The 72,089-nt window shown below is 36.4% G+C and overlaps 1 long non-coding RNA gene across 2 annotated transcripts; it reads right to left on the bottom strand.

The window, feature by feature from the left end:
* Positions 1 to 17,142: 17,142 nt before the first annotated feature.
* Positions 17,143 to 50,631, bottom strand: LOC143688614 (uncharacterized). Of its 2 annotated transcripts, XR_013178170.1 has the most exons (4): positions 50,095 to 50,631; positions 48,776 to 49,113; positions 48,395 to 48,493; positions 17,143 to 17,716 (listed from the first exon to the last, which is right to left on the bottom strand). It is a non-coding gene; the product is annotated as an uncharacterized LOC143688614 (long non-coding RNA). The 2 variants fall into 2 exon arrangements; XR_013178169.1 differs by lacking the exon at positions 17,143 to 17,716 and having other exon boundaries at positions 48,097 to 48,493.
* Positions 50,632 to 72,089: the final 21,458 nt, after the last annotated feature.

The raw sequence follows: 72,089 nt of genomic DNA, 5'->3' as shown, positions 1-72,089 counted from the left end.
GAAATCTGATGCTCCTTTTATCTACCTCATCAACAGATGAGTAAAACATATGGAATAAAAATAAATAACAGGGGGAACAAATGTTAAATTTAGATTGAAATGCTAGTGATCAAGAAAGGGAGGTGTAAGGGGTATGGTATGTATGAATTTTTTTCTGTTGTCTTTTTATTTCTTTTTCTGAATTGATGCAAATGTTCTAAGAAATGCTCATGATGATGAATACACAACTATGTGATGATATTGTGAATTACTGATTATACATGTAGAACGGAATGATATGTCAAGAATGTTTGTGTTTGTTTGTAGTTATATACATTTTTAAAATTTAAAAATTATTTTTTAAATGAGCAATAATTTGAAAAGACATTTATTCAAAGAAGACATACAAATTGTGGATAATCCATGAAAATCCACAGCCCTTAGAGAAATGTGAACCCAAATCACAATGAGGTTCCATTTCACATCCACTAGAATGTCAATAATAAAAAAAAGTAAGTATTAGTGATAATGTGAAAAAAATGAAAACTGCAGATTGGTGGCCAGATCATAAAATTATACAGATAGCTGGGAAAGCACTGCCTCAAAATAGTAAATATTCAAAGCTAAAGGCCGGCTTACCATGTGATCTAGCAAATGCCATCCTAAGTATTCACCCAAAGGAGCTGAAACACGTCCATACAAAAACCTACTCACAAATGTTTACAACAACTTTATTCATAATTGCCTGAAATAAGAAGCAACCAAGATGCTTTCCCATAGCTGAATGAATGAACAATCCATGATCTGTTCATACAGTTGACTCTTATTCAGTAATAAAAATAAATGATCTATCAATTCACAAAAGTTGCATATTTGCAACATGAAAGAAGCCAGACAGAAAAGTCTACATAGTGTATGAAGCCAATTATATTATAATGTGGGAAGGACAAAACTATACAGCTGATAAAAAGATGAGTGGTGCCTGTGGGCTGCTGAAGAGGGAGACAGGGTGGGTGTAGGAGGATGAGAAGGGGGGCTACAGGGCAGTAAGGAAGACTATTCTGTATGATACTGCTATGATGCATATATCACATTACGTATTTGTCAAAAACCATAGAACTGTATACACAGAGTGAACCCTAATGCAAACTATGGAAGGTACTTACAAAGAATATATCAATACTGGTTATTGAATTTTGAAAAAATGTACAACATTAATGCAAGATGTTAATAATAGTGGAAGCTGTGGATGTATGCACACGTGTGTGTGAAGGGCATTTACAGGAACTCTAATTTCTGTGCAACTTCTCCATAAAAATAAAACAATAAAATTTTATATTTAAGAAAGATAAATATTTAGTTACCATATAACTCAGAAATTCCATTCCTCGGTATATAGACAAAATAAATTAAAGCGCATTTCCATAAAAACAGAAACAAAGCTTGTACACCAATGTTCATAGCACCATTACTCACAATAGCTGACAGTTGGAAACAACCCAAATTCCCATTAACTGATAAACGGATCAATTAAATGTGGTATATACTTACAATAGACTATTATTCAGTAATAAAATAATTTATTACTTATACATGATACAACACGGAAAAACCTTGAAAACATTATGCTAAGTGGAAGAAGCCAGTCACAAATAAGCACATTATGTATGATTCCATTTTTAGGAAATGGCCAGAATAGGAAAATCTGCAGGTAGTGAATAGACTAAAAACATTGAATTGTGTAATCAAAATGGATGGATTTTATGATATTTCACTTAAATTAATTTCTCTCTCTATATATATATATATACATATATATATATACATGTATATAATTTTCATTCACTTAGTCTTCTATTAGAAGAATCTTCACTTTCTGAAGCACAAAGCCTGGAGAGTATAAGTTGTACACATATATAATTAGGGAATGGTACTGTGTGTAAATTATACTTTAATAAAGTTGTCAAAAAGTGTAAAAGGAACCCAGAAGCTCCATAAGAGAAGTGAAAAAAATTGGTGGATCTGCAGATATTTTCTCCAATTATGAGCATTTACTGTTACATCCCAAGGTTATTTATATCTCTTCTACAGCACAAGGACAGTTTTCTTTATGTTTGTATTATCTACAAAAAGGATCATTATAGGTATGTTCATAAATTTCTGGCTTATTTATATGAAAAAATGGATGTTTTTAAATATTTGAGTCTTTGTGGGAATATGTTCTGCAGTATTGTTAAAAGTAAACAACATGGGTAAGTACCAAAGAGGAAGCACAGATGGGGGTTAGATCAATTCCTGTGGTCAGATTGAGCTATGATCTTTACAAAATTATAGTTTTATCAACCCTGTCATGAATTCTCATCAATACATGTAGGTCTAACATGTCTTAATGCTATTATTATTAGAATGCTTTGATCAAATTTCATTTTTGTAGCATTATGCAAACATGGACATTTTTTGAGGATTTACCAGGGTTGGAAAGCAGAAACAAATGTGACACGTTTTTAAATTGACCAGATAGCAACAGACTGTGAGAGCTATCTTACAGACTTTATGGTGACTATTGCCTGTGAGTTCTAATAAGAATCTTTCTGTGGGATACTTTGCCAGGTACTTCCTTTGCAAAGTAAATTTCTACTTCTAAATTTGCAGTCTTACTATGGAGACAAGTGGAGTTTTCTGATTATGATCTTCGGAGAAGCGATTGCATTTTGTTACATGAGAATAGACTTAGGACAGTTAGAAGTTCCAATAATTTGAGTGATTTAAGTACTTCAAGGAATTTAATTTTCTATTTTCCATGATGAGAAAGCAGCATACATTTGAATTAGAAAATTGTACTTCATTTGTGTTTGTAATTAATTCTTTCCTTAGAGGAAAGACTGATTGTTTAACTGCTAGTGTTTCTCTGAGAGCATCCCTATTGGAAAAATTTTGGACAGTTGTCTTTCCATTTCTTAACCAATGTGATGCATTCACTCTTCTGATGACTGTTTTGCTTGGAATATCTGTAGGCGTTTTTATCCACAAGCCCACTGGCTTTTGATTCTTAAAGGAAAGATGGCTATTTCTTTTCTTTTCTTACAGTGGGAGTCAGAACTTTGTGTTTATTCACAGTTTGTTTACTTTCTAGGGCTCTTTGAAAATTTTCAAGTATATGCTGGTAAGTCAAGCTCACTGACAAAAAGAATAGACAAGTTCCTTTCAATTTACCTGCAGAGTCAGCCCCAGAGTATTCTTTGAAAATTTTGTGAATTCCATTTTTATTGTGTCTTACTGGCTAATCTTTATTGTTTTAAAAATTTTGATTCCATGGTCAATCTAGTCTTGAGGTAAAATATCTGCAATGGCTTTTTTTTCCTATTTTTCTTGCCCTCACAAAACAATTCTTAAATTCCCTCATGCCCTCTATCATCTTGATGTTATTAAATGTTTTCATCTGTCTAAGGGACTAACAATTAAGTAAATTAGTAGGTACAGAACCAATAACCGAAGAGAATAAGTATTTAAGATAATCTTGAATCCCTCTAGCAAATTTCCAACTACCTTCTCAAGGTTAAAAAAAAAAATCATGATTATGAAGATTTGAAGCTCTATGTTCTTTAGTTTCCTTTACTTCCAGTAGCCAATCCCTGATATGCCAAAACACTGTTATAGTTAATAAAATTTATATTAAATTTAACCCTATTCAACTTACTGTGTGGTCTTACTGGACCATGATGAAGAATTAGTACTAGGAGTGGTCCCAGGAGATAAAACACAGAGATGAGATTTCAGATTGGTTTGACTGTTCTCTTGGATTCAAGGACAGAGCTGAACCTCTTGCCAACGATATTATATAGGATGCTGATAAATCATGATAAAGAGTGGTATCATAATTTATTAAGATTTCAATTGTAAATGATTGCTATAAAGACAATGAAAGCAAATACCTTGAGAGTTTAGGTGGCTGCTGTAGGAAAGAACCCTCAGTAAATTGAGGAAATAGTTTATACAACAAAAGAATTGCAAGATTTTGTTATGATATAACAGAAGAAATCTGGGGACCATATATAAGATTGATTCTAAAGATGCTAGACCAAAGAAGGTGGAACATAAAACAAGGATTCATTATTATGGGACTCATTTACTCAGGATTCTGTTAGCTCATGTGGCTGTTGTGGTGACTCCATGGGTTCAGGTCCCAGGAACTCATGGGGAGCCCTGATAGACCTGTTTCTGGCCCTAATCTCTGAGGACCCCAGTTGGATAGGCTGATGAATCTCCAAATTATCAGATGCTGGTTCCTTTGTGCTGAACAGTTTAATTCTCAATGTAATACTTTTCTCTCCCATTTTACTATAAGCAGTATTTCCGTTTACTGAAATTGCCAGAAATGGATTGGCTTTTACAAAGGGGATTTATTAAATTACAAGTTTGCAGTTCTAAGGCCATAAAAATGTCCAAACTAAGACATCCAAAGAAAGATACCTTGACTCTGAAGAAAAACTGAAGGTGTCTGGGGTATCTCTGTCATATGGGAAGGCACATGGGGATGGCTGCTTTCCTTCTCTCCCTACTTCTGGTTCTCTCAGATTCTGGCATCTCCTAGGGTATTTTCCGTCTCTATCCTGGTTTCATCTCTTGCCCTCTGCATCAGTTCTGAGTTCTCTCTATGTTTTCTGCCTTTTACTTTCTTCATACAGGGATCCAATAAAAGGATTAAGACCCACATTGAGTGGGTTACATCTTCATGCAAACAATTTAATCAAAAGATCTCATCCACAATTGATCTGCCCCCAGAAGATTAGATTAGAAGAACATGACTTTTCTGGGGCACATAACATTTTCAAACCAGCACAAGTTGTTGAGAATAAACCAGCGTTCACATTTTACACTTTGGAAATCTCAGGGCAAAATATCCAACTTCATTGTGTTCAAGTTTTGCCATTATGTGGCATCACAAAACAATCATAAAACAGCTTTGACAAGTTCTCTGACACTTTATAACAAAGATCACTTTTTCTCCAGTTTCTATTGCCATTAATCATGCTCAATGTTCATATATCTACCAACAGTCTCCTTAGGGAATGTAGCCTTTTTCTATCAAGTATCTTAAAATTCTTCCAGGCTTTTTTCATTACCAAATTCTTAAACCACTTCCATAAGTTTAGGTATTTGTAATAGCAGCACCACCTGTTCTGCTTCTTGGGCCATATGATCCAGCACAGTCAATGGTGCTTGAAGTGTCAGTAGCAGACAGCGATGCTTTTTGGAGCTTTTGGCTGGCCCCCTTAGTGGAATCACAGTTCAAAGCCTGTGGAGTAAAGTAGGCTCATCCTTTGCATGAACTATTATTCTCCTTTAGAAAAATAACTTTTGGCTGGCTACTGGGCCTCATTAGTGACCAAATGTTTAACCCTGGGTCACCAAGTTACCATGAAACCTATGTTGCCTATCATGAGCTGGGTGTTATCTGACCCACCAAGCTATAAAGTGGACATGCGCTGCAGCACTATATTGTAAAATGGAAATGGTTTATATGAGACAGAGCTCGAATGGATCCAAAGCAGAAGTTAAGCTACATGAGGAAGTGGCCCAAATTCCTGTAGCACCCACTTCAGCAACATTACCTTCTCTCCCCCAGCACACAGCTCTTGGCTCTTGGGGAATTCTTTACCATCCATGACTAAGGAAGAGGAAACTTGGATCTACTTTATCGATAGTTCAACATAATATGCAGGCACCATGAAAAATGGACAGCTGCAGCACTATTGCCCATTTCTGGGACATCCTTGAAAAACAGTGGTGAAGGGAAATAAACTTCAAGAAGTATGCCTGGTTGTTCATTTTTCTTGGAAGTAGAAATAGCCAAAGGTACATTAATACACAGATTCATATACATATTCATGGTCTATGGTCAGCGGTTTGGGTAGATAGTGAGGAACACAGAAGGAACATGATTAGAAAATTGGAGGCAAAATTCCTCTGGGGGAGCGATATATTCATAGACCTTTCTGAACGGGCATAGAAAACAATATCAAGACACTTGTGTCCCATGTGAATGTTGACCTCAGCAGAGGAGGATTTTAATAATCAAGTGGATAGGACGATCCATTCTGTGGATACCTGTTGGCCTCTTTCTCTAGGTTGTGCATGAACTCAGCAATGTGGACTTCCACTCTGCAAGGCCAGTCTAGCTGTAGTCACTTCTGAGAGCCCAATGTGCCAGTAACTAACACTCAGAATCTGATATGGCATCATTCCATGAAGTGCTCAGTCTGCTACCTGGTGACAAGTTGATTACACTACACCAATTCTATCATGAAAGCGGCAGTGATTTGCTTAATGAAATATGCATTTACTGTGAATATGGATTTTCCTTCCCTTCATGCAAGGCTTCTGTCAAAAATACCATCCACGGACTTACAAAATATCTTATCTACCATCATGGTATTCTACTTTGCATTCCTTCTGATCAAGGAACACACTTCATGGAAAATGAAATGTGGGAATGGACATGTGATGATGGCATTCACTGGTCTTACCATATTTCCCAACAAACTGAAGTGGCTGGATTGATGGAATGGTGGAAAGGTATTTTAAAGGCCCAATTATAGCATATGTCTATATATATATAGCATATATGCTATATATGCTATAATATAGTATATAGATATATGCTATAATTGGCAATATCTCACAAGGCTGGGACAATGTTCTCCAGGAGGTTGTATATGCTATAAATCAGCATCCACTCTAAATGCTGTTCCTTCTTTGGTCAAGATTAAGGGTTCAGAGATCAAGGGGTAGAACCAAAAGTGGCACCCTCTATCAATTACCCCTAGTGATCCACTAGAGAGATGTTTGCTTCCTGTCCTTGTGACCATATGCTCTGTTATTCTAGATGTCCTAGTTCCAAAGGAAAGAGTGCTTCTACAACCATTATTCCATTAAACTTTAAGTTAAGACTGTCAGCTGACCCTTTTGGCTCCTCATGCCTCTATATCAATAGGCAAAGAAGGGAGTGACTGTATGTGACAGATAGAAGCTGTGTGGACTGCAGAAAAGCATGTTCTTAAAGTTAATCCATTCTGTCAGTGTGACCTATTTTAAGTAGGATCTTTTTGTGAGTAGAATAAGTTAAGATGTGATCCATTTCATCCAGTGTGGGTTTTAATCTTATTGCTAGAATCCTTTATGAGAGAATGAAACTCAGACAAAGAGAAAACCATGGAAGCAAGAAGCTGAAAGGAAGGAAACCTGGAGGAGAATGGAGATGCCAGCAGTTGCCTCCATGTGCCTTGCCATGTAACAGAGGAGTCCATGAGCACTAGCACCTGGGCTTTAGGAGAAAGCATTGATGGATGATTCATTGATTTAGACATGTTTCTCAGCCTCAAAACTGTAAGCTTATAAGATAACAAATCCCCATTGTAAAACACGCCCCATTTCTGATATATTGCATTTGGCAGCTCAGCAAACTAGAAGACTGTACCAACTGGATTTATCGATCCTAATGACCAAGGGAGAATTGGACTGCTAATACAAAGTGGATATATGGAAGATTATGCTTAGAATACAGGAGATTCTCTAGGGCATTTCTTAGTACTACTATGCCCTGTGATTAAAGTCAATGGAAAACTTCAATGACCCAACACACACAGGAATACCAATGACCCGTACCCTCCAAGAAGGAAAATTAGCACCACCCCCACCAGAAAGAGAAACAAGACCAGATGATGTGCTCGTTGAGGTTAAAAGTAATATGGAATGCATAGTGGAAGAAGATAGTTCTGAATACCAACTATGACCACATGAGTAGTTGCAGAAATGAGGGCTGTAAATGTTATGAGGATCTCCTTATTTTGTTATGAAAAAATATATACGTAATTTCATTTCTGCACAGCACAGTTGTATCATGTTTGTATGATTTTATTATTTTCTTTATTTGGAAATTAAATATGGTTTAATGGGATGTGTATAGGTACCAAGCTGACAAGTGGTGGTTAATTTCAGCTTAGATATCTAGTCATTTGGTCAAGTAAACCCTGACCTGATGGTTATTGTGAATGTATTTTGTGGTTGGATTTGCATCTATAGTTAATTGATTGCAACTACAGCTGATTGAATCTATCACCAGCGAAGGATATGGCTCTCAGCTACATGAGGTGTCTCTCATCCAATCACTTGATAGCCTTAAAAACCAGAATTGAGTATTTCAGAAGTCATAAAGAATTTCTGTTTCTATTTCAGCCAGCCAGTTTCTCCTCAGGTATTTAACATCATTTTTATTGGAGTTTCCAATTTATGGCCTACCCTGTAAAATGTAGACTTCCCAGCCCTGTGACTGTATGAGTTAATTCCTATAGTAAATCTCTCTTTCTCAAATGTATTCAATTCTGTTCCTCTGAAGAACCCTGACTAACCCAGGAAGTCTATTGGTATATCTCCTGATTTTTATAACATATGAAATTCTGGATCTGGTAGACAAAAATATGACTTTTATTGTCACAGTGAAGAGTTATGGCTTCTCACCCAAGTTTCAAACTTAAGCCAAGTCACAGAATGAGTATCCCTTAAATGAAAGGTATTAGTTCGGGGGAATGGGGAAGGGCACTGCAACTGGAGCTGTGGAAGCTGTGTCGCCCCTCCCAACATGACTTCCTGCACTGCCCCTTCCGGACACCTGACTTCCAGAGAAACGCCCCTTCTGGACATCACCTGACCCCCTTGCTTAAAAACTGCCCATACCATCACCCAGGCGCTGACTCATCTCCCTCCGTCTTGGATTTGGTGAGCTCAGCTGGGGAGTGCAGAAATAAATTTGCCCGCTTTAAATTTCCTGGTCTACCTTCCTTCTTTCTCACCCTTTCACCTCCTAAACCTTTCAAAAGGGAGGCTATATTCCCTGGAGGACAGACTTGGCACTGTTACTTCAAGTACACAAAATCTATCTTCCTCCAAGCCTCCCACAAAGGGACACATGGCCGTTAATTTATTAGAGTGAATGTGCACTGGGAAAAAAGAAATACTCAGATCATTTTGGATTCCTAGAAACTGACTCTAAATTGATGCTAATTCTTGTGGAATCAAAATGACACTATGTACCTCCAAAATGGTGTCTTTGGGTGGTTTGATGATAGATGGAGCCTTAACTCAAGTTTAACTTCAGTGGATCCCATTGGTCATAAACTCACCATGATTATCTTCATTCCTGAGCCTATAACTGGAATAGCCACATTTGTTAATTGGAGTTCAAACTCACATTGAATTTCTGTTGCACAGGGTAAGGGTAGTTATGATAAAGATGATGATGTGAATGTCCTTGGAATTTTATCTCTTTTCCAACGTAGTGCAAAAGAAACAATCCCACTTTGAAAGAGTTAATTCCCATTAGAAGGCAAGAGAGAAGGGATGCATATGATAGAAATTATATGTCCTTTTAGCTTACCTATTTAGCTTGTGACAAGGCCAAATTAAGTCACTTAACCACATAATGACTGAAATTTCAGCTTTTGAACCAGATGAAAGATCTACACTGATCTGAATACCAACTAAGAGGCTCTTAATTATAAGCTAGGAAAAATGAGGTGCCCTGTGATCATCAACGAGCCTCTTTCCCAGTCACCCCAGTGCTTCTTCAACATAAAGTTCCATAGTGCATAGTATAGAGTTGCCTTGGTGGCAGGAATAGAGGCTATGTAAATGTTCAGCAACATGGAATTCCATTACTAGGATTTACCTGCCAAATTGAGGTGAACTACTATTGATATTAATGGAATTACAATTGGTTCTGATTGCTGAATGTTACCATTGCTACAGGACCTCCCTGCAGTGTGGGAGTGTTTTCATTTATTTGTTTTTTACTTTAAATTTTCAATAGGATAAAATATATTAATTCATTTAAAAACAAAGCAGAGGTTAGCAAATGGTTGGTTCTTTAAATTGTTATAGTTTACTCATTTTACTTAACATCAAGCACCTCTCATTCAACAAAAAATTTAAAAAGCATAAATTGGATGTACTTTGCCTTATAAGAAAAGTGAGTTATACATTTGAATAAAAGTACAGCAGAATTTTTAAGATGCACTTGAAAAACATTTCTGGTTTCAAAATCATTTGTTAAATATGGGGTAAACAAATGGAATTGTAAATTTATTTTACCTGGATGGAGCCTCAAGACATTAAATTCATAGCCTACATATGGGCAAATCGATTCAATATTTTTGAAAGTCCCTTGATGTACTGATGAGTGCTCTTTATTGAGCACATTCTCATCTGCTGGGAAGCTGTCCTGCCATTGTTAGAAGACTTAGAGAAAAATGTAGTTCATTTTGTAAGTCTACTTCTGCTTTGTTGCAGACCAAAGAAGGAATGGGTTGTATCCATCATCACAGAGAACATTTAGCAACCTTAAAGGTTGAAGGTCTTTCCTTTCCAAGCAGTGCTTTTAAAATGACATAGAAGGGTATGCGTAGTGGATACAGCTGGCTTGGCATCTCCCTCAGTTATCCCAAGTCTTTCAAGCGTTGAGACCAAGGGAACATGATTACAATTAAATTCATCATTACAAATACGCAGATGGCCAGCTGACATTGCCATCAATTCTGAAAATGCTTTTGGAGAGTAGATGATCCCAGTCTCATTGCAAGGGATTGTGATCTCTCAGGCAATCTAGACACAACTGGGTGTGGGGAAGTGTAACACCACACTCCTCCCACATGTTACTCCTTAAAAGGGAAGTTCTGTGCAGGAGGGGCTCTAATCTCTGCCCAGTGCCTTAAGATCATGCCAGTGCCCAGTTTCCAATTCCACCATGCCCTTTTACCTCCAGCTTAGTTTATCAGCCTATATGCCTATGAGGGAATGGTTCAATTTCTGTATGCTTCTAGTAAAACTTTTAGAATGGAGTTTGTCAGCTGTATGATAAGCAACATAAAACAAATGCATTACAATGTCAGTACGAAGTGGCTACATAATAAAAGTGGCTAACATTTATTATGCACCAACTGTTGTGTGCAAGACATTATGCATTACAGACACATACACTCAATACTATAGTAGGGGCATTGTAAATGTCGTCCCTCTAGATAGATAAATAGATGGACAGACAGACAGGTAGATAGATACACATGTATATGTGTGTCTGAATATATATTCTGACATGTAATATTCACTATGATACTAGGTATAGTTATATACCTATAAGTGTTATAGATTAGGTGTTATATCTAATTTATCTAATTTACAAATGAGTGGATATCCTCATAGTGTTTGAGTAACTACCCTCATATCAGTTTTTACTTTTTTTTTTTTTTGGCATGCGCAGTCACCAGGAAAGGAACCCAAGTCTCCAGCATGGCAGGCGAGAAGTCTGCCTGCTGAGCCACTGTGGCTCATGTCAGTTTTGAAATAATCTTTACAATCAGTATTTGAATATTCATTTGTTTGACATCGAAGATAGCAATAGTAAATTTAACAACATGTTTGGAGAGTTTACTATATATGCTTAGTCAAGGTACTTTACCAGAACTATTTCCACTTAAATATAGCGACGGCCAGATTGGGTAGCTTTTAGTAGTATCACCTTCTTTTAAGAGATGAAAGTTCCTAAAAAAGATAAAGCAACTCCGTGAAGGTGAAGACCAATGGAACACATCTATCTAACTGATTTCTACAAAGATTTCCTATTTTACAGCATCGCTGTGCATGCTTTCCTGAGCTTAATTCATGCTAAGATGCTTCTATTTGTGGGAATTTGAAGAGAACATTTGTGAACAATCATCTCAACAGATACAGAAAATTGTACATAAATAAGTGTACGGTACAGTGACTAAGATTTGTCATGGCATATTTAGAGTGGAATTAAGAAAATAATCTTCTTCTATGCATACTGTGATAAAAAAATGAATAAAAATGCAAGGAACGTTACAAATAAAGGTCTATTTCTAGAGCTCCAAGACTATAGTTTTGATGTAAATTTGCTAATTAAGTGCGCTTTATCTACTGCTGTCACTTCTGCTCCTAAACACCTGTTTTACCAAAGCCCCTGAAACATTTCACATCCAGGGGAATGACTGCAAACCCAGGAATAGCCCAGATATCCTGCAGGCTACCATGACCAGACTATGGCGACCCAGGGAGACAAGCATCCCTTTGTCAGAAGAGGTGCCTCTGTCACTTTCCTGAATGGAGACATCACAAGTTAATTCAACCCCATAACCAGCTTTCCTTATTAGCTGGGCAAGATATCAGCCATCCTAAATATATGAATCATTTTACAGGAGAGCTAGTGTTGGAAAGCATTTGCATAAATAAATAATAAATTATAAATAAGCATACATAAGTAAGCATAAAAATAGATGAATAAATTGCATAAGTGATTTGCATTTCCAGTTCTTTCAACAGTGCCCAACAAGATCAGGTATGAAAAGTAGATGATCTGCAGCTCTAAGGAAACTATTTCTGGAACTTTGTTTGGTTGGTTTGTCTTTTATTATGGAGGCAAAAGATGCTCCTTACCAGATTTGAAGGAGAGCAATACCTTTCCGCTTCGTTGCCAAATTTCATTCATTTGGAAATCCCATTACAGTGACAAAAGTACTTTTCAGAATGATGCAAATTCCATTCTAGATATGTCACTATAAGAAAGCTACTACATATTTCCCATTGTGATATACTTTTCATATCACTTATTGCATTTCTTCTGTTACGAATCACAGATATAACCTCCCAAAAGAGATCAACCTTAATTTACAATCGACTGGGGAGGGGAGTTAGATACTCTAATCCAATCTCAGTTATATTATTAAAGCACTCATAGGAGACCCTTAGAGAAAATTCTAGTGTTTTCCAGGCAGAGTAAACCACAATTCCTTAAGCCCATTATTTAATATAAATTTTCCAGTAGCTGTACATTGAGAATTAAAAGTGAACTAGTTACTGCTTGGGGAATAATTAAACTTGACTTATGAGGTGAGGGAAAGGAGAACCAGCAAGTTCAAAGGAATGATGATGGAGTTTTTCATTTCTCCATGAGCGAAGTCATTAGTCAAGGAGATATTTTCTGCCCCCTAAACCAGATCTAATTTGTATTTTTATCCAAAACTCCTACTTCACAGTTTTGATTCTATAAAATGCTCCCAAATTGTGAATTTTTTATAGACTATTAACTGCATGCCACATCAAAGAAGAGTTTACATCCACAGAATTACCTCAAATAGATACATATACATTTTTTTTTGGCATCACATTGTTGTTAGGTTTTTTTGGTCTTTCTGTTCCTGCCTCTCTCCTCTCCCCCTCCTCTGCTCTTTTTTTTTGCTAACTTGAAACAAATCTCACAGGAATCGACATTTTACATTTTACTTCATTGACATTTCATGTGTTTGGGAAACCATTTGAAGGTTAAGCAATTTCAGGAATCTACAAATGAAGAATGGTTCAAAAGTGCTCACTTCAAATATTAAAGTGTTTATTAAAAGGTAAATGTTGGCAGCTGGACTCTGAGCAATGGAATTTTTTTATGCTGACAGAATGATCAGTAGGATAAAGAGCTTGGTATTGGCTGTAGCCAAGCAACCATTCCACTTTCAGGATTCAGTCACTGTTTGTGACATCAGAGCTATACATTTAAAAATCAGAAAATTCAGGAAGAGTAAGGGGATCATGAGAAATTGTGTGTTTTAATTTCGTATGCAAATATTCATATTTAATATTTAAAGCACCGATTGTAGTTTATAATTTCCCTAATGAATGATATTCCAATTTATGCTCTGAGGCAAATCTACTTTGTGGGACATGAAGTTAGTTCTGCTTTTTACTCCCATTTACTGCACCAGAGCATAGCCAGGTCTGCTACAACAACAGCTTTGTCAGCAGAGCTGACTGGTAAGAAATGATTCCTGGTAAGAAAGAAAAACTTGGTGAAGAACTTTCTTTCTTATTTAAACCTATTGTAGGTATTCCTAAACTTTACCCAACTTGAAACAATTTGATTCAAAAACAAAAGTAGAGGTCATTTTCTCCAACTATGTATGTATTCCTGGAATCTCGTTCTAGAATAATGCCCTCATATCCGAGTCTTAGGAGAATCATTTCATTTGTTTTCAGTATTCCTAGGAGTTATAACTAGAAGTGAAAGCATGCATATTTATAAAATTACATGTGTATTCATGTTAGCATTGACATTCTAAATACAAAATTTGGGAATAAACGAGACAACTCGGATTTACAGAGCAAATGTGGAAATCAGACAGTTGGGAACATGTTCAGTGTGGGAGCTAATGTTTGTGAGTTGTAGGACACAAGTACTTTTACACACACACTCACATGAATGCAACTGCACCATTATATACACACACATAGACACACACATGCACTCACATAAACCCGCAAACACGTATACTCACGCACTCACACTCACACATACGTTCACACACACACTCAGGCACACTAACTCACTCACACAGGCACAACCACACTTACACATATATTCATACACTCACACACACACACATACACACAGCATGCTCTTCAATTCTTTGTTTTGCTCACTGCTGCATCCTTAGCTCCAGGATAGAGTTTGGCAGAGTAGAAATATAACTGTCTAATGAATGAGTCACTGCTTTTCTCTCTATGTAACACATGTTTTCCCTGCTTTGCTCATCTAAATAATTCTTACACATCCGTTAAGGTTTGCTTAGGCATCACCTCATTCTGAGTCCCAAGGCTAGATTAGTGCATTCACTCTGCATTAATGTAGTGTCTAGGTTTTTCTTCTACTACAACGATTTCCAAATTATATTGAAATTTCTATTTCATGTTTTTCTGCCCCAAAGCATCAGCATTTTAAAGCAGATTACATGTGTTTTTTTTATCAGCACAATTGACTTTCTTTTCTTTTTTTGTGAAGAATAACATATACAAAAAAGCAATACCTTTCAAAGCACAGAACTACAATTAGTTGTAGAACATATTTCAGAGTTTGACACAGGTTACAATTCCACAATTCTAGTTTAACTTCTAGTTGCTCTAAGATACTGGATACTGAAAGAGATATCAATTTAATGATTCAGCAATCGTAGTCATTTGTTAAATCTTGTCTTCTCTGTATAACTCCACCATCACCTTTGATCTTTCTATCCCTCTCTTTAGGGGTGTTTGGGCTAAGGCCATTCTAAATACTTCATGTTGGAAGAGTCTGTCAATAATATGGGGTAGGGAGATGGAACTATCTGATGTTCTGGAGAAGCTGGGCCCTCTAGATTTCAGGACTTATCTGATCCAAGGACCCATCTGGAAGTTGTAGGTTTCTGGAAAGTTACTCTAGTACATGGAACCCTTTTGGAATCTTATATATTGCCCTAGGTGTTCTTTAGGATTGGCTGGAATGGTCCAGGTTGAGGTTTGGCAGGTTATGATAGGTGACATCAGACTCTTTTTATTTCTTTTTATATTTCATGTCTAGTTCCTAGGGAAGTACCATATGCAGTGGCTAAATGTCCTTGATCCAGGCTGCCTTGGTTCTAATCTTAATTTTGTCATTTGACACTTGTCAAAGTTATCTCTTCATTGCTGGTGGGAGTGCAAGGGGGCTCAATGTTTACATAAGGAAGACCAACGTAAGAAAATCAAAACTCTGGAATGCAGATGGACTGAGGTTGGCAGACGGACACAAAAAGAGAGTTAGATGAGGGAAGTATACTTGTGTTCAGGGAGATGCAAGACCTGGGGGTATGGTGTCTGTGCTAGGAGCAGCCACGGTGTACTAGGCAACTGGCCAGGGCCAGATCTGCAGTTCTCCCAGGGAGGGTGGGCTCAGGGAGTACAGCAGGGACTGAGCACTCAGCTTGGCATGCGCCACACACAGATCTTTCCAAGTGCTGCAACAACATCCAGAAATAACAAAACAGAGGCACAAAATAACTAAGAAGAGAAGACCCCTTCTCCTGCAGTGTCCTGTGGCACCCTCAATTTACAGGGCTTGATATCATGCTTTCTACAAGGAGAAATGTTCAAGGATGCCAGTTCAATTTTCAGAAAGCAGGTGATGAGCAGATTTGGAGCCAAGATGCCATAAACTAATGACTGGCACAGTCCAATCTATTCCATGTGCAACCTGTTTAACAAAACAAAGAAACAAAGACAAAAACTTTCTTTTCACCTAAGAAAACACAGCTATCCTTTTCACAAGGGAGGAAGTTCTCACTCTTTTCCCAAAATGAGGGGACACAGAAGCCTAGGAGTCGTATTATCTATCTGGTTATGTTAAACATGCCTCAAAATTAGGCACAGTCCAAATGCATATTCTATTACTTAAGGACAAAATTGTAAAGTTAAATTTGAACAACTTGGAAATGAAATAAAAATACAAAGAAGGGGGGAGGAAAAAGAAGTGGTTTCAATATACAGAAAAGTATATCATTATAACAACAAAAGAAAAGATACAGCACTGCAAGAATGTCATTTCTGAAACTGGTCAAGAAGCTGTACGTGATATGCATGGCTTCCCTCCTCCTCATTGAACATGCCCCTTGCTCTCACCCAGATCTTCTACTGGTTCCACACATGATGAAGCGACCCAACCTTTTATTCGTGAATATTCTGAGTCTGCAATAATGCTGCCTTGTTTTTACTTGCTGTAGTTTTATATTCACATTCACTCTCAGGCATGGAAAGTACTAAGAGGTATCCCAAGGAACCCCCTGAGTTCTAAACACATATTTCCTAAAGTCTTATGATGATGAGCTGAGTACAGAACTACACTGTGAGGTGTCCCACCAGCCACTAAATGCTTCAACCCAGAAATAACTCAGGCCATTTCCATCGGAACTAATCCTATGATCCTTCTTAACAGCAAAGGAGAGAGGTTAGAATCTTCCTATACGCCTAGAAGGACAGGAGGTCTGGCCAAGGTGGGTCTGGAGGAGTGCGCCAGAATAGTCGAAATGAGCTTACAGCAAAGCATTAACATGTGATCACCACTACGCATTGCCTCACATGTTTCCAAATGCAACTGTTTTCTTTCCCCCCAAACTAACTGTGTTTAATGTGGGGGCATATTAATATCGCTTATTAAAGTCCAATCTCCAGTTATTTTCTAATTCTCTTTAACTTATAATTGTGTTTATGATACTTCATCAGTATTTCTTTTGAAAAAATAAGTTAAAAATCTATTCCCATTAAAAATCTATCCCCATTGGTATATATGAAATTAAAGGTAGCACATAATGAAGAAATACCCAGTATTTTTTATATCCATAAGCTACTGTTATGAATTAGAATGTAACAACTCTTCCCTGGAAACAATAAAATTGATTGAAATGGATAGCAGATGAGGGGATGAGGAAACATGCTTTTTTCATCCTGTGCCTTTGCGATCAGCTGTGTGAAATGAGACACATTATTTTTTACCATTCTGTGTTTCAGTCTCCTTGGAGAAATATGCTAGTTCGAAGTGTTTGAAGACATCTTAACCCCAAACAATGACCCTCCACAGGATCATGGATAACAGACTAGCAATGCCTGGGGTAAATAATATTACAATTAGTGTTCTGCTTACTGAGCATAGGAGACTGAGGGTCGTCGCATAGAGGAGACTTCTATCTCTCACATGAGAAGAGTTCTGAATGTAGGCAACTCAGTCTGACGTGACAATTTGGCAGCTCCATAAATGACATCGGAACTCAGTCCTTCATCAATTCCCCTCATCGGTGGCTCTTTTCCGTGGCGTTTCTTATTGTCTTAGCTGCATCTTTATTAGAAACAAAGAAAAATGTTTGAAAGGGAAAGGACAAGAAACAAGTTACAAAAATGTGTGCCAGATGGGCCTGTTCCTTTGTATCAAACAATTGCTTTCTTGGAAGTTTTGTACTAACAGATTATCGCCTGAAATATTAACATGGCAAACTCTAGCTGAAAAGTGCTGTCCCAAAGAAAATCTATTTTCTGCTAATAAGTAAGGAAAGAAGAACGGGTATTGATTATACAAACAGAAGTGTCTGCCATGGATAATTTTTATGGTTCTATTTCACACTTCTATTCCGGAGGTTTAAGTACAGCACCCCTCCCCCCCAAATTTTCCTGAAAAAAATATTAAAAGAACACCATACTTAATTATAATAACTATTTCTCATTATTGGGTTTGAATCATGTACCCCATAAAGACATGTTCAAATCTTAATCTATATCCTGGTAGGTGTGAGCCCATTTGTAAATAGAACCTTTGACATTGCTATTATTAATATGGTGTGAATTCATTTGTGAATAGTATCTTCAAATATTTTATTTAGATGATGTCAAATTGAACAAGGGTGGGTCTTAATCCACGTGACTGGAGTCTACATCAGCAGAAGAAATTCAGAGGCAATCACTCAATAGAGGTCAGAAGTCAAAAGTTACCACAACCCAGGCAACGAAGCAAATAGTCATATGATAGAGGCAGATTTGTAAGCCAAGAAACCCCAAGGATTGTGGCAAGTCAGCACCAGAATGCTACAGACACTGGGAGAAAGCATAGGTTGTTCAGATTCTGATTTTAGACCTCTAGTCTGCAAAGCTATGGGACAATAAATTTCCATTGTTTAAGCAAACCCATTGCAGAGTATTTTTCATAGCAGCACTAGCAAACTAAGACATTTGTCCATATGGAATCAATAAAGCCAAAAACAGAAATAAGCTTTTATTCATTCAAAAAGTACTTACTGAATGTACTAGCAGAGACCATCCTGTGCCTTCCCACTGCCCTGGCATTTTGATGATGGCGGCTAAGATCTACAAACAGCTTCTTCATAAGGAGTAGGAAATGTGACAACTGCTACCAATTGATCAGCCATTGCATAGCCAAAACCTAAAGGACTGGATTGTAAAGGTTTTTAAAACACCCCTGAGCTGCTAAGGAATGTTCCAAGGCTGAAACCGTATTCAGGCTTTTATTCAGCAAGTCTTCGCTCACTGCAGGCCCATTTACCTCTGGCTCTGGGATTACAGTGGAGCCCAAGACAAGCCCTGCTTCTTATACTCACTGTGAGAGAGATTCTTTGTGGGACAAAGAATAACTGCCATAGGTGATGTTGACCACAGTATACATGTTGTATTTAACAAGAAAAATGTTTTTAAAACTATGAAAAAAAAAGCATTGAAAAAAAAACCAGAATCTAGTCTAAGACTAAAGATAGATTGATAAACAAGTCAGACATGGTATGTTCATGGAGCAAATATTCATATTTCTGATATATAGCTCATTAGCCTTTCCTAATGATTTCTTGGAAGAGAATTAAATGCCAATATCCCAAGACATCAATTTTTAGGAGTGAATATTTTTTCCCTTATGCATCTTACCAGGTATTAGTTATATGCCATCTTTGAAAGAAATGGGAAAATTGTCACAAGTCATTTTCTGTGTTTGCATGAATAATTACAGCTGAAAAGGGCATGTAGCTAATGAATGAGTTTTTTCAATTAAAACCATAGAGTGAAACTGCCATGGATAAAACTACATTTGTCAGAAGTGATTTTAAAAGTGATTGTTAAAAGAAATGAGACATCAAGAATTATATAGCCAGAAAAAGAATTCTTCAAAAATGAAGAAGAAATTATGACATTCTCAGATAAACAAAAATTAAGATAAATCATTACTTGCAGGGTTTACACTACAAGAAATACTAAAGCAATTCCTTCAAACTGAAGTGAAGTGACATGTGCAGGTTTGAAAGGATGTATGTCTCCTAGAAAAGCCATATTTTAATCAAAATCCCATTTCATAAAGGCAGAATAATCCCTATTCAATGCTGCGTGTTTGAATCTGTAATTAGATCATCTCCCTGGAGATGTAACCCAGTCAAGAGTGGTTGTTAAGCTGGTTTGGGGAAAATGTGTCTCCACCCATTTGGGTGGGTCTTGATTAGTTTCTGGAGTCCTATAAAAAAAGGGACCATTTTGGAGAATGAAAGAGATTCAGAGAGAGCAGAGCAGAATGACATAGCCACGAGAAGCAGAGTCCACCAGCCAGCAACCTTTGGAGATGAAGAAGGAAAATGCTTCCCGGGGAGCTTCATGAAACAGAAAGCCGGGAGAAGAAGCTAGCAGATGATGCCATATTTACTATATGCCTTTCCAGATGAGAAAGAAACTCTTGACTATGTTTGCCATGTGCCCTTCCACTTGAGAGAGAAACCCTGAACATCATCAGCCTTCTTGAACTAAGGTATTTTTCCATGGATGCCTTAGATTGGACATTTCTATAGACTTGTTTTAATTGGAACATTTTCTTGGCCTTAGAAGTATAAACTAGCAACTTATTAAATACCCCTTTTAAAAGCCATTCTGTTTCTGGTATATTGCATTCCAGCAGCTAGCAAACTAGAACATGACATAAGTCAGTAAAATTCTCCACATGAAGCGATAAAGGGCACTGATAAAATTAATTATATAGGTTACCATAAGACAGCATAAATGCATTTTTGTTTTTAACATGTCTTAACTGATTTAAAAGGGACATGCATTATCCATAATAACAAATCTGTTGTTTTATATTGTATAAAGGTGTAATTTGTTTGATGACAATAGTAATAAAGGGATAGAAAACAGAGGTATAATGGAATAAAGTCTTGTATATCATTGAAATTATGTTGCTATCAATATGAACTAGACTGCTTTGAGCTAAGATATTAATTGTAATCTCTAAGACAGAGACTAAGAAAATAAGCAAAGACATTAAGTAAAAAAAATAACAAGGGAATTGAAATGGAAAGCTAGGAGCTATTTAACATGAAAAAGGACAGTAATAAAGAATTGAAGAAAAGAAACACAACAAATACAATGCATAGCCTAAAGTGGAAGATAAAACTTTTAACTTATTATGAATTGCACTAAATATAAATGGATTAAACACTCCAATCCAAAAGTAGAGATTGACAGAATGGATTAAAGAGCAAACATGGCCTATCTATATGCTCTCTCCCAGAAACACACTGTAGATACAAACATAGAAAAGTTTGGAAGTGAAAAGATGGATCATGCAGCAGTAACCAGAAGAGAGATGTAGTGCTTACACCAACAGCAGACAAAACATATTTTGATCAAAATGTTTATTAAAGACAAAGATACATATTTTATAATGCCTAAATGTCGAGAAGATATAATAATTATAAATATTTATGAACCCTATAAGAGCCCAAAATACACGAAGCAAATACTGATGGAATTGAAGGGAGAAATAAACAATTCTAGAATAAAGTTAAAGACTTCAATATTGGCTTCTTTCCTTTGGAGAATACCCTCATTTATCCCCTTCGAGCATGTACTTTCACTACACATTAAACTTTGGCTGTACACATTGACTAGCCCTTGGGTTGTCTGGCTATACACATTCACTGGTCCTTGAATTCCTTTCTGTGACTGAGTTAAGAACCCTCATGGTGCCAGCCCCTGATGGAGGTCTCCACATCTCTGAAGCTCGTGGGGTTGTCCGGCATCCACTCAGCAACCACAAAGGGACTCGATAGTGCTCTGTCTTTCAGCATACAGTGAAGCATATATCCTCCATGAATGAATCAAACTATGACTGCCCACATCAGCAACCAGCAGTTCATATTCTGGACCAGCAGGCAACTTAAGACATGTTGTCCTTTAGCTTGGGTACCAGTGCCACATATACTAAAGTACATGTCCCTGACCACCATGGGGGAGGTATAGGTAGGTTTTATGCCCACCAAAGAAGAACTTTTAGCTTATACTTGGGCCACACATACTCCCAGCTTCTCAACCTGTCATCCCAAACTGGACTAGAATGGTCCTGTTTCTGGTCCCATTTCTAGATGCATTGGGATTGGGGGAGCTGTAGCTACTAGAGCTGCAGGAATAGCCTGTGCAGAGTAAGCCCACCATAATCCCTCCCTTGAACTATCCATTAGCATGGAATGAATAACCTCCACCTTAACCTTTCTCTGATCCCAAGTAAATTCATTAGCCAGTGTCATCCTCTATGGGCTACCCTTACAGCCACCCATAGATGAACATGTGCATTCCTGGGAGGGGATGGTTATGTCTATGTTAATCAGATCTCACAGATAACACAGGATATTAACTCCCTTAAAGACCAGGCCACTAGATTGTCCACCAAGTCCCAAGATCTCCCATTTGATTTATTTGTGTTTCTGCTACCCAGGATAGGTGCCATTCTTTGCTCCATCCTTTTCTTTTCAATGGGGCTAACAATCCTAGTTCTCCTCAGATTTGTGTGTTTTCATCTCTCTCTCTCTCTTAGAATACTGTGCCTCAATAGTAGCAGCACGAGTCATGGTACAAATCAGATTCCCTTATAACACATTGACAGACAACCAAGGGGTCACACCAGAACAAACAAGATGCAAAAACCACCACACTCTCCCTGAAAAATCATTAGTATGACAGCCAGAGAATTCCACTCCACATATGGGCAGGGAAAATGCCCCTTCTGTCAGCAGGAAGCAGTTTCAAAAGACTGACCTCCTTTCTTCAGCATCTTTAAGATTAAGGGATGGCATTCTCTGCGAGAGGAATGAGGCAGGTTACATAGGGAAGAAGGGAGGTGGAAGGGACCCTAAGACCCATAACAAAAAGTTCCCTTTAGTGCATGCACACTTAGCCCTCCCACACCTAGCCCTCACTTAGGTCGGTGCCCAAAAAGAACCAATACAAAGTGCAACTCTTCAAACCCTTATTAGCATAACTAGAAGGGGAATGGCCCCTCCAAGTCCTCATAATGCAACAATCCCAACCTCAGAGGGCTTTTCCTCCTTTGGAGAATGCCCATGCTTACCCCCTTCAAGCATGTATTTTCACTACCATTAAAATTTTGGCTGTACACACTGACTAGTCCTTAAATTCTTTCCTGGGACAGGATGAGAGCCTTCCCAGCACCAGCTCCTGGTTGAGTTGTCTCCATCTCTGAGAACTCATGGGACTCTGCGGCATCAAGCTTAGAATTCCTGAAGCTCTCTGGTATAAAGCTTATCAAATTTTTGGCTGTAAAAACACACACATACACACAAACACATGCACATACACACAAACTTCAATACCCCACTTTCAATAATGGATACAACAATTAGGTAGAACTAACAAGGAAATATATATTAACTAATTATGACAGATATCTGTAGAACATGACATCCAAAAGAAAAGAAAACATGTTCTTTTCACGTGCACATTGGATATTCTCCACGATAGCCCACACACATCAATATATTTAAAATGATTGAAATCATACAAAGTATGTTTTCAGACCACAATAGAATTAAATTAGGAAAAAATAGAAATAAATTTCAAAACTTTACAAATATGTGCAAATTAACACCGTCCTTAATAGCCAACAAGTCAAGGAAAAGATCTTCATTTAAAAAGATGTATTAAAATGAAAACACAATCTATCAAAACTAATGGCATATAGCACAGAAAGAAGTTCATAACTGTAACACCTATATTATCTTGTAAAGATCTAAAAAATTAAAAAAACAATAGAAAGAATTACCAAGAGAAATAAGAGGACTCGAATTATTAAATCAGGAATAAAAGAGAGGTCATAACTAAGAAGCTTACAGAAATAGAAAAATGAATTTTAGTGAAAAATTATTAACTGTCTGCCAATACATTAGAAAAACTTAGGTGAAGTGAACAAATTCACTTTACAATTACAATTTTTAAGATAGTATTAGCAACTATTTAAGTGGGGCCAGGCATCTAGAAACATGATCTGACATTTTTTAAAAAATGTATTTTGATGATGATATTTGCATAAACAGAAATGATTATAACTTTGCAGCTCATTAATTCAGATAGCTTTAATTTATTTATTAAAATCAACCCATTTCTGATTTATGGTTTTTAAAAAGATAAAATGAAATTATTTATATAAATTATATTCCCAGATTCATGGTATGTGGATTCATATTCCTGTTTTTCCTGTTTTCGGAATTGAAACATTTACATTTAATTTCAAATTTAAATAAAAAATTTTCAATGGTAAAAAAATTAATTGTGGTAATGCCATACACATTGTACTTGAAACTGTCATTTGTAGTATGCCAAACAGCAGGAGAAAGTTAAGGGAGCACCTCATATCTTCTCTGTTGTAACTGCTCAACCTCTGCCTTCCTAAGGCTAAAGCAGACATGGGGAACCTATTAAACAAATGAGGGTGGCTGTGTTTCAATGAAACATTGTTTGTTGTGCTGAAATTTTGTTATTTTGTTGCCACGTGTGATGAAATATTGTTCTTTGCTGAATTTTTTTAACCATTTGAAAATGTAATAACCAGGTAAGTAGATGGCAAAATAAAGAGCTTCAGGGCACAGTCCTTACACAAAACAACTGATAGGAAGGAACTCTCTGAAACAACTATAATGAAATTCTGGAAGCCAAAAGAACACTGAACAGCATCCAGAGAAGGCTGTTAAATTATGATAAAAGAGAGTAAATTACTATTATGAAAACTGGTGCTCTTCCTCCACTCTCACAACAAACCTCCATGGAGTTCAGCCCCTGATTAGATCACTGGTGACAGAAAAGAGTATATAAATGCCCTTCCCTGAGAACAGGGGTGGGCATGGCTGAACACTGATCATGGCATTTGATTAGCAAATTCAGATCATGAGCAGCCTGGCTCTGAGGACAGCTGTGGTTTCAAAACACCCCAGGCAAAGGAGGTGGCCGCGATTGTTTCAACACATCCCAGAGAGGGGTGTAGCCATGGAAATGTAAATACTCTGCTTCTTCAGGGCTGCAGGGGTCAGTCAACTGAAGTGTTGCATTTTCTGGGCAATCCAGGAAAGTTCTGCTTTGGACAGCTGGAGAGAAGCTCTGGGAACCCTGCCTGATCCCTTCCCAAGGGTAATGCAGAGTCATTCTGTGCCCCCTTTGTGGACCCGTGGACTACATAACCAGGAAACACTGACTTAGGAAAGTCCTTTCGGGTGGGCACTTTCAGCCAGAATTTGCTCTCCAGGAAAAATCAGCTTGAGACAGTGAAAGGAATGTAAAAAACCATAGAGGTTGAGAGTTTGTGACAAAAGACTGCCAATTTCAAACATCTGATAGAAGGAGGGCTGTCTCCTAGAAAGCGGAGGGACACCCAAACAGCTATAAACAGAGGAATGCAAGGGAAAAAAAAAAGGCAAACGCACAGGACAAGAAAGTCCAAAAAAGACAGAGAAAACCTGTATACTGCATTTGCTTTGGGAAGAACTTCCTAATAGGAGGGCTGAAGCTCAAGAAAATCTCTCTCTTATCATCACCTAGTTACAAAACTAAGAATCAAACATCTCAGGGAATAAATCCCAGGGTTAACATTACAAAATATTAAAATGTACAAAGTGAAATAACAGAGTACAAGGCAGACAAAGAAATAAGAAATGGGCCCATCCAAAGGAAGAGAATAACATCCAGAAAACTCCAAAGATGAGAAAGTGGACATAATGTACAAAGCCTTTAAAAAATTATTTTAAAAACAGTCAAGGGGAGGAAAGACAATACAGAGAACCAACTAAAGGATATCAGGAACAATGAATTAGCAATATGACAATTTTAGTAAAGAAATAGAAATTATAATAAAAGAAACGAAGAGAACTAATGGAGTTGAAGAGCATCATTACTGAAATGAAAAATGGCCAGGAGGGTTTCAAGAGCAGGTTGGATCTGGCAGAAGAAAGAATAAGTGAACTTGAAGACAAGATACTTCAAATGAATAAGGCTGAGAAGCAGAAAGAAAAGAAATATTGAAAGTGAAAATAGCCTAGGATGTATCAGAAGCCATGGCAGCAAGAGGACAGTGGGTTGAAATACTTATAATATTGAAAGAAAACAGCAGCCAGCCAAGAATTTTATATCTGAGGAGTCTTCCTTTCAAAAATGAAGGGCAATTAAGACATTCTCAGATAAACAAAAGCTGAGGGAGTTCATCACCATTAGACCTGAACTACAAGATAAGTGAGTTCTTTAACCTGAAAGGATAGGTGACTAGATAGTGGCTCAAAGCAGCACAATGAAATAAAAACCTGTTGTATAGGTAAACATTTGCTTATTTATAAATGTCATATTATTGTAGTTTTTTTTTTTTTATATGTAACTACACTTTTGCTTCCTACAGGTGCTGAAATGGTGGGGGAGAGAGGACTGTAGGAAAAGAGCAGGAGCATCCTATTGAAGTTAAGTTGCTGTCAAACCAAATACGATTGTTATATATTTAGGATGTTAAATGTTAACCCCATGATAACAACAAAGGAAATAGATGAAAATATTTGCAGGTATAGATAAGATGTGACTCAATATGGTACAACACAAAAAAGCAAATAAATATAAAAACAGGGTTTAATGTAAGTGTGGAACAAAAAAAGGTATATGATGGATAAAGAGTAAAGTGGCAGAAAATGTCCAGTTTTATAAGTAGTGACTAAATTTAAATGGATTTAACTCTCCAGTCAAAGGACAGAGATTGGTGAATTGAATAAAAAGCGTTACCCAACTATATGCAGTCTGCAAGAGTCTCACCTTAAAGTCAGAGGTACAAAGCAACCTACTTAAGTGGAAGGTGCTAAACACTAAAACATGTGAGTAGTAACCAAAAGAGAGCTGAGGTGGTATACTAATATCAGATGAAACATACTTTAAGTCAAAAAACAAGAGGCAAAAGTATTCATTACATACTGATCAAGGATAATTCAAGAAGAAGATTCAAGAATTATAAATATATATATGTACCTAACAGCAGAGCTCCAAAATATATGAAGTAAGCATTCACAGATTTAAAGGGAGAAAGTGACAGTTCTACATTACTAGTAGCAGACTTTAATACACCACTCTCAACAATGGATAGACATTTGGTGGGAAGATAAAGATAGAAATACAAGAATTGAATTATGCTTTAAACCAGCTAGATCTAACAGAAATACATAGAACTAAAACACTAAACCCAAGAAAAACAGAACACATATTCTTCTTGAGAGCAAATAGTTTATTCCCTAATATCGACCATATGTTGGATCACAAAAAATATCTTAATACATGAAAAAATACTGAAATCATGCAATGTATATTATCCTACCACAACAGAATGAAGCTAGAAATCAATAAGAGAGGGATGAGTGGAAAATTCACACATATGTAAAAATTAAACAACATACTGTTAAACAACCAGTGGGTTAAAGAGGAAATTTAAAATTTGGCCAAAGACTTGAATAGACATCTCTCCAAAGAAGGTATACAAATGGCCAGAAATTATATGAAAAGCTGCTTGACACCATTAGCCTTCAGGGAATTGAAAATCAAAATCACAATAAAATACAACTTCACACCCATTAGCATGGGTGCAAGTAAACAAATGGAAAAAAAATGTTTGAGAATTTGCAGAAAAAAGGAAAACTCATTCATTGCTGGTGGCAATGTAAGATGGTGTAACTACTGTGAAAGATAGTTTCGTGGTTCCTCAGAAAGCTAAAGATAAACTAGCATCTGGTCCTGAAATCCCCCCAGTTAGGTATATACCCAACAGAAGGAAATCAGGGATTGAACAAATATTTTCACACTAATGTTCATAGCAGCATTACTCATAATTGCCAAGAGGTGGGAGGAGCCCAAGTATCCATCAATCAATGAATGGATAAATAAAAAATGGTATATACATAAAATGGAATATTATTCAGCTGTGACAAGGAATGAAGTTCTAATGCATGCACTAACATGGATAAATCTTGAGGATATGCAGAGTGAAATATCAGACACATGTATGATCTCATTGATTTGAAACAGCTAGAATAATCAAACTCATAGAGTCATAATCTAGAATATAGGTTAGCAGAGAACCTGTTGGAGATAGGGAATGGGAAGTTAAGACTTTCAGGGCTCCTATTTGTAATGATGGAAATTTTTTAGTTACGGACAGTGGTGCTGGTAAACCAACACTGTGGACAAAATTAACAGCTCTGAAAGATAGATAGAATGTGATTACAAAGGGAATTATTAGATTGCATATATGTAACAGTATAAATAAAAAAAAAATCCAGAGAGCCTCACAACACAACCGGTGAGACTTAAATTAATTGTAAATTATAAATACGATTACGAAAACAAATTTTAAAATGGGTTACATCAATTGTAACAAATGTTCCACACCAATGCAACGCGTTGTTGTTAGGGTGGTGAATGGGAATACTGTATTTTATGCATGACCTCCTGTAAACCCACAACCTCTGCATTAAAGACAAAAAAAAAATGTAACAACCATTCTTATCTTGCGGGCCGTACAAATGCAAGTGGCAGGCAGGATATGACCTGAAGACTATTGTTTGACAAATCCCAATCTAGGGAAAAAAATAATTAAAAAGAAGAGAATGTGGGCTCCTGATACATTCTAGTGCATTGGGGCACTGTAACATTAAACAGTGCTTTAGAAGAAGAGAGGACAGTTAACTTTTTGAAGGGGTTCTGGCCAGGAAGGTAGGAAGAAATGAAAGACAGTGTGATTTCTTTCCAGGCATGCTCAGCTCTGGTACACTTAATGGTAGAGTAATGAACATTGTCATAGGAAGATGAAGCATATGAGTGATTTTGCAGACCACAGTTTCAATGCATAGATTTTTGAAGAGTATCCAAGAAACTAAATTTTAGAAGCAAAGAAAGTGTCCCAAGGAAACCAATCCTAAGAGTAGGCAACTCTCCTGAATAAGTCTCAGCATATATTATTATTATTTCTTTCAAGCAGTAGTATGCTATTTGGAAGCAGTTCAGTATCACTCCCAATCAAAAATCACTTGTCTTTTGCCAGAGCTGCTTAACAACAAGAAAAAACTGGCTTACATTTCTAGGCTAAAAGAAGTTCCAAATCAAGATTTTGGCAAGGCCTGTTTTTCCCCAGAGCCTGTACATTCTGCGGCTGGTTCCTTGTAATCTCTGTGGTTCCTTTATTTCTATCTCTGCCTTCTGTTCCTTGGCAATGTCCTCTCCTTTATTGCTCCTGCAACTTCTGAATTCTTTTTAGGAGGAGTTTAGTAATTGGATTAAGGCCCACCCTGCTTCAATTGGCCACCATTTAACTAAATAATAACATCTTAAAAGGTCCTACTTATAAATGGATTCATCCCTACAGTAATGTGGATTAAGATAAGAACATGTTTTTGCTAGGGTAGATAACTCAAAGTACCACACCATTATATAGTTACTTGTAAAAATTATTCATTTTAGAAAAAATCGCTTCCAAGCTCAGAATTTAACATTAAGCTGGAAAACACTGTTTACCTTCTATCTGCACCAGTGCACAGTATTTACTGTGATGATATTTGTTTACTATTTTCTTTGCTATCATTTTAGTTACAGTTCTTTCAAGCTGTTATAGAGTCTGACTCTGATATTTGTCTGCTGACAACCTTTAAGCCTTACTCTGCACTCTTCCCCTTTTACACTACAACTGAGTAAGAAATAAGAAACACTGAGTGTTTACTACTTGGGTGAGTAGGGGGTAAAAGGACTAGTTTAAACCATGCATGCAGGAATGCTCCCCACTTTGTACCTTCTTGGGAGGACTGCCCTGCCCTCACCAGAGATCTTGTTGCTTAAATAATAAATCATTTCACACTATCTTGGTGTGCGTTTCTATTCATCATCAGTTTCTACTTCCAAAAAATATATAGTCACAAAACATCTATCCACCTTCTCAACAGCCACAATGGCAAAACAAGTCCTTTTTGGGACATATCCCTCACTTACAAATGTTATATAAGCACATTTACCTTATTACATGCAAATCACTTCACCTTGATGGGACAACCTCTAACAATGGAGTCTAAAATTCTAAATTGTAATACCACAGGCACTCCAATTAATACTGCCCCCTCCAACTCTTTCACATGCTCCTTTGAGTCTCTGGACTCTCCATGATGAGCATAAGTTGCTCACTGGTTTCTGATGCAAGAAACTGCACTCCTCAAATCCATACTACTGCTGTATGTCATTTGAGGGGCAATTGTTAGCCCCAATCCTATTATTCTCTTGGCAAAGCTACTCTGGCTCCCTTGTTAAAGGCTGGAGCCATGTCTGGGGCCTCTGGCATATCCCAACTGCAGGAGAAAGTGGCCTCCATGTTCTCCATCCTTTGCTGGATGCCAAATTAGCAGAGAAGGTCACTTGTCTCCCAGGTCCTTGACTGCCTCTGGATTAACCTTAGATCAATTGAGTGAGCAACACTGGAAGGTCATATGTTTTACAGAAGGTGTTACCACCACCACAAGCAATGGAGACCAATAGAGAGTTGCTGTTTTATCACTTAACCAGAACATCCTTCATGAAGGATGGGATTCAAGAGTCAGTATCATTGGCCAAACTTTAAGCATCCATCTCCTCACTAGATTCCCTGGTCAATGAATGGCCCCATTTACATGTTTTTACAGATTCTTGTGCCTTCACCAATGAAGGCTGTCTTGTAATTGCACCAATAAGTCTAAGGTTTCTCACTTGAGGATAAAAAACTCTGGGAATCTCTGTCCTCACAGATTCCAAAAAGATCAATCAATCTGTCTCTGCACATACTAAAGCCACAATACATGTCTCTATGGCCCTTTGATATCCAGACATGGTTCTTAGTGACAAAGGTATTTCTCTACCTTCTTAGAATATGACGCTGGGTTCTTGATCAAGGCTTAAGTGGAATTTTCACCTTCCTGACCATTATCTGGAGAAAGGCCTTATAGATCATCCTAATGTCTTACTTAAATCCAAATACAATGAAGAAATGACACATTAAACACATGAGTGAAACATTAGGCATGAATTGTAATTAAATGACTCTGTTTCTGAATACTTGAATGCTGACATGTTTTATCTCTCAACCTCCCTTTTCTCCTTCCTAGCATATGGGAAAACTCACAAGAAAGCCAAGGTTTCTTATTCCTTGCTAATGGAAGGAGATTTGAATCACAGAATTCCCCCCATCACTTGGAAAACTTCACTCCAGGCCTATCCCCAATCATAATCAAAACCTCAAGCCCATCCCCTTACTCTGCTCTTTTAGGCCATTTTATAACTTGATAAGTCTCCCTTACTCCCTGCATAGACTTCATTTTGTAAGTAATCTTTTCATACCCTTTTGGGTTGTTGCCATGACTCTAAATTTTAAAGAAAATTTTGGATGGGATCCATTCTGTTTCTGCAAGGTGAACATAAAAAAAAGCATAAAACTTTTTTACATTGACAATGAATATATACTTCCAATATAAAATGGCTCAAATATTAATGATTATGCTTTAGAATATTAAGTTAAAATGTACCTGAAGTAAATGTGATATAGAATACCACTTAAAGGTTAATGTTAAAAATATGAATTTTATTTTCACATGTATTTTAATATCTAGAAATATAGAAAAAGATGCTCAAACCACATTTTGAAAATCTAATTTGAAGATTAGAATTGAGAACAATCTCAAAGGACAGTATATCTGAAATAGTTTTTGGTTCCTTATCATATTGTTATCATGAAGAAAGAATAAAAATCACTCAAACCGAACAATATGACAGCATTGTTTATTTTTTGTCTAAAATGTGAAAAATTTATTTCAAGAGGCTTTTTTTCCCCACTGTGCTTCCAGGTTTAGTAACATATACCATAACTCTTAGGAATCCCTTGTTTTCTAAACAACTGATCTGTCTGATTCAATCTCCTGCCTTGAAAAATGTAATGTATAATCACACTAATTTTATTTTAAAAATGCAACAAAAATCCATGAGGACAGAGTGACTTGTTCATAATTAAATGTTCTATGAGTAGCACAAAAGTGTCTAGAGACCATGAGACTTGCCAAGGAAATTTCTGTCATGCATGTGTTACTAATTTATGTATAAATAATATATAAATTCTGCCCCAGAAAATGGGCAGAACTAATTCAAAGAGAAGTTTGTTATCAAAATCCCATAGAGTAAATAATGAAACCAAAATCATAATCATAGTAACAATTATAATCATAGCAATAAATATTTTTGAGCAACAATTTACATTGTGCTAGTCACTACAGCAAATTTTTTATAGGTATTACATTATTTAATTCTTAGCCACATGTGGTGGTTCAGAGCTGTACTTTTTCTAGGAAAACATGCTTTTAAATTTAATTTATTTCTGTGAGTGTGAACCCATTACAAGTAGGACATTTTGATGAGGCTACCCCAGTTAAGATTTAGATCTTAATCCAAATTACTGGAATCCCTTATAAGCAGGATGAAACTGTGTTAGTTTGTTAATGCTGCCAAAAAAAGTAATATACCAGAAATGGGTTGGCTTTTTAAAGGAAATTTATTAAGTAACAAGTTTATAGTGCTAAGGCCATAAAAATTTCCAAAGTAAGGAATCCAGAGAAAGATACTTTAACTCAAGAAAGGCTGATTTGGGAAGGTATGTGGTTGACATCTGCTCTTGTTTCAAACAGCTACCCTGGGGGCATTTCCTTTCTACATCTTCCAATGTCTCGTGTCTGTGTAAACTATGAGCCCTCTTCTAAAATGCCTCCCTTTTAAAGGGCTCCAGTAAGTGACCCCACCTTGAATGGATGGAGACACATCTCCATGGAAGCCATCTAATAAAAAGGTCCCACCTACAATTGGGTGGGCCACATCTCTGTGGAAATCACTTAATCAAAAAGATCGCAATCACAAGATTGAATCAGGAGTAAATAACATAGCTTTTCTTGGGTACATGAAGTTTCCAACCCACACAGAAATTCAGACAGATAGAGGGAGGGAGCTATAGGAAACAAGAAGCTGAAAGTGAGGAACCCAAAGGGAAGGGAGAGAACAGGAGAGACCACCATGTGCGTTGCCATGTGACAGAGGATGCCAAGGCCAAGGACTGCCAGCAGCCATCCCCTGTATGCCTGTCTCCAAGAAGAAAGCATTGCCTGATGACAACTTGACATGGATTTTTCTCCAGCCCCAAAACTGTGACTTAATACATTCCCTTTGTTTAAAACAACCCATTACATAGCATTTGCTTAAGCAGCCAAAGAAACTAAAACACCACTCTAAAGACATTATGGTTCTTTGCATTTTATAGGTAATTATGCAGAGACTTACAAGTAAGTGGAGGAATCATAATTTGGAAAACAGTCCAGATATCAGTTGAGCTTTATAAAAATAAAATCTTAAAACACAAATATTGTGCAGAGATCCATATTTCTCAGTCCTTAAGCCACAAAACTTAAAATACATGATATTTACGTGGAGATATTTGGATTAAAATATTGCTGAATATTTAATATATCCATTGTGCTGTTTATTTGGCTGGTTGATGAAAGTATTCCTATGCAGAAAACAGTACACAAATCATAAGTACAACTCACTGAATTTCACAAAGCGAACATACTGTGTATTCTAGCAACCAGAATGGAAAAAAAATACAAAACAGAATTTTACCAGTATCTTATATGGGAGCTCTTCATCACTCCTTTACACTCCAGATGAAGATCTCTGCTGCCATCATTTCTAACTATTCCCCCCATTCTCTGTCTGTATTTGAGATTTACATAAATGAAAGCATTAGTAGTATTTTAGTGTTTGGCATCCTTCATTTAAATTTTAGTTGGTGAAACTCATCTATATTATTTCTTATAATTTTAGGTCATACATTCTTGCTGCTGCCTACTCATTTATTGTCTGAAGATACCACAATTCACTTATCCATTGTCATATTGATGGTCATGTGGGTAGTTTTTCATTTAGGGCTATTACCAATACTGCTTCAATGAACATTCTCCTACATGCATGGGTGTGTTTCCTCTTGGGTATAAACCTAAGAGTGGAATGAGTATATGTCAACCTTGAGTACAACATTCCAAAAGTTTCCCAAAGTGGTGTGTGCCAGTTTGAAGCTATTATGTACCCCCAAAAAAGCCTCAGCCTTTAACCCTCATTCAATATTGCTAGGTGGGATTGCTTTTATTGTTTTCATGGAGATGTGACCCACCCAATTGTGGGTGGTAACCTTTGATTAGATGGATTCCATGGAGATGTGTTTCCACCCATTCAAGGTGGGTTGCTTACTGGATCCCTTTAGGAGGGAGCCATTTTGGAAAAAGCTTTAGAGCCACTAGAACCAACAAAGTCCACAGAGCCAACAGAACAGACAGAGCCCTGGGGAAGCTATTGAAGAAGCCTTATAAAATGAGAAGAGAAAGCTAGCAGATGTTGCCATGTGCCCAGCTGAGCGAGAAACCCCAAACATCATCAGCCTCCTTTAACCAAGGTATCTTTCTTTGGATCCCTTAATTTGGACATTTTTATAGACTTGCCTTAATTTGGACATTTTCATGGCCTTAGAACTGTAAACTTGGAACTTAATAAATTCCCCCTTTTAAAAGCCATTCTGTTTCTGGTATACTACATTCCAGCAGCTTACAATATAAAACATGGTGTATTGGTTTATCAACTTATGTTCCCAAAACCAATGGTACTATGTTCTTGTAAGTACTTGAACTTACACATGTGTGGGTTTTAGATAAACTGGTGGGTATACAATGGCATCATCTGTGGCTTCAATTTGTATTTTTCTGATAATTATGAAATTGATTATTATTGACCTTTGTATATTCTCTTTTGTGAAGTGTCTGTTAAGGCTTGCCCATTTTCCTATTAGGTCTCTTTTTTGGGGATCAGGACACAATTTCTTTGTCAGATACTCGTTCATCCAATTCTATGGGTTACTTTTTCACACATATAAGAGTTTCTTAATTTTAATATAGTCCAATAAATCTTGGTTTTGGTCCCTTTACAGTTGTTGATTTGCAAGAAAAGTTTGTCCAATACAAAGTTATTCATATTCACTCAGGTTTTCTTTGAAAAAGATTAATCAATTACATATTAGTTGATTAATTATTTGTTTGCTTTACCTTTCACATTTAGGTATGCAGTACATCTCAAATTGATTTATGTGTCTGTGTGTGTAGGGTAAGGTAGGGTCCAGATAAATTTATCCTATAAATATATTCAATTAAACCAGCATTACTTGTTGAAAATAGCACCTTTTCCTCCCTCCACTCTAGTGATATCTTCACCAACTACCAGGTGATCCTATTTAATGATTTGTCTACCTGTGAACCAGTACTACAGTACTACACGGTGTTAATTACTATAGCTGTATGCATTTTTCCTCAATTTTTAGTAAACTCCTATATTCCCCCTTATACTCTCAGATTTTACTATTATTAATATTAAGCATTTGTGTGGCAACTTTGTTATAACTGATGAAACAATTTTATTGTAATTTGGCTATTAACTATACTCCTAATAATAGTTTATATTAGGGTTCACATATATACCATATAAAATTCCCCTTTTAACCACTCTCACATATGAAATTCAATGATGTTAACTGCTTTTACAATGTTGTGCTACCATTACCACCCTCCATTACCAACACTTTTGCATCATCCCAAGCAGAAGCTCTGTACCAATTAAGAATGAGCTTCTCATTCGCTATCCTTACTTCAGCCCCTGGTAAGCTGTATTCTAGTTTCTGAATCCATGAGTTTGCATTTTACTTCATATAAGGAAGAGCAAGCAATATTTGTCCTTTTGTGCCTGGTTTATTTCACTCAAAATGATATCTTCTAGTTCATACATTCTGTAGTATGCATCTGAGCCTCATTCCTTTTTAGAGTTGAATAATATTCCATTGAATATATATACTATATGTTGTTTATTCATTCATCCATTGGTGGGCACATGGATTGCTTCCAAGTTTTGGCAACTGTGAATACTGTTGTTATGAACATCAGTGTGCAATATCTGTTCGATTCCATGATTTAAGTTGCTCTGTGTATAAAGCCAAAAGTGAGATTTCTGGGTAATTCTATATGAAATTATATGAGGAACTTGCAAACTGTTTTCCATAGTAGCTGCACCATTTTACATTCCCACCAACAATGGATGAGTTTTCTTATTTTTCCAAATCTTGCTATTTTCCTTTTTTTTAAGTTCTCCAGTTTTGTTCTTTACAAGATTGGCCTCTGAATTTATAAACTAATATTATAGTCAAACTGTAAGTTAAAACTTGGGGGTTTTAAATGAGGCTGCATTGAATCTGTAAATTAATTCACAGTGAATTACTATATTGTTTGCAAAACACTTTGGATTTTTACATGCACGAATTTGTTATCTGAAAAAAAGGTCACTTCTCTTTTTTTGTTATTACACATGAAGCTTATTCATTTTTTCCTGCCTTATGGTTATATCCAAGGTCTTCTGTGAATTTTGAATGGATGTAGTCATAGTGTAATCCTTGTCTAATCTCAAATGGCAGAAAGCATTATTTCCTTATATCACCATTAAGTATTAGAAATTTAAAATCTATTTTCTGATTTTATAAGCATATATAATGTTAATTACCTGAAATAAAGTCAAATAAGATTATGATGGAAGTATGTTATGACAAGAGAATTTCAATTCAAAATTCTTATTCTATTACTGATACAATATTTAAATGCTCTGTATTTTTGTATAAGTATGTACTTTGAACATATTTTCCCCTAATAACTGAGAACTGAAGAATTGTGTTTTCTTTACAAATTTAAAATGACATATCTCACTATTCAGCACTAGCTCAAGCATCTTTTATGTCTACAGACTGGATTTACCATATCACAATTATATTTATCTCGGATTATTTTTTTCGTGTTTATGTTTACTTGCACTATACAACCTGGATGCAGAACACTATGGAAGGAATGACCATTTTCGTTTTCTTCACATCTGAAGCCCCAAATAGAATTGTAGTCTTGCCCATAGTACTTAGAATACTGCCTGGTATATGGTAAGTACTCAATAAGTAGTTTTGAATGAATAAGCATAGATATAACAATTCATTTGAAGATATACAAAGTTACCTTCAAGAATGAGAATGACGTTCAGCATTCAATACACATCTGTAACTTTATCAAATTACTACTATATCCAATCGAATTTTGTAAGAAGATACTGGCCAATATGTCAGTCAGTGTTCCCTAGAGAAACAGATCCAACAGGAAACACACACACATTTATTATGAGGAATTGACTCACATGGCTGTGGGTTCTGGCAAATCTGAACTCCACAGGGCAGGCTGCATGCTGAAAGTTCCAGCAAGAGTTGATGTTGAAGTCTTGAGACAGAAATTCTTCATATCTTTGGAATTCTCATTTCTTTCTGTTAAGACCCACCCTTGATTGGAAGAAGCCCACCCGCATAATGGTGCGTTATCTCGTATACTAAAGGACAACTTATTGTAGATGCTGATTCCATCTATGAAATACCTCCACAGTAACAACTAGGCTGTTATTCAACCAAAGAAATGGACACTATCACTTAACCAAATGTGCCAAACTAGTTGACCATTCCACACCATATTCATGGCTAGAGAAATACAAATCAGAGAGGCCAATGTGTCACCTAGCATTTAACATTATTAAGTGATGAGATATTGAGCATTCTTTGAGCAACAGGGATGGAGGATGGAGAGAGTGAACAAAGCTAGAAGTGCCATCTTAAGGAACAATTCATTCTGCATCAGAACGTGCAATAGTTTTCACTCCTTTCCAAGGATATGCAGAGTGTTATCTCTTTAAAGGTATGATTTACCATTCAAAATGTCTTACCAAATCTTTTTTCCTAATTCTGTACTTGGCAAATAAGTTGTTTTAGTAATTGGCTTTCCAACTATGTTTTTACAAAGTAAAAAAGGCCTAATCTTACACATAAAGACTAAAGTGTTTGTAAGATCTTGTAATTATTCTGTGCCTCATTTAAAATGAATTGCTTGAGAGTTTGAGAGATGTTTTTATATAACACTAACATCTATAATGCTCTCCATGACTTATCTTTCATTTCATTCAATGCCCAAGAAAATCAAGTTTATGAAAAATGGACCAAATGGAAATGGAACTGTGTGGGGTTACCTGCACTCCCATTGTGGGTCCCTGGCCTTGTTCTAGAGGGAGCAAAGTGGCCCCTAACTGCATAATGTGGTTGATTCCATTCTATCAGGGGCAATAGGAAAGACTGAACCAGGAAACTTGACTCTGGATCAGCATCCCAGAACTTGCTTTGCAAATAGAAGCAGTTTTCAAGTAGCTAAAGAAGTCTAAAAAACAATTAAGTCAAAGTGGTCTGGGGCAAAGGGCTACCTGCTTCCAGTCACACAATAGAGCAATTCAAGGAGGATAATGTCTATTTTATAGGGAGTAAAGGGAGCATTTGAATTCCTGTAAAAAAGGAATTTATAAGGCAATAAGAAAGCACCATTCTAGGGTAAGATGCAACCTCAGAAAAGACAGAGAAAACCCTCCAATTCACATTCATCCAGGATCATCTTCTTGATAGGAAGACTATATAAAAATACATACCATGCAAATAGGCACCAAAAGAGCTCTGGGGTGCTATACTAATATCAAAGAAAATAGACTTTAAATGAGTATAAAAATATGTTACAAGGAAAGGACAAGAAAAATTTATGGTATGCTGAAAAAGGGATCAATTCAACCAGAAGACATAATAATTTTAAATATATGCACTTAATGGCAGCACTCCAAAATGCATAAAGCAAATATTGACAAGTTTGAAGGGAGAAATAGATGGTTCTACATTACTATACCACTTCAAGACACTACTTTCAATAATAGATGGGACATCTAGACAGAAAATCAATAAGGAAATAGAAGACTTGACTGATACAATAAACCGACCAGACCTAACAGACCCATCAGCACCAGAATACACAATCTTCTCTAAGGCACATAGATAATTCTCCAGGATAGAGCATATATTAGGTCACAAAACAAATTACAATAAATTTAAAAATATTAAAATCATACAAGGCAAATCCTCCGACCACGATGGAATGATACTAGCAATCAGTAGCTGGAAAATTCACAAATAATATGGAAATTAAACAATGAACACTTAAATAACCGATACATCAAATAAAAAAATTAGAAGGGAAATTAAAATTTATCATGAGGTAGATATAAATAAAACACAACATACCAAAACCTATGGAATGCAGCAAAGGAGTGGAAAGGGAGAAATTTATACCTTTATATGCTTGTGTTTAAAAAATAAGAGATTGAAGGGAGGTGGTGGAGTAGGTAGCTCCAGGTTGCAGTCCTTCTACCAAAACAACTATTAAATAGGTAGGAAATGTCTGAAACAATTATTGTGAAATTCCAGGGGCCATTATCCAAGGAAGAGCGGGAGGAAGAGGCTGATAAACTATGGTAAAGAAAATTAAATTGGTCACTGCATGGCAGCTGTGAATGGCCATCAATGGGAGTTCAGCCCCTGGCTAGCTATATTTTATTTTATTTTATTTATTTCATTTTATTTATTTTATTTCGGTTATATTTTATTATAACCGAAAGATTATAATAAAATGATTTCCCAAGAATAGGGATAGGTGCAGCTAATCAATAATCATGGCTTATGATTAGCAAATTTGAATTGCTGAGGCTGGCTCTGAGAGCAGCCACCATTTCAACCCACACCAGTCAAAGGAAATGGCAGTCACTGCTTCAACCCTCCACTTGATGGAGACTTAAAGATGCTGTGCTTCCTCATGACTGTGGGAGACAATTTGTTGGAGGGCTGCATTTATTGGGTAGGCCAGGAAGGCTCAGCATTGCTGGGCTGTCAGAGAAGCTTTGGGGAACCATCCTGATCCCCTTCCCACTGCACTTTGAAGCCCATCTGTGCCCCTTCATGGGTCCCTGATTGGGACCCTGCTTGGTTGAAAAATATTGACATGGGAAAGTCCTCTCTGGCTTGCCCATCCACCCATAATTTGCCTTCTAGGCAAAGGTGGTTTAAGCCAATGAAAAGACTGCAAAAAGCTATAGCGGTGGACAATCTGGAGTAAAGTCCTTCTGGCATCAGACACCTAGAAGTAGGAGGTATCTATATCCTGGGAAAGAAAGGGGAAAACCAAAATTCCATAAACAGGGGAACTCCTAAACAACTAACAATCAAAAACTCAGGACAAGTCAGAAGCCAAGAAAGACAGAGAAACCCTGCCCATTGCACTTGTATGGGACAGATATTTTTGTACAACCCAACAGACAGAATGCAGGAGAGCTGAAGCTCCAGAAAACCTGTTGTAGTAAGAGTCACTTACAAAACAAGAAACAGACATCCCAGGGAACAAATCATAGAGTTAACATTGTAATATATTAAAATATACAGTATGCAATAAAATAAAACAACACAAACAAAAAAGAGGAAGTTATGGTCCATTGAAAGGAAAAGGATAAACATTCAGAAAACACCAACAAAGAAGACTGGACTGTGGACATATCAAACAAAGTGCTTTAATAATTATCTTTAAAATGCTCAAGGACAAAATAAAATACTCAAGGAGAAAATCTTCTTGACCAAAAGAGGGAAGAGAGAAATGAGTCAATATAAAGTTTCAATGGCTGAGAGATTTGAAACAACGTTAAGAGGTTATCCTGGAGGTTATTCTTATTCATTATATACATTTCCCTTTTTAGTTTATGGTGTATTGGAGTAGGTGGAAGGAAGTAACTGAAACTGTTGAGCTGTGTTCCAGTAGCCTTGATTCTCGAAGAGTATTGTATAAAGATAAAACTTTTACAATGTGACTGTGTGGTTGGGAAAACCTTGTGCTGATGTTCCTTTTATCAAGGGTAGGGGCAAATGAATAAAAAATACGGATAAAAATAAATAAATAATAAGGGGGATAAGGGATAAAATAAATTGGGTAGATGGAAATAGCAGTGGCCAATGAGAGGGAGGAGCAAGGGGTATGGGATATATGTTTTTTTCTTTTTTTCTTTTTATTTCTTTTTCTGGAGTGATGGAAATGTTCTTAAAACATGATCACAGAGATGAATACACAACTATGTGATGGTATTGTAAGTCACTAATCATACACCATGTATGGAATGTATATGTGTGAAGATGTGTCAATAAAAATATTTTTAAAAAATGCTCATGGAGATGAAGGAAAATTCAGAGTAAAAAGTAAAGAATATCAGGAAAACAATGATTGATAAACATGAGAATCTTAGCAAAGAGAAATTTTGAAATGTAACCAAACAGAACTGGAGTAGAAGACCACAATAACTGAAGTGAAAAATTCTCAAGCAAGTTTCAAAAGCAGATTGTAATGGGCAGTAGAAAGCATCAATTAACTGAAAGAAAGACACTTGAAACATAGAAGGTTGTTGAGCAGAAAGGCAGAAGAAACATTAAAAGTAAAAATACTGTAAGACTGCTATGGAATACCATCAAGCCCCCTATATACACATCATGTGTGTCCCAGAAGGAGAAGAGAGAAAGGAGAAGGAATATTTTAAAAACTAATGACAAAGAAATTCCTAAACTTAGCAAAAGATGTGAATATGTACATCCAGGAAGCCCAGAGAGCATCACAGGCTAAACACAGGTTGAACATGAAAAGAAAATACACCTTGTCATATATTGATTATCAAATACAGTGGACAAAGAGACAGTTCAGAAATCTACAAGAACAAAACAATGTATTATATACCAGGGAGGCCCAATTAGATGGAGAGCCAATTTTTCATCAGAGTCCATGGAGGCAGGAGGGCAGTGGGCTGAAATCCATAAAATGCTGAAGGAAAACAACTGCCAGCCAGGAATTTTACATCAGGTGAGCCTTTCTTTCAAAAAAGAGAGATTAAGACATTCTCACATAAACAAAAGTTGAAGAATTTCATCATCACTAGACCTGTGCTACAAGCATGCAAAAGGGAATTCTTCAAACTGAAAGGAAAGGGCACTGAACAGAAGTTTGAAGAAGCATAAGGAAATAAAGACCTGTGGTAAGGAAACCATTTGGGTAATTATAGATGTCAGTATTATTGTAATGTACTGTGTGGTATGAAGCAGGATTTCCACCTCCCTACATGTGCTGAAATGTAAATGCATAAAAGGAAAAGATCAATATACAGTTTTGGACATAAAATGTGTACAGATATTAGTGATAACAAGTACATAAAAAAGGTTGGGGACACACGGGAATAGAAAATCTATAACACGCATGTTTTTATTATAGAATCAAATATAATTGCCATATATTCAGGATGTTAAAATTTAACCTCTTTTTAACAAGAAGGAAGATATGTATAAAATATATCTAGATAAGAAAGAGAAGGCACTCAATATTGTATAACACAGAAAATCAAATAAGTATAAAAGAAAGCGTCTGTAAAAATTAGGGACAAAAAAGGGATGCCATAAAAAGGCTAAATAGCAAAATGACAGAAAAAATTCCTATATCATTGACTTTAAATTAAAATATTTAAACTTTCCAGCCAATAGGCAGAGATTGGCAGATTGGATAAAAAAAAGTGTGACTTATCTAAATACTTTCTGCAAGAGACCTTTAAAGTCAAAGATATCAGTAGGTTTAGGATGAAAGAGTGAAAAAAATCTACCATGTGAGTAATAACCAAAAGAGAGCTTGGATGTCTATAATGGTTCTACATTAATATTAGGAGGCTGTAATACACCACTCTTAATAAGAGATAAGCCATCTAGTCCAGAGAGCCATAGGGAAATACAAGAATTCAATGATACTCTAAACCAACTCGACTGAAGAGACGTAGAGAACACTACCCCACAAAACCAGAACGCACATTCTTCTTAAGTGTGCACAGATTGTTCTCCAGGGGAGACAATATGTTAGGTCACCAAATAAGTATCACCTGATCAGTGGATCAGTCAACAATGTATGTTATGTAATATAATGAAGTATTAGTCAACCGCAGAAAGGAATGAAGTTCTGATACATGTGACAACATGAATGAACCTTGAAGACATCATGTTGAGTGAAATAAGTTGCACATAAAAGGACAAATATTGTGTGATATTGAAGCAGGGTAGAATAGGAAACTGGAAGTCCCTGGTTTCTTACTCAGCTCTGAAAGAGTTAACAGACAACTCCAAGTCCTGTGTTTCTTATCTAGCTTCAAAGGACCTAATACAAAGCCACAAACTTCCTGGGACAAACATTTCCCTAAAGTCCCCAAACCATCCAAAACTACTGAAACCCCCCCAAACCATAAAGCTTGTAAAATTCTGGGCCCAAAGCAAACTCTTACTTAATAATAATAAGAATAGGGTCATAAAGATTGTTAACCATTTGCCCAAAGATAAATTTTAGGCATTTTACAACAAACTATGAATTCATTGAGCTATCTCCTCCTACAACAAAGAAGACGCCTAATATTCAAAGGTTGCTATGGAAAACTGCCACTTTTAAAACTTTCCTGTAAAACAAGCTGACCCACTCCACTCAGGGCATGTCCCTCCCTTGGGCATGCCCACGTTAATTTCCCTAATGCATACTCTGTCTTCTTTATAAACTTCTCTTTTAATAAACTTTACTACTTATTCCTACTGGCCCTAGGGTGAAAAGGTGTCTCAAAGGAACTATTCAGCTCGTGGATGAGAAGTTGAATCCCAGTGAATGAGGATCCCACTATCACTCTCTCCTTTCAAAATAATGGGCAGTGCATCCAGCATCCCAATTAATAACCCCCTGGGCTGCACTATGAAAAATTGAAATAATCTGCCAACCACCAAACTGAAAAAGAAGTTTATGTCTTTATTGCAACATTACTTGGCCACAATATAAAATTGAGAGGTAGAGAAGAATGGCAGGAAAACGGTACTCTTGGCTTTAATGCTACTCTCTAATTAGATCTTTTCTGTAAAAGAGAAGGGAAAGGTTCTGAAATTCATTATGTCCAGGTTTTTACAGCTCTACATCAGGACAAGGCCATGGGGAGAATTTATAAAGTCTGTTATCTTAAGGGGGGATTAAGAGATTAATCCTTTCTGTCTCAGGAAGAGGAGGCCGATATTTAAATGACCCACTGTTAACTAACCCCCCAAAGTTTGAAACCTTAAAAAAACACAGGAATGATTTTCCACCAAAGCTAGACCTTGAGTCCACTGAACCTGAGGCTCCCACAGACCCTACTGCCTTAAAGGAAGAGGCTTCCACACTCCCTCCTTATTCAAGTCCGGTGGGACACTCTCACAGTGGACCCCCTTACCACCCTCTGGAGAAGGGGAAAAGAAGAAAGTGGAAGGCATCCTGTCTGGGAAATAGCCAATGGGAATATGGGAACTGTAAGTGTCCAGGTTCCTTTTCCCATGACCAACTTATCACAGTGTAAGAGGCAATTTGGAAAACTTTCTGAAGGAGATCAGTAGTTGTCTCAATTGCAGACAGAGGAGACTAGTGGAGGCCATTAAAAAAAACATACTAATATAGATCCAGATTCTGGGGAAGGACAAATCATGTTAACAATCTGCTTTATAGGCCAGTCAGCTCCTGACATAAGGAGAAAACTGCAAAAAAAAATTTCCTCAGGACAGCAAACACCTCTAAATGACCTTATGAATACTGTCTTTTCTGTCTTTAATAACTGAGACAGAGTTACAGAAGAGGAGAAAGCAAGGAAAGACTAGAATAAGGCATGATTCATATTCTTTGGCTATCAACAGCAACCAGTCACCTCAAGGCCACCCAGGGCAGAAGTCACCAGGAACCTGTCATCTATGTGGAGAGTTGGGGCACTGGAAGCAGGAGTGTCCCCAAAGATGAAAGGAGTCCCCAAAATGGAAAGAGCTTCCAGGTCCCTGTCTACCAGGCAGGAAGGCAAGAAACTGGGCCCAAGAGTGTTGAGCTCCCAAAAGGAAGCGAAGCCTCTCCATATGCCCTATTGGTGACCCCCAATGGCTCCCTGGATCTCACCCAAGGATATCAAAATCATAGAATTGCATGTCTCTAGAGGTGAGTAACACCATTAACTTTTTAATTGCTACAAGAACCACATATTCTGTCTTAACTTCTCATCCCAGCCCTCTGTCTCCTGAAACCTGTCCCACAGTGGGAGTAGATGGGAAGTTGCAAGCTCCAGCCTTCACCCCAACTCTCCCTTACCAAATTGGTAGTATTCTTTGGAGTCATCAGTTTTTAATAATATCAGAATGTCCCACCCCACTGCTGGGAAAGGGTATACTGAAGGCATTCAGTACTCAAATCCAAATATTAGGCTGTCTGCCAAAGCAGGAACTTGAAAGCCCTATTGAAAATATTGTAATATTAAGTGTGGTGTTAACTGGGATTGAAAACACTATAGAGTCCCTCTACTCAGAGTTAAAAAGTCATGTGGACCCTAAAGTCTCAGAAACCAGCTGTCCTGGAAAAGCAATTCACTGTCCCTCCTATAGTAATTCAATAAAAATGGACCCTGCCTTTCCCCAGGAAAAAAAAAAGTATCCCCTGAAGCAGGAGGACACAAAGGTATTCAACCTCTTATCCAAAAATTCCTGAGAACTGGACTTCTCATCCCCATATCTTAATTCTGCATACATTTCCACCTAGATTCTCAGTTTTATTTGCTTTTAAATGGCAAAGGCCTGGGGACACAGTCCCAATACAGCTCACCAGGACAGTCCTACCCTAAGGGTTCAGAGACAGTCCTTGCCTTTTTGGGAATGCCCTAGCACAGAACTTGGCCCTCCTGCATTTGGCGTCTAGCTCCCTCCTTCTTTACATAGATGATTTATTAATATGCAGTCCTATGAGAGAAACCTTCATCAGGAACACCATTGCTACCCTTAGTTTCCTAGCCTAAGGAGGTTACCAAGTTTTACCTTCTAAGACACAAATTGCCTTACAAAAGTTCTTTGCCTTGAGTTTTTCCTCACCCCAGGAGAGCACTCTTTGTCATAAGAGAATCTAGGCTATTCTCTCAGTGTCACCAGCTAGATACAAACCCAGACCAAAACATAAAGAATATAAGTGTAAGAGGGTAGCAATAAAGCATCAAATAGCAAAATTGTTACTGTTTCAAAATGCATTAAATATTTTCTGACGAGTTTTATTTTGATGGTAATTGCATGTTGTGAGATGTTTGCTTGGAAACAGTTTCCAAAATTATTTTGGAAGCTTAAGAATGAAAGATATAAAGAATGTGTTCTTGTTCTTTTATTAAAAGGAAAAAGAGTGCAGTTTTGTCATGATTGAATAGATAGTTGTTACAGAATGAGGAAAATATAAGGTAAAACCCTGAAGGGATGTGGAAGGTTTAGTAAGTTCACAGAGAGCGAAACTGTGGTCAAAGTTAAGAAAAGTTTAATGGGTCTATAATATACTGATGATAAATAATTTAATTTATAATTAAATTTCCCTGTCAATTGCATTGTTTCACTGTGAAGCTTCTTCTCTAAAAATGTTTGTAGTAAACTACAAATCAGAAATTCATCTTCAACAAAAAGAAACTTTTTTTTTTTTTTTGCATGCACAGGCACTGGGAATCAAACCCAGGTCTACCCTCCCATGGAATATTCTTCCACTGTCTTCAGTCAACTGGAACAATTAAATAATAACTGTCAGTCACCAATGTCCCCCAAAGTGGCAACTCCCTAATTCCAATACTCTCTATAACTATTCCCTCTCTGCTCTATATGTTATCTCTATTGTCAGAGTACATTTAAACAGGACCTGCCCATCTTTAACATGTTTTTGGAGCAGCTAAATCACAAGAACTTCTGATTCAACTGCACTCCAGCACATAGGATGGTTGTCCACATTCAAATATTACCAGGACATCATTATATGACAAAATGAGTGAATGGCGGGAGGGGGCAAAGCAGCTCCAAATGAGCCAGAGCATATTTGTCTTCCCCCAAATGCTATTATTTTCACATTTCTTAACATTACAAGCTGTAAACATATAACCTCCCATTCTCACACTCAGGGACTTACATGGAAGAGGTGGCAGAAAGATTGTAAAAAAAAGGTAGGATGGGGTGGATTGTAACATAATAATGTTCTTTGCATTTTTCAATCTCTCCCAAACCTCCCAACATTGTCAGCAATTATGCACATTCTTACATATACTCTCAATTCTGTGAAAACATCAAAAATTTATCCCTCAATCTCCCTTTAAGATTGAACTCTTTTGGAGGGGGGATTGAAGCAGAATGAAATAGGAGAACTGTAAGTTCCTGGTTTTCTATTCAACTTTGAAAGAGTTAAAAGACAACTCCAAGTCCCTTGTTTCTATTTAGCTCCAAAGGAACTAGTATAGGGCCACAAAATTCTAGGACAAAAATTTCCCTGAAGTCCCCAAACCACCCAAAACTATTGAAAACTCTGGAAACATTAAAAGCTTGTAAAATTTTGGGCCCAAAGCAAACTCTTACTTAATAATAACAAGCATAGGGTCTTAAAGATTGTTAACCACTGGCCCAAAGCCAAATTTTAGGTATGTGACAACAAACCATGAGTTCTGCTAACTATCCCCTTTTAGAACAAAGAAAAACCTAATATTTAAAGGTTGCTATGGAAACCTACCACTAATAAAACTTTCTTATTAAAAAAGCTGATCTGCTCCACTCAGTGTGTGTCCTTCCCTTGGGTATGTTCACATTAACTTCTCTAACATGTACTCTCTTTTTGATAAACTTATTTTTTAATAAACTTTATTATTTATTCATACTGGCCCTCTTGTCTCTAAATTCTTTTAATTTCAAGACTATCAAACCGGAATTGGGGTTTAGCTGGCACCACTGCCCATAGGGCACTGGTTACAATACCACTGATATGAGCTACTTAGAAAAGGAAAAATTGAGTCAGAAAGTAGAATACAGGTTTCCAGGGTCTGGGTTGAGGGTACAAAATGGGGAATTAATGCTTAATTAGCACAGAATTTCTGTTGGGGTGATGAAAATGCTTTGTTAATAGATGATGATGATGGTAGCACAATATAATATGTTGCCAATATAATCCAACACCCTTGGAGTGTATATTGATTGTGGTTAAAAAGTTGTAAATTTTAGGTTGTACGTATGTCAGCACAATAATAGTACTGTACACCACAAAGAGTGACCCTGATGTAAACTATGGACTGTAGTTAATAGTACAGTTAAAATATTTTTCTTTTATTAATTGTAGCAAATGTTCCACACTAAAGCAATGTGATAATTACAGGGGAAACCATAACTTTCTGAGATACGGAAGTATATGAGAACTCTGTTTCTGTGTGATTTTTACATAAACATGCAACTTATTTAGTCAAAATAACCAGGGAACAGAAGAGTGGGCGGGGAGGCAGGCAAATGGGGCAGATGGGGGTGGCAGGGCTGCTTCTGACTAGGTAGGGCAGACCCCCACATGTTGGGTCTGTGGGGATGCCTGGCTATACCTGCTGCTGGGGGTCGCCCTGCTTTCCAAAGCCTGAAAACTTATCTTTCCTGCAGATGAAAGACTTGAAGATCTTGAAGAAGCAAATCCACACTCCTTTAAAGAGCTTTTGAAAATGCAGAATGTTAAATCAAAACAGAAGATAACCAACAGTAGGATGTATTCAAAGGAAGGCATGAGGTACTCACTGGAGTTCCAACCCAAGTCCTCAGCTGCCTAGACCCTGAGGATTGGCCTGGAATACTAGCAGCCATTTCTTGAAGCCCCTATAAGGGACCAAGGACCTCCTGGATGAGGAAATAGGAAGGGTTTCATTGATTAATTTTTAAGATCTGTTCAAGTATTAAGGACATTTAGTCAACTTATATGATTAAAGAGAGAATTAAATATGTATTTTTCAAAATCCAGGTTATATAACATTTTAATTTTGTGCAGAGACTAATGGCCCCAATTAATGTAGGTGTTAATCTTCATGAGATAATTATTAGACTAATAAAATTTATAAGCTAAACTTAAAAGCTTAAAGAACCATGTTTTCAAAGTTGTGACAGTAAGTTAAATATTATTACCATCAGAAAAGATGGTCTTCAATAGTTATGTTCACATGACAATGTTGTTTCAAGCAGAGAACCAAGTCTCTTTGTCTTAGGGAGAAGGTGAGCTTTATTACATGTGTTCCTTGCACATGTAAGGAACTGGGGGAGATATATTCCAAGAGCAGTCCAAAGTGAGAAGAGTGATTTGAGCTTTTATATTCCAAACAGACACAGGAATGGCCAGGGTCCAGAAGAAAGCAAAATAAATAAATAAGAGTATTGATCACTTGCTTCATTTTATTGGTCAGCATAACCTATTATCTTGTAGGTCCTTCTCTGTTAGTTGATCATTCAGGCTTTCTGATCTTGTCCTTCAAAGGGAGGAAAGTGATGGATATTATAGCAAACTTCTAAGATTAGATCAACAGCAAGCTATATCAACAAGGGTTTTAGCTTAAATAACTCAAGGTTGCTGGAATGAAGTGAACATAATAAACATATTTCTAGCTACTGAAGACTACATTAAGCATTTTCCAGCTAAAGGATTACATTGAGTATTTTTCCTGTTTAACTATCGATATTTATTTTTACAAACCAAAACAAACATCTGAGATGTCTTTGCTGTTTTTAAAACTGATTTCAAGAACATGAAAAAGTTTAACTTTGATATATATTTTCCCACTAGAAACAAATTAACTTCTCATATTGCTTGGATGTAAGGAGGAAATATTCTCATGCTTACCAGAGTATCAGTTCATATGTCAGGATGATTTCTCAGTGCTAAGGCCAAGTGATAACTTAAAAATCTGGTTTTATAGTTGGTCTTATTGCCTCTGTTAATAATATTTAACCCACAGAGAGGCATCCCCTCTTACTTTCCTGATCAAGATCCATTTCAGACCTCAGAAGATTGAAGACAGTGAGTGACAAAGGGCATGTAAGGAACTAGAGGAACTTACTGGGAAGTAGTCTGTTGTCTTTCACAAGAGAGAAATACATATTTGATGATCATCTACTAGTCAACTTTGAAATTTTTATACTGTGGAGATTATATTTATGGAATTTTTCTATCGAAATTACAATTTGTACTTCCTAAATGGTATGCCATATGCTATGAAAAATAATTTATTTCATAATTAAATTAAAAACTCTCACCTCTATTGCCCGTAGTCTGACTGGAGCAGTATTAGATCTGTGTCTGCTGAAGGGCAGATTTGCAATTCTGCCAGAATGTTCTTTGGAAATTCAAGACATCTCATTTGATGTCTGAATCTTTGCTTAGTGTAGGTTGGATAGATGGCCAATTAAAAGAACATTAATCATTTAGCAAAGTGACAAAGAAAATCACATACCTCCACTTGGAAATTTAAAAGGAGGAGTAAACAAAATTCAGGAGCTTAAAGCCACACAGGTAGCCTCAAATATAGATTGTCCTTCTGCAACAAGGAAAAGGGAACACAATAAAGGTCAGAGTTAGCACTCCAGGCAAGAATGTGATTTTTGCCATTATATTGTCAGTCTGTCATCCATAAAAGTCAATGGGATTGAAAGCCTTGTATCCTAAGGTCTGGCAAAGACTCCAGCTTGTCCCCCTGAAAGCTATGTCTATAAAACTTGGGCCAGTCTTCAAAGCACTGTCTTTCTTCTGTCACTTAAACTATGGTAATGCATAAGAAAAGTTTATTTTTTGCTCTTCTAATACACTTAGCAATGCAATGATAATATCAAAACAACAAATATATTTTGAATGGCACTTTGTAATTTGTAAAGAATACATACATATAATTTTTTATACAAGATAAATAAACAAATATCAGTACTATTCCTATACACTAGCAAGGAGCAATATTAAAATGAAATGAAAAAAATTCATTCATATAGCATTGAAAATAATCTAGAAATAAATGGCACAATAGAAATGCAAAGCATTTACTATGAAATCTATGCAAAATAATTGCTTAAAAACTTGAAGATCAAAGAGAAACAAATCCAATAGTCATGGAAAGAGAAAACAATACTGCAATAATGGTAATACTGCACACATGAATTCATATATTCAAAGCAATTCCTATAAAAATCTCAGTTGAATTTCTGACTAAAATTGGTAAACTGATCCGCAAATTTCATAGAGAAATGTGAATACCCTAGAAATTCTTGAAAATGAGAAGAAAAGTTGGACTATTCACACTTCTCAATTTCAAAGCATGCTACAAAATTACAGTATTCAAAAGAGTGTGCTTGTGGCATAAGGATAGACATATGAAACAATGGAATAGCTGGGAGCACTCACAAATAAGCCCTGACATTTGTGGCTCAATTGATTTTGACAAGGGCACCAGGACCATTCATGGGGTAAAAACTAGCCTTTTCAGCAAGTTGTGCTGGAGCAGTATGCTAAGATTATAGGATCCTATCTCATTCTATATATAAAAATTAACCAAAATGAATCATAGACCTAAATGTAATAGTTAAAACTATAAAACTTTCATAAGAAAACATATGTGTAAATGACTGTGACCACAGATTAGGCAATGGTTTCTTAGATATAACACCTAAAGGATAAGCAATCAAAGAAAAAACAGTTCTATCAGACTTCATCAAAATTAAGAGTTTTTTGCATCTAAGAATACTATCAAGAAAGTGGAAAAACCAATGGAATGTAAGAAAATATTGCAAGTTATATTGGATAAGTGACTAGTATCCAGAATATATAATTCAATAAAAGGATAAATAACCCAATTAAAAGATGGACAAAGGAATTGAATAGTCTTTCTCCAAAGAAGATATACAAATGGTCAATCATCACATGAAAAGATTTTAGCCTTCATTACCAATCAGGACAATGCAAATCAATAGTAAAATGAGGTGCAACATTGAGATCACTATAATTCCACAGTTCTATTAACCCACTGCCTCTTGATGATGGGAAACATGGTAAGACTAGAGAATTCCATGAATATGTACCCATTTCTGCACATCACTTGCTGTGAAGTGGGTTCCTTGATAAGAATCAATGCTGGTGGAATGCCATGATGGTGGATAAGGTATTCTATAAGTCCATGGAAGACAATTCTGGTGGAAGCATTGCATGAAGGGAAGGTGTTCTAGTCTACCAAAGCTGCCAAAATGCAACACACCAGAGATGGATTGGCTTTTAATAAAAGGGGATTTATTTAGTTAAAAACATATAGTTCTTCAGAGAAAAGGCAGCTAACTTTCAACTGAGGTTCTTTCTTACATGGGAAGGCTCAGGGTGATCTCTGCTGGCCCTCTCTCCAGGCCTCTGAATTCTAACATCTTTCCCTGGGATGATTTCATTCTGCATCTTGAGTAGCCCACCTAGAGGAGGAATATATTGTTTCCAGAATCCATAGAGGCCAACTAGGTTTGTGCCTCTTTTTGGTCATAGAAGGGGCCAGATGCAACACCTTACCATTCACTATAGAAGAAATAATCTCAGTATGGCTCATACTGCTGGACACAAGGAAATTTCACTAGGGTGGAAGTCCCCTATATTTTTGTTGTATAATCTCTTATCCTCTGACATGCAAATGCCTTAGTAACAAATCCAGAGTATTTGCTACTTCTTTATCACTAGTTCCAATCAACATATAACATCAATATAACGGATCAAAATGATATCTTGTGGGAGTGAGAAATTATCAATTTCCTGCAGACAGGATTACAGCATAATGCTGGGGATATGATATGTCCCTGAGATAGAAGAGTGAAAGTATATTACTGGCCTTTCCAGCTGAAAGCAAACTGTTTCTTGTGGTTCTTACTAACAGCTATCTCTTCAGGGAAGGCTGGAGATTGGGTGACTGTTCCCTCAGAGGAGGCTGGAGATATAGAGGTAGTTTCCTCAGGGAGGCCTTTATAAGTGTATCTGCAAAGACTCAGCAGAATCCACTGTTGCTTTCTGTAGAAACAGAGCTCAAAGGATATTAAGGAATGATGAGAAAAAAAAGAAAGGAAGAAAGAAAGAAAGACACAGACGGGCTCAGGGGGTCTGAAGCTTGAGTTTAGTTCAGACAGACTTCAGACAACTTTATTCTCAACCAGATTTTAGTTATATACCACAGGATGTTAATAGATATGCAGGCATTTCCTGAGGGAGCAAGATTCTTATCTCACAGTGTTCTTCATACTTAACTGTTTGGGGTAAACATTCTCTTCCTCCCAGACTGCTCTACATAACAATCGCCACAGTTTACCACTGCCATCCTGAGGCCAGCAGCTTGCAACAAATTCTGTAGGTCTTGCTTTAAACTCTTGGCTTCTACATTTCCCCCTTTTTATTTTATAAGCTGAGGAAAACAAGAATCACCTTTTTAGGTTGACTATAAACAGAGGTGACCGCGCCTGTCTTAGGTTGCCCTTAGGCTCTGAAGGGTCTTACCCGTCATTGGCTGCCAGTCAAGCTCTCTGACTTTGATTCACAAGAATCACATTGTTATAAGCAGAGGTGGCCAGTGCCTGTCTTAGGTTGCCCTTAGGCTCTGAAGGGTCTTACCCATCATTGGCTGCCAGTCAAGCTCTCTGACTTTGATTCAGGAGGGAGCCAACGAGTTTTTGCAAGAATCACCTTTTTCTTTGTTGTTAAACACAGCTGAGGAGGAAGCGAAGTATAAACAGCCCCAAACCTAAGATTTTTTAGCTCTTGGGTAAGTGATTGTGTAACATTACTTCCATAGGCTATATGTAGATTATTCTAATTTACATTCTAATACCCCTTTTTTGTAATTCTAAGATATCAGGACTTAAACTATCTGAAAGCCTTAAAAGATGCCTATTCCCTTTTCCCATTCTATTTCAAACAAGCCATATGTTAAAAGAGGGTAATACAAAAACTGCTCTCATTCCTTTTACACTTTAAACTTTGAAAATATTTAAATTATACATTTGATCTCCAATATGAACCAATGTCATTCCTACATCATTTAGTCTATTATTAATTTGCTAATCAATGAGATTGTCTATGCCACAGTTCACTGGTGTTTTTCTAACAATGCTGCATCTGTATAGTTTGTTGCAATGCGGTTTCAGTGACTGCAGCCACTGTGATGCTTCCAATGATTCCAATGACAGATGCAATAATGAATCCAATTAGTCTATTAGTCCTTTTTAGATATTCTTTTGCCAAATGAATCAGTATATGTGTTTCTGGAGAGGATTGCAAAGATCTTGACATCTGCACTGGCAGCCAAATACCTCTTCTCCTTGCTGCTATGATCATCTCATTTTCCTGCAACATAAATGCTTGGGGACAAGTGAATAGAGAATAATTTTCACAATTAGAAGTTTGATTTCTTATATGCATATGAACTTTAACAAGTATATATGGATCTCTAATACATATTTGTATATAGTGTTTATGGCTGCTAAAGAGAAGATACAGTTACTAGAATTCACTATGAAAATTGGTCCCAGTCCTAGGAAAATTCCCCATAAATTTCTCTGAATAATGTATTTATCATCCCAAATCATGGCACAAATCATCCTCTATGTAATAACTCTGGTTTAGCTTGCCTATCCATATAGTCTCAGTTATCTTCAACCCCACAGGGGAATCTTACAATTCCATAGGAATCATTAATTATGATAACTGCTCGATCCATATGACATGACTGCCATCCATTCCAACTTTCTTTCCCACTTAACAGGCAAGTATCCTTTGTATCCAGAGTTAAGCATATAGGTCTTTCTAAAAATGGAATTAAATTTGACATCAGTTTTCTTCTTACTGGACCTGGGAATCCTAAACTTGTATTTAGGTTATTTTGGTAAAGTTGGATTGGCCCATGTTAGGGCTCACAGATAATCCCAGTAAGTATAAATATGTCCCTGTCCTTCAGCAATCAAAATTGTATGTCCTGTAGTATACATTACCCATTTAGTTATTTTTGTCCGGGTTGACATGTCTGGGTTTTATTCTCTTCGAAGGAATCCAAACCGAGTTTCCTTCATCTGCAATGACAAGAGCAAATCCCCTACCCCACACCTTTACCATTCCTGGTTTCCATAAATCATTTTTAACATCTTTCCAATAGATTGGCTGCAGCTGCAGTTCTGTTTGGGATATATCATTTTTCTTTTCCAAATTGCTAAAATGTTGTTCTGCTGGAGTCTGTGATGAATTATCATAAATGTTTTAAAAATTTAGAGTAAACAATGCCTTTGCTAATTGATCTTTAGGAGTACTTATTTTCATAACATCATTCTCCTGATCATCGTCTCCCCCTTTTTGTTTTAAAAGCATAGACTTTAGCGTCCGGTTTGCTTGTTCAATAATTCCTTGCCCTGAGGGATTGTGTGGAATTCCTGTAATATGAGTAATATTAAAAGTAGTATAAAATTTATTTTCCTGTATAAACAGGACCATTGTCCATTTTAATAGATTGAGGGCATCCCATAACAGCAAAAGCATTAAGTAAATGTGATTGAACATGGCAAAAACGATCTCCAGATTGTGCGGTAGCCCAGATGAAATGAGAATAAGTGTCTATGATAACATGTACATATTGCATTTTACTAAAATGTGAAATACGAGTAACATTCATTTGCTATAATTCATTTGCTTTTTGACCTCTAGGATTAATCCCTGATGCAAATGGGAGTACATTTAAAGGCCCACAGGTTTAACAAGTCCTAACAATGTCCTGAGCTTGCTGTTTAAAAAAGATGGAAATCTCTTTCACAGCCCTTTGCTATTGATATGAGTCAATTTGTGAAATGTTGTGGGATTTTGCATTACCCCCATAAGAGTATCTGCTTGCTGATTTTGTAATGATAAAGGACCTGGAAGATTGGTTTGAGCTCTTTATAGGCATGATAAAAAGGGGAGTAATTCAGCTTTTGACTAATGTTTGTGAATGTAAAAACATTCAGGACAATTCATTTCTTTTAAACAAAGAAGCCGTCTCAATGTGAGTAACTGTTTGGTAAACATATTCAAAATCAGATACAATATCAAGAGATTGTGGAAAACTTTGCAATACTTGAATTACAGCTGCTAATTCAGTACGCTGGGCTGAGGTATAAGGCATTTTCTAACTTGTTTTCCACTGGGGTGACATATGCAGCCTTCCCATTAATATTATCATTGGTAAAGACAGTAATAGCTAGTGGGGAAGCTGGAACTATTTTAGGCAAAATCCATTGCGTTCATTTTTAAAAATTGTAAAAGTTTTGACATAGCAAATGATTATTCATTTGTCCTTTAAAGTCACTTAATGCTATTTGCCAAGAGGTATTGAAATATAGACTTTGAACCTCTTCCTTTGTGAGATCACACACTATGCAATTAGGGATCATGACCTCTTAATTGATAATATCTTTGGTGACCTTTGACTATTAAAGAAATAATCTTTTGCAAATATGTATTTAAACATTTTTGTCAATTGTTTGGTAAAAAAAATCCATTTTAAAACACTGTCTTGCTAAAATAGGCCTGTGGGAGATTGCAAGGTAAAGAAAATAATAAAATCAACAGGCTTTTTTAGCTTTATTTGAACAAGCTGTCCTTTTTGAATGCATTGTTCAGCTAATTGTAACTCTCATTCAGCTGCAGCTGTTAACTGCCTTTTGCTTAATAAATCAGAATCTCCTTGTAAAATATCAAACAAGTTTTGTAACATATAATTAGGAATCCCTAAGGTGGCAGGTAGCAAAAATGAAAGCAGAGTGTCAATAGTGACGTGTACCCATAGTAAATGACCAGATTTTTTTTTAAATTGAATTCATTGGATTGATTGAAAAGGAATGCAAGAATGTGGATTCTTTATAATCGGTTGTGCATTTTTGCTAATTTTAAATTTATTTCATGTAGTTTTTATGATATTTTCTCATGATAGTGGCCAAATTCAGATTTGCTTACATGACCGGGCCCAGTTGGGTCCTCTGGGAACTGGCTAGGGACCAAGAGGAGCTTCCTGGGACCTAGATATCTTTATTAAAGTACACCTCCTTCTGGGGGGATAGCCAGTCCTCCCAGCTAGAGTGTACATTTTAACTATTTCTTACCAAGGTCATGTGATAGCAATATCAGTTGCATGTAATGGCAACATCAGGTGAACAAAAAAGACTCCACAAGTATATTTTTTCCTTGCATTCAACCCTCAAATCTGATCTGCTTCCAATATAAGCCATGGTTATCTTGGGATAAATTTAGTTTATACATATATAGTTTATACAAACACTGGACAAAGCATTAAAGTATTTTGGCTTAAAGGAATTTAGGTATTTAAATGATTTGAATATTATTTAGTCAGTAATAGATTCATTTATAGTAATAGTACTTAGATTAATAGATTAAGCCACCTGGTTTAGGGCAAGAAGCAGTTTTTGCCAGTATGATGATACCCAGGAGAAAATCAGTATTTTTTATACAGATAATAACATGATGAAAGTTAACAAAAGTTATTTTGATAAAACACAGACTCTTTGCTTTCTAACTAATTATTTAGAATTTTTTTAATATCCTTTCATTAGAACAGGCTAAAAGTCCAAGAAAACATTGTCATTTTAGACTCATTAAATCTTTCTTGATTTTAACCATAATTTCTATTTTTATAAACCCTCAGCACTTATTATATTAGTTTAGGCTTTGTCCTATATTTTTCTCGCTTAGTAACAGTTATTCATTTTAGGATAAAACTATTCTGTTTTCCTATTAATAAAAATACATCTTTCATATTTTTCATACTTAAATCATTACTTTGAACAAATATTTTACCACATATGTAATTACCATCAAAATTAAATTTGTTAGAATAATGTTAAATATTTAAAATACTTTAATGTTTCAAATATGCATTAACTATCAATATATAGTTTTTAAAAAGAATTTTTAGTTTTAAAGTTTTTAAAATATATTTCTCTTTTCAAACATGAATAGGAGCTAAACTCATGGCCAGTTTCCAAATTGCTGTTTATTGAGGATTTAAGTTAACAAAAGGAGATGGGGTTGCCATTCCCATTCTGAGTCATAGGACTTTACCTGTAGTATTGGTATAAATCTCATAGAATAATCATTCAGACTAAACAAAGGTAACCTAACAGAATACCTTGAGTCAGAACTACAATCCCGAACTGCACACCCCGTTGGGGACCAACCTGCCACAGGAACCATCAATGAGCACTGACCCCCGTTTGGTATGGCACCTTTCTCACTGAATACTTTCTGACTCAGGTGTACATGAATCCCTATACGAAGTTCATCAAGAACAAGCCCAGAAACCAATCTTTCTTTATCCTGCTCTGCCAAAGGCACAGCAAAGAAGCAATTTTTAAAATCTATCATAATAAATCAGTTCTTAGAAATTACAACTGGTGTGGGCAAGCCAGGCTGCAATGACTCCATAGGCTGAACCACAGTATCAACTTTTATCAAATCAGTCAACATTCTCCATTTTCCTGACCTCCCTCCTGCAATAAATATTGGAGAATTCCAAGAACCACGAGACACCTCTAAACATCCTGCTCCAAACTGTTCCCAAATCAGCCAAGTCAGAGCCTCAAACCTCTCTACAAATAAGGGCCACTGCTCAACCCAAAAAGGCCCGCCTGGAGTATTTGTAGTGGATGTCCCTGGAGCATCTCCTCACTTTATGCTTTAAGAGTTCCCTTATTAGATCCCTGTTTGGGCACCAATTGCCAAGTCTGGCTCAAGCAACTGTCAAAACAGGGTAAGAAGTGGTAGTGGGAGATTGAGAAGAAACACAACTTAGAGTTTAAGACAAAGCATGAGCCAGGTATTTCATTGCCTGACTGAACACAATAACCAAATAGAAACAGGAATGTTTTCCCCGTTTTGTTATGTTCACTGCAAAGCCTTCATAACCAATTTCCATTACTTAAGATTTAAAACATTATGGCCTTAAGACTGAAACTAACAACAATGTTTTTGAATGAGATCAAATAAGCTTACTAATTCAGATGTTTTAACAGGCACCCCAGTAGCTTTAACACACACACATACTCCTCCAGCCGCCTATTATGATAACCCATTACCCTGATGATCCAAGGAAAATGCTTACTTTACCAATATGACTCAAGTCCTCTTCTATCAGCTGGACACACATGCCTCTAATGAGACTTTTCCTTGATTCCTTAATATTGATTTGGAGTCTTCTTCTTCGAGCCCCACATCGGGCGCCAAATGTTGTTTTCTGTAGAAAAAGAGCTCGAAGGATATTAAGGAATGATGAGAAAAAAAGAAAGGAAGAAAGAAAGAAAGATGGGCTCAGGGGGTCTGAAGCTTGAGTTTACTTCAGATAGACTTCAGACAACTTTATTCTCAACCAGATCTTAGTTATATACCACAGGATGTCAATAGATATGCAGGCATTTCCTGAGGGAGCAAGATTCTTATCTCACAGTGTTCTTCATACTTAACTGTTTGGGGTAAACATTCTCTTCCTCCCAGACTGCTCTACATAACAATCACCACAGTTTACCACTGCCATCCTGAGGCCAACAGCTTGCAACAAATTCTGTAGGTCTTGCTTTAAACTCTTGGCTTCCACAATCCATGGTTCCAGTGTCCCCACTGCTGTCTTTATCAACCCATATTTCCCAATCCCAGTTTTCAGGGTCCTATTCATTCCAAATCAATGCCTTTACTTTAAAAGCAGACACTCTGAAAGGTTGAGATTTTAGTTCATGTTATAAATCTGCTACTTGACAGTGAGGCTCTGAGTTTGGTTTTCAGAGATCTCAACTCTATGTCCACAGGAAGTAAGACTTTCAGGGCACACACAGAAATGTTTCCATCTTTCATGTGGCATTTAAGTTGCAAATTTGAAGGCTTCAGTTCATCCCTTTCTCTCATAACTTCTCATACTTAGATATGTATCCAGAATATCTAAGAACAACCAGCCAACATCGTTATATCTCTTAACTCCACAAAACTCTGGTAAGGTGTCAAAGCACTGTCATCCAAAGCCTTGCTCATATAAGAATATATTTAGGAGAAGCAAATGGTGATATTTTGCACATCTGTATTGCTAACTCATGCCATGGACTGTCAGTTTCATCTTGATTACTGGAAATAGAGCCATTAGCGCCTTTGAATATAATAAGTATAGAAAACCATTTTTCATAAAATACCATTTTTAAGATTCAGTTTCTCAAAACACACTCCCTGTATCAAGCTGTATTAGTCAGAGTTCTATAGGGAAACAAAACCAACAGGAGATATCTTTAAATATGAGACTTCATAAAAATGTTTCAGGCAACTGTGGGTTGCATGAATCCAAATCCCATGAGATGGCAATGCCAATGAAAGATGTCAATGAATTCTCCAAGAAACTGGCTGGCTGGATTAGAGACAAAAGTTATTTCTGTTGTGTGTACTGGCATCAACTTCTCTCCATTAAAAGTCTTCAACTGATTGGATTAAATCGAGCTGATTGGATCCTCTTATTGTGGAAGATATTTCCCTTAGTTGATCATAGATACAATCAGCCATGGATGCAATCAACTGATTGATTATATAATAGCCAGTCTTCTGGTTTATTAACCAGCCATGAAATGTCCTTTCAGTAACAGATCAGTGTTTGTCTGACCAGACAAGTAGGCACCATCACCTGGCCAAGTTGACCCATGTACCTAACCATAACACCATCTAACAAATTACCACAATCTTAGCAACTTAAAAAAAGGCATATTAACTTTCAGTTTCTTGGGTCAGGACCCAGGTACATTTTTATCAGGGTCTTCTGCTCAGATTTTTACAAGGTTGAAGTAAAATATTGACCAGTGGTTTCTTTATTTGAAAACTTGACTAGGGAAATGCTTACTTCCAAGAACACTCATGTTGTGAGGACAATTAAGTTCCTTTTGTTGAGGTCCCACTCTCAGCTACCAGAAGCCATTCTAAGTTTCTTGGCATTTGGTCCATTTCCAAGAGGACTCTGCCTCATTCCTTGTCTGTCTAACTTCAAGAAAGGGCAGGGAACTCATGTACTTAGGTTAGGCTACCCTTTTTTTGATGGTCTCACAGTCAACTGATTTGTTTTAAAAGCTAATGACAAGAGAAACATCTCATCATTTTAATAATCCTGTCTACTCTCAAAGGGAGGGAATTATGCATCATGGGTTCACCAAGGAAAGGAATCCTTGGGATCATCCTAGAATTTTGTTTATTCTAGGAACAATAGGAATAAAGAGTGCTTCCATGGAAATATAAAGTTGTACACAAGGGGGAACCTCCTTTCCTATCTTCAAGCATGAATTGGGTACTCAGACATATAAACAAGTTATGACAAATGAAAGAATTAAAGATGGCATCTGAAAAAAATAAAATGTATAATTTATTGATTAGTTTAAAAATTATCTTAAACTTCTGTGCCATGTGAAATAAATGTATAACTTCTATCCCATCTCCCAATGAGGATTATTCATGAGTGCTTAATAATCACCACTAAGAACCATATAGGTTGATGGAATATATTCGCTGACTTATTCCTTAAAACAATTGAATGTCTGCATATTTTGCCTTCAGATCTATCAATAATTTAAAAATGATTTCCATTTAATAAAGAGCAGTCGTATGTGTGTGAATTACATTAGTAACCATTTTTACATTTCCATTTAAAATTTTGATAATGGCATAATGAATGTTGAAATTAAATGAAGGATTGTAAGAATTCTTTCCCAAGGGCTGTTTTTAGTAGGACAGCTGTGATCTTATGATTGTGGCATCTACACTTTGACCCAGCAGCCTGAGGATTGTCTTGTAGAATGTGGAACATTGTAATTTTATAATCTGACATCTTCATCACCCCCCAATCATAAACCATACTTGAAATAATATTAAATTGAATTGTTAAAATTGCCATATGCCTGAAAGTGAGAGAGGCATCAGAGTCTTTCTCTCTGAGAAGTGGGGGAGAGTGGGGGGTGCTCAGAAGTTCAACAAATCTGTTTCCTAATAGACATCATCATTTGGTAGATGTATGATTTTCCACAAACTTCTCCATGGTTTTGAGCCCCAGTTTCCTCTTCAATCAATTTAGAATATTAAGTGTATCTACCCCCAGGAAAGGGGGAGTTTATGAAGACAAAACAGATGGAAATCAATCAAAAAGTGTCAGCTCTTACTATTATTATCACTGCAATTATTTAAAAAAAAAAAGCTTTTCTAAACAGATTTTAGATACTTTAACAAACTGACTTGCAAACCTGCTTTGGTTCCATAAACATTTGTCATTTTTTATTAGAGATTATTTTACCCAATCAGATAACTTATTCACTGTTATATTTCTGCTTGACCATTACTCTTTAATCTAGTCTGTTTCTGCTTTCTAGGAAAGGTGCTAATTGTACTTAAAAACAACAAACAAAAAGCATTTTGCTGAGCTTTCAATACTTCAGTCAGTTGTCCCTGGGATAAAGAAATTGTATTTACTATTTTAAAATAAAAACCTTCATGTTTTGCCAAGTTGAAATCAAAACACTTTAGTTTACTATTGTCTAATATCTCTGATAAAAGTCTCTTTTCAAAAGGAGGAACATTTTCTTCTTAAACAGTTTATATGCCTCATGTCTTCCATACGATGGAATCAACCATTATATTCGAAGGTCGATCCTTTTGTTTCATTTTAAACAATAAAAATAGTAGTAATGATAAGACAGAATGGGACATGCACATGTGTGCATATGGAATCCCGCAGTGACATATGAAAGTTCAAAATTAATATTACTCACACTAAGTGTTTTAGTTTTCTAGATTACTCAAGCAAATGCCATGAAATGGGTTGAGTTAAACAATGGGAATTTATCAGCTTAAGGTTTTGAGCTTGAAAAAAATGTCCATGTGAAGCTGTGGCTATGTGTAATCCTGCATCCTCAGTTGTCACATGATGAGGCATATGGTGATATCTCCTTGTCTCTTCCTTTTCATCCAGGTTCTGCTTCAGCTTCTTGCATCCTATGCCTTTCTACCTTTCTGTCTGAATTTCATTCTCTTATAAAGTATTTTATAAGAAATAGGATTAAGACCCATCCTAATTGAGGTGGGCCATACCTTAACTGAGGTAAACTCACAAAAGGTCCTACTGACAAGGGGTTCACATATTGTTCTGGGGTACACTCAGCTCCAAACCACCACAATAAGTCATGCATAATACTTAGAAATACAATATTATATAAATTTGTTGTACTTCAGTGTTGTAGGTGTCAACAATCTCAAAGCTGAAATTTTAGCCACTAATGATGCAACATGTGTATATATATACTTCACTATGTTAACTTTACCTCAGACACCATCTCAATGCTCAAGGTCTACTTTACTTCCATTATATTTATATATTTAGCTTTTATCTTATATTTTAATTTGTATTTCTGCATAATATTTCAAACACCTTTGGTCAGTAAGTTACTTCAACATCACCATTCATTTACCAAAAAATAAAAATAAAAAAACATGCAAGCACCAGAGACAGCAAATAAAAACAAAGAACAAACTATTATTTATTTGTATTTTTGTTTAAAACGCCTATATTAACTTGAATTTTCAAATGACCATAAACAAAAATGAACTGAAAATATGCTGCATTGTATGGAATACAGCTCTTCTGGATACAAATAAAAATGTTACAACCTAAAATAAGTTAAAGAATGCCGTATTTTTATTGCCTCATGTATCTGGAACACTTTGGAGGTAGACTTGGATTCAAGCAAAGTGAATTCCAATGTCTCAAAAATATTATTGCTTGTATGGGTGTATAGTTTGTCTGTGCATGAGAGATTTATTGACTAGAGAAAATGAATATTGAAGGCCATATTCACTAAACAAATTCTACTTTCTTCCTGATAAGGGTTATTTCTCTATGAACACTCATGTCAATTCAGGAAAAAACTCCACTCAACCTGTGTTACCATCCAACACTGGAGTACCGGCCACCCTAATGGGGCAGGAGGAATTGGGTGTGCTGGTGAAACATGCTGGTTCATGTGGCTTACCCTGTGAGGGGGCAAGAAGTGTGAGGAAGGGACTGTGAAAAGTGTAATGGGCCACCTAAATGGGGAGGGCAACTCACCAAGGGAAATAGAGGTAATGGGCAAAAAAACCAAGAGATACTCAAACTCACAGTATAAAATTGCTGATATATTAAAGGATGAGTAGAAGATAAACTGAAGGATTACAGGAGAAGAATACACAACTTGAACAGATGATTATATTTAAAACAAGTAAACAGACACACTGATGCAAATGTACGCTTAAGACTTAAGGTATATTATTTCTTTCCAGTTTGTCCTTGTCTTATCCTTGCCTAATTACAAAATTTAATTTTAGTATTTTCCAAAAGCTTCTCTCTGAGTTTTTTCATCTTACAATTTATCCTAATGGTTGACTGCTGGACTAAATGAATGGAAGAGCACATGGCATTGTTGGCATCTTATGTTTCTGATTTTTACCAGGGCAGTTTTTGTCTTATATTGTGATACCCATGTGTTTTGGTTTGCTAGTGCTATCAGAATGCAATGTAAAGAAAGGGTGACTTTGACAATGGGGATTTATTAACTTACAATTTACAGTTCTTATGCTGTGAAAATGTCCAAATCAAGGCATCAGTATGATGATACTTGGACTCTGAAGACAGATTGCTGGCCTCTGGGACATCTCTGTGGCATGGGAAGGCACATTACAGGTGTCTGCTGGTCCTTCTTTCCAAGATTTCATTGTATCCATTTCTGGTCCAGTGACTTCCTCTCTGTTTCCGTGGGCTCTCTCCTAGCTTCTCCGGTGCTTTTCACTGTGAGCTTCTCTGAGTTTAATCTCTTAGCTTCTGTGTGTTTTTTATTCTTTTTTAACAGACTCCATAAAGAGGATTCAGACCAACTTTGGATGAGATGGTTCACATCTCAATTAAAATAACCTAATCAAAAGTTCTATATACAATAGGTTTACATGCAGAGAAACAGACTTTTTTTAAATGAACTTTTCTCACCCATACAATATCAAACTACCACACCATGCTTCTAAAATGTGTCCCTTTTCCACCTTTCCATTTGCTTTCCATATAAATTTCTCTATTAATCTTTATTCTAGGCAAATTGGACTACTCAATATCTCTGAAACCTGTCATGTGTTCAAACACTCCTGCCATTCTTTAATGCCCCCTCTCTTTTTCTTATCCAAATTCTACCCATTTATTAACGGTCACAGTAAATTCCATCTCTTCTTTAAAGCCTTCTGCAAACTGTCTACCACCACCACACTACCCTGTCGTCAGATATTTTTATTTCTTGTTTATCCTACTGACAATACTTCCTCTTCAAGAGCTACTTTAATAAATATTTATTTATAGGAAGAGTTATAGTAATCTACCTCACTATATTTTAAAATCCTTCAGAATATGACTAACAATATCATTATATGTTTATCTTCTCCAGTGCTTAGTACAGGAATTTGCATATAGTAGGCATACCTGTGTTTATAAAAGATTGGTGAAACTCTTGGTTTTTGTTTGCTTAAGAATATAGTTTAGTATTTTAACAAAAGGGTACTCTTGTATAAACTGTTGGAGATAGAATGCCTTGAAATATTTAATCATCTTCCTATGCTAATGTTTCATTTAAATCATTGAGTTGAGAAATAGGATTCAATACACACCTTTTAAAAATTATTTTCACTGATATTAAATTATAAAATCCATTCATTTGAACTTGGCTTGGCTTGGAATTATGATAACTTTTGGAAGGCATGGACTTTCTCTCTTGAAAAGGATTTATGAAGAGTATTATAAAATGTAAATCATATTTCAAATATAATTAGCAATATCCAGACCTCACTAAAGCATGAGCACAGACTTAATCTCAATCAGAACAATCACAAATCTTGGTACTGCTTACCTTGATGTCCTTTGCTAGCAATTAGTCTAGACTTGAACTGGAATTGCTTTCTGCATACACTTTAAATAGTTCTAGAAATTTGGATGTTCCCCTGGTTCTTTTAATCTATGGGTTTTAGATTAGACCCATTATCCCTAGAGGCTGCTTATGTGGGGTGGTGAAATGGGGAAGGATTGCCTATGTAATCAGAGGGCAGGTGCAAGGCAGCTCTCCTTGCCCCCAGTGGAGGGTTGCATATGGGTCCTTTAACTCTCCTCATCTTGAGGATGTTGAAATTGCTGAATCCTAGTAGGAAGACTCTCTGACACTCAGTTAATCAGACTTCGTAGTTCCAACACTCTCCAAAACAGCACATAGTCACCTCTTCTCAAACTTCAGAGATCATTAGGCTGGGAGTTGTCTCTACTTGGTGCCACCATGAGATTGCCTGGCATCACATGTCCCCTGCTGCAGGCTGGCATGTCCTTCACTCCCTTTGTACAGAAGGATCTTCTTTCACTTCCTGGGATCCAGCTTTTTGGCTTGGGAAATCCCATAGGCCTTCTTCTAGGATGCTTGAGAGTGGACATTTATGACTACCTCCAAGATACATCTAAACCCATTTCCTCTTGCCCTAATCTTTATCCCTAAATTCCAAGTCTCACTTGTGAAACAGACTACTCTCTTTTCTGTCTTGAAATTACCCCGGTGTCCCCATTACTGATCTACATAAAACTCATTTATATCTATGCATGTCTCAATTTTAGAAGCTCTCAAGCCCAGGGGTATCTCAGTCCTGGTAAGTTCAGGAATATACCAGTTACAGGTGAGACAGTTCTCTTACATCCTATGCTAAGTGTGAATTTGGACTTGTGCTTCAGTATGCAGCAGAACTCTGGAAGAGGTGTGGGCCAACTCCACATGCTACCTATTTAGGCAAGCTCAGGATGTACTTACTCCTGTTTTCTATTTGGGCAGTCCCTACTCATGCTTCCATACCATCCATTTTCCTTTTCCTTCAGGAAACCCCTCTCACAATTCTTGGTGAGCAATAGATCTGGGTTTGTTGGAAGAATGCCATCTGGATGTGTGATTGCTTGGGACACTACTTTCAGGTCCCCTAACCTAGTCTCTTTGCCCTAACCTCCTCTTGCCCATGGGGCTGACAAGGGCCAGCAGGATGGGTCTTTTAAAACATGATAGGTCAACATTTAAATTATAATATATAGCATGGGAAGAAAAACCATCAAACCTTTCAAAACTTAGTATATAATTTGAAATTTTTACTGAATGAGATCAGCTTCATTCTCAAATGTTCAATAATTTCTATTATAATAACTTTAAATGGATTTTTTGGAATATGGAATAAATATTAGGCATTGAAGACATGTTTTTACATAAATTATACATATCAAATACATATTAATTGATTATTTAAATAGATCTTAGCAAAACTAGAATTTAAAAAGTCATTTATATTGAATGCCTTGGAAATGAGGTATCATGTGGCTAAACGTTTAAAATAATTGAATGTTTTTTGAATTTGCCATAAAAAGCTTAATATAGAATAAATCTACTCTTGTCTGTCATGCCCTTTATGGAAGCTTTAATAGACATCTTCTATTTAATGTTTGAGGCGATCAAAAAATTGGGGCAATGGATATTCATGATGATAGCAAAATGTTGTGAATGTATTTAATCCTCCTGAATTATGTGCTTGAAAGTGAAAATTTTGACTTGTATACATATTGAAACTGCAATGAAAAGTTAAACAAAAACAAGAACCACAGCCATTTGTGGGGAAGCCTATGCAATCAGCACGGCCATGTTTCCATGAGGGGAACACTGAGAGTAGCCTTTAGATCACCACTTCAGTTTCAAGTTTTGATTAAAGCCAACATAGTGTTTGACCAGGCTGAGAACCATGTGAGAACCTAAGCATTTGTGTGGAATTACGTTCACATTCCTTCAATGGTTATGCAAGTCAAGGCTGGAAATGCAATGAAGGATCTCAAAGACGGGAGGGTAGCAGTGGGCATAGACATTTTCAGGAAGGTGGTGGAATTTGAATAACAAAATTTTTTCACCTTTAATTTTGAAATAATTTTAGACTTCCAGAAAAGTTGTAAAATACTATAGAGAATTCCTGTATAGCCTTCACCCAGCATCCACTATTGTTAACATTTTATAGAACTATAAGAACTTATCAATACAACACTAAGACAACCATAGACTTTATTTAGCTTTCACCGATCTTCCAACAATGTCCTTCTCTATTATAAGATCTAATCCAAGATTCCACATTGCTTTAAGTTTCATATCTTCTTAGTCTCCTCCAATAGATGACAGTTCTGCAGTCTCCCCTGTCTGTATTAAATTTCTATAACTGTGGGAAAAAATTACCACAAACTTAGCATCTTTAAAGAACACAAATTTATTATCTCAGAGTTCTGAGATCACTTGTCTCAGAGGGTATTTTACTACAAGTTTTACAAGGCAAATATCAAGATGTCAGTTGGCTGGGCTCTTACTGGAGCAGTCTGGAAAGAATCCACTGTCAAGTTCATCTGGGAGGCCAGCAGAATCAGATCCTGGTGGTTGTAAACTGAGGTTCTGCTTCCCTCCGCTGTCAGCTGAGGATCACACTTAGCTCCGAGAGGGCATTTTCTGGTCCTTGCACATCTACCTTATGTCTTACAGCCACCAATGGTGCATCAAATCCTTCTCATGTTAGGAAATGCTTTGAATTCTCCTTGAGCTCCATCTCTCTTGCTAATAGCTGGAGAAAGTTCTCTCTTTTAAAGGGTTCCTATTATTAGGCAGGAACTACCCATAATCCAGGATAATCTTCCCATTTTAATGAAGTTAAACTTAATTACAATAGTGAAATCCCTTTTGCCATGTATTTAACATATTCACAGATTCCAGGGATTGGTTGTAGGCATGAAGGAGAGGGATTTTTTTCTATCATATTATTTTTTATGACTTTGACAGTTCTGAAAAGTACTGATCAATTACAATTTTTCCCTCCAAGTGGTCCTGTCTGATGTTTTTTAAAGAATAAATTGAAGTTGACATTATTGAGAAAAACACCACAGAAGGATGTGGTACATTTTCAATATATCTTATCAAGGCATACATACCATCCATAACCATGTTACCAGGTTTTGAAGTGTCCCGTGGGTTTCTCAACTATAAAATAATAGTCTCCTCTTCCCTCATAATTATACATTCATGGGAGAAATATTTGGAAGCTTTTAAAATATTTCTCCTCAAACTTGTTCCAACTAATTTTATCATCCATTGATGAATTTTGCCTGAAACATGATTGTGTATTCTTTTCAAATTTTTTTTCTAGTAACATATGCAACCTAATATTTCCACTTTCAACTACATTTAGATATATTATTTAGTGCTGTTCATTACATAGTGTGCCCCTATAACCACCACGCTATTCCAAAACTTTTCCATCACTCCCAAATAGAAACTCTGTGCATTTTAAGTGTCAACTCTCTATTTTCTACCCCCACCTTGTCCCTGCTAAACTATATCCCAGATTCGGACTTTTTAAATTTGTTTATTGAAATTATTTTATATCAGTAAGATCATATGATACATGTCAATGAAATCATATAATCTTTGTTATTTTGTGTCTTGCTTATTTCAATCAGCATGATATCTTCAAGGTTTATTAATGCTGCTGTGTGTATCAGAAATTGATTCCTTTTTACAACTGAATAATATTCCATTGCATACATATACCACATTTTGTTATCTATTTATCAGTTTATAGACACTAGAGTTTCTTCCATCTTCTCACAATTGTGAATAATGGCACTATGAACATTGGTGTGCAAAAATCTGTTTGAGTCTCTGCTTTCAATTATTTTGGCATGTACCTAGAAGTGGAATTGCTGGGTCATATTGTAATTCTATACTTAACTTTCTGTGGAAAGTTTATTTTTCATGTGATAATCCAATTTTCACAAAACAATTTGTTGAAGAGACTATTCTTTCCCAGTTGAGTGGTCTTTTCTCTTTGTCAAAAATCAATTTGCAATTAATGTGAGGGATGACTTTTGAAATTTCAATTTCATTCCATTGGTATATATGTCTACAGTTCTGTCAGTATCGTGTTGTGTGGATTAATGTAGATCTATAATAATTTTAAAGATTGTGGTGTGTGGGTCCTGCAATTTCATTCCTCTTTTTCAAGATGCTTTGGCTATTCAGGGGCCTCTTATCCTTCCATAGGACTTGATGATTGATCTTTCCATTTCTGCAAAGAGATTGTTGGAATTTTGTTTGGGATTGTGTTGAATCTGTAAATCACTTTGGGTAGAATTAATATCTTAAAAATACTTAGTCTTTTAATTATTGAACATGGAGTGTTTTTCCATTTATTTAGGTCTTTTTCACTTCTTTTAGCAATACTTTGTAGTTTTCTGGGTACAAGTCATTTACATCCATGGCTAGATTTATTCCTAGATATTTGATTCTTTTAGTTCCTAGTTTAAATAGATGTTTTCTCTTGAGTTCTTCTTCAGATTGTTCCATAATAGTGTATAGAAACACGGCCCATTTTTTAGTTGATCTTCTATTCAGCCACATTGCTGAATTCATTTATTAGCTCTTGGAGTTTTGTTGTGGATTTTATAGGATTCACAGTACTTAAGATCATCTACAAATATGGGAACTTTTCCTTCTTCTTTCCAATTTAGATGCTATTTATTTATTTATTTTTTGCCTGAATGACTCTGGCAAGAACTTCCAGGGCAATGTTGAACAGCACTGATAACAGTGGACATCCTTGTCTTGTTCCAGATCTTAGAGGAAAAGCTTTCAGTCTATTTCTAGTCTATCACAGTTAAGCATGATGTTGGCTGTACAACTTTCATATAGGCTCTTCATGTTGAGGAAGTTTTCTCTTAGTTTTTTTCTATGTGTTTTTTAAATCAAGAGTGGGTGCTGGATATTGTCAATGCATTTTGAACTTCAATTTAGATGATTATGTAATTTTTCCCTCATTCTTTTAATCTGATATATTTCATTAATTGTTTTCTTATATTGAACTGAACTTGCAACTGGGAAAATACCACTTCATCATGGGGTATAATTTTTGGTAAAGTACTGATGGATTTGGTTTGTTCATTTATTTTTATTTTTTGTTTTTGCATCTGTATTCATAACAGATATTGGTCTATAATTTTATTTTCTTCTTGTATCTTTACCTGGCTTTGGTATGTGGTTTATATTGGCCTTGTAGAATGAATTAAAGAGTGTTTCCTCTTCTTCAAATTTTTGGAAGAGTTTTGCAGAATTGGTAGTAACTTCTGCTTGGAACATTTGGTAAAACACCTGTGTGAAACTGTGTATTGTAGTTTGCAAGCTGCTAGAATGCAATATACCAGAAACAGAATGGCTTTTTAAAAGAGGAATTTATTAAACTGCAAGTTTACATGTTCTAAGGTCATGAAAATGTCCAAGTTAAGGCAAGGCTATGAAAATATCCAACCTTAAGGCATCCAGAAAAAGATACCTTGGTTCAAGAAGGCTGATGATGTTCAGGGATTCTCCTCAACTGGAGAGGCACATGGCAAACATAGCGATGCCTACTAGCTTTCTTTCTAGGCTTCTTGTTTCATGAAGCTACCTCAGGGGTGTTTTCCTTCTTCACCTCCAAAGGTCTCTGGTTGTGTGTTCTTTCATAGCTCTAAAGCTTTTTTTCAAAATGGTTCCCTCTTAAAGGGCTCCAGCAAACAACTCCACCTTGAGTGGGTGGAGACACATCTCCATGGAAATAATATAATCAAAATTACCATCCACAATTGGGTGGGTCACATTTCCGTGGGAACAATCAAAAAGTTCCCACCCAACAATACTGAATGAGGATTAAGAGACATGACTTTTCTGCAGTACACAAGAGATTCAAACCAGCACACTGTGTCTTCTTGGGAGTTTGTCTGTTGGGAGATTTTTTATTACTAATTCAATTGCTTTATCTATTATTGTTTTATTGAGATGTTCTATTTCTTTATGACTCATTGTAGGTAGTTTGCATGTTTCTAGGAATTTGTCTATTTCATCTATATTATCTAATTTGTTGATGTGAAATTGTTCATACCATTCCTTTATATTTCATTTTATTTCAGTAGGAAAAGTGGTAATGTCCATTTTCATTTCTCTTTTTTTGTTGTATGGTTCTTTCTCTCTTTTTTTTTCTTCAGACATCTAGATAAATGTGTCTGAATTTTTCAGGAACCAACTTTTGATTTCCTTCATTCTCTCAATTGTATTTTATTCTTTATTTCATTTATCTCCACTCTAATGTTTATTATTTCCTTCATTCTGCTTACTTTGGGTTTAGTTGGTTCTTCTTACTCCATTGTTTTGCAGTTTTGAGTTTAAGTATCTGTTTTGAAATTCTTCTGTGTTTTTAAATGTAAGCTTTTAGAGCTATAAATATCTTTCTCAGCACTGTTTTTGTTGCTTCCCATATATTTTG

The sequence above is a fragment of the Tamandua tetradactyla genome, chromosome 6 (assembly GCF_023851605.1).
Source record: "Tamandua tetradactyla isolate mTamTet1 chromosome 6, mTamTet1.pri, whole genome shotgun sequence".
NCBI lineage: Eukaryota > Metazoa > Chordata > Mammalia > Pilosa > Myrmecophagidae > Tamandua > Tamandua tetradactyla.
The sequence above is the reverse complement of the archived record's forward strand: the minus strand, read 5'-3'. Positions and strand labels throughout refer to the sequence as shown.